This window comes from Tamandua tetradactyla, chromosome 8, assembly GCF_023851605.1.
Source record: "Tamandua tetradactyla isolate mTamTet1 chromosome 8, mTamTet1.pri, whole genome shotgun sequence".
Taxonomy (NCBI): Eukaryota; Metazoa; Chordata; class Mammalia; order Pilosa; family Myrmecophagidae; genus Tamandua; species Tamandua tetradactyla.
In genome coordinates, this window is record NC_135334.1 from 79,183,175 (window position 1) to 79,255,263 (window position 72,089).

The 72,089-nt window shown below is 36.7% G+C and overlaps 1 protein-coding gene and 2 pseudogenes across 1 annotated transcript; 2 read left to right on the forward strand and 1 right to left on the reverse strand.

Annotated features, from left to right (window-relative positions):
• Positions 1-19,856: 19,856 nt before the first annotated feature.
• Positions 19,857-20,803, forward strand: LOC143643606 (olfactory receptor 56A3-like; annotated as a pseudogene).
• A 6,170-nt stretch (positions 20,804-26,973) lies between these two features.
• On the reverse strand, positions 26,974-42,670 carry LOC143645211 (olfactory receptor 56A4-like; annotated as a pseudogene).
• Positions 42,671-51,301: 8,631 nt separating this feature from the next.
• LOC143643607 (olfactory receptor 56A3-like) lies at positions 51,302-52,258 on the forward strand. Its single transcript, XM_077112215.1, has one exon. It carries the CDS (start codon positions 51,302-51,304, stop codon positions 52,256-52,258), a length of 957 nt encoding a protein of 318 aa, XP_076968330.1.
• The last annotated feature ends 19,831 nt before the right edge of the window (positions 52,259-72,089 follow it).

Genomic DNA, 72,089 nt, shown 5'->3' on the forward strand with positions numbered 1-72,089 from the left:
TGAAGAGCACCCAAAAAAAAATACATGTTATAAAAGAACAGAAAACTTTTCAAGTTGGTTCTTACTCTTCCTTAGAAAATAGGGAGGATAGAAACAATGGAATAATACATTTAATTTACCAAAACAAAAATCAAAATTGTCAATCCTGAATTCTCTATATAATAAAAATATCCTTCAATAATGCATGTATCCTTCAATAAACACATTCTCAGGTAAAACAAAAGTAAATTTTTCCTGAGACACTCTACAGAACAAGAATACAAAAAGTATCCTTCAAGCTAAAGCAAAATGATAGCAGATGGAAACATGGATATATAGTAAAGAATTAAGACCACTGGATGTGGTAAGTATTAGATAAATAAAAAGGATGATTCCTTTCTCCTAAATTCTTGACAATATTTAGGACCATTTAAGACAAAAATTCAAACAGTGTCCAGTAGGGTTTGTGAATTTTGAAGATGTTATACACATAACAATTATATCACATATTTCATACATTTTATTTGAAGTGGTGTAATATTAACCTAATATAAGCAGGCTGTGAAAACTCAAGGATGTATACTGCAATCCCTAGAGAAACCACTAAAAAATAATGCAAAGATATTATCTTAAAAGCCATTAATGGGGTAGGGTACAAGGGTAGCTCAGTGTTAGAATTCTCGCCTGTCATTCAGGAGACCCGGGATCAATTCCCTGTGGATGCACTTCCCAAAAGAGCAAACAAGCAACAAACAGACAAGAATTCAACAAATGGTGCTGCAATAATGGGATACTTACTTGGAAAAATAATGGAGAGTGACTCTGCCATACAGCATACAAAGAAAAAAACAGCCAATGGACAAATTAAAATATTTCTAAAAAGTCCATAAAATTTCAGGAAATAAAAAAAAAGTAAAAAAATAGTGGACAAAAAGGAGACAAAATTTTAAAGTAACAACTAAATCCATACATGCTAGCTGTCATATTAGAAATTCATGGACAGGGGTGCGAAGTTAGTTCAGAGGTAGAATTCTCACTGGCCTGGCAGGTCGATACCTGGCCCATTCACTTCCCACCTGCCAGAAAAAAAAAAAAAACACAAGCAAACAAGCAAACAAACAAAAATTCAATAAATGGTGCTGCCATAGCAGGATACTTACATGGAAAAAGAATGAAATGTGACCCCACCATACAGCATGCAACAACAACAACAATAAAAAAAAATCGTGGACTAAACACTACAATTTAAAGGCAGAAACTGCAAAAACAGACTTAAAAGAAAGGCAAAAACCAACTACGAACTGTCAACAGGAGATTCAAGCCAAATATAAAGACAAAAGTGAAGAGATAATGGGCGGAAAAAGGCATTCCAGTCAAGCAGAAGGTATTTCTATCAGAAGAGGTAGATTTCAGAACAAAAAAAAAGATAAAAAAGGAGTCAACTCATCACCAAGACATTACAATTCAAAATTCACATGCACATAGTAATAGTTATAATTTATATGAAGGTAAAGCTAACAAGTGAAAAGGGGAGAACACAAACCCACAAATTTAGCTGATTTCAACACCCCTCTCAGTAATTCATAGGACAAAGATACAAAATCATCACTCCCCCATCAACCAATTTTCTTTTATTTGGCATTTATACAATACTACAAATAAAGGAAGTAGATATACAACCTTTTCCAATAAATATGGAATATTCATCTTTGATATAATAGGACATGAACCTAAGCTAATATTAAAAAGAGTAGTTATATAAAGCATAAAATCTGACCACAAAAGAAATGTTAAAAATCACTGAGAAATGATATCTAATAATTACAGAGTAATTAGGAATAAAACACACTCATGAATAGTATATAAGCCCAACCTAAGTAATATATAAATCTAAAAAAAGTTACAATATCTTTAATGAATGATAATAAAAAACAAAACATACAAAAATTTATGAGAAGCAGCTAATCAGTGCTTGAGGCAAGTATATAACACTAAATGCTCATATAAAAGAATAAAGGTATAAATTAATGCTCTGCCCTTTCCCCCTTAAGAACTAGAATAAAGAACATATTCATCCTAAAGTAAATGGAATGAAATTAATAGAGAAAGGCGAAATATCAAAATAATGCTAAAAGGGGGGGGGGGTCAATGAAACCTAAAACTGATACTTTGATAGAAAAATAAAATGAATATAAGTTTAAGTAAGGTGATTAATACAACAAAAGAGGGAGAAAGCCATAAATTTCCAGTATTAGGAAGGTAAAGCAAGAAATCACAGAAATAATGCAGCCTTTAAAAGGACAACTAGAATATTGTGAAAAACTTCCTTCCATTAAATTTGACAACTAAACAAAACGGGCAAATTCTGAGTAACCCACATGACCAAAATTGAAATAGGAGCAGGCAGGTGCCCTGGAGAGCAGGAAGGCCCTGGGACAACTGGGAGAGTGTGGCAGCTTGTGCAGGCAGGAGGTGCAGCAGTGCCCCTAAGGCTGAGGCGGTGGCAGGTGGGGTGGCATCCACTGTGCTGCTCCTTCCTCTCCTCTTTCCCCCTCTGAAGGCTGAAGAAGGCAGAGGTGGTACTGGGCCAGCTTCTGATGACCTCCCAGGATATCTCATGCTGTGGGGTGTGAGACAGCACTGTTCTTCCGGCTATAGATTGTGGGCAGCTGATGATTCAATCTCAGCAGGAAAATGACAAATAGCAAGCTGGGCAAAGAGAAACAAGGGCATGACCAAAACACTGCTACCAAAGCTGCCTCTACACTTGCACTTCTGTAAGACACAAATGCCAGATCCTAAGACTTTCAAGCAGTATTTTGAGAAGCAACGTTCCTAAGACTCCACTTCCTCCAGAATTATCTCATGTTCAGGTATGATGTTGTTGATAGGTGAATTCATGACACCTATGACTCTACTACTGTCTCAGACCCTGAGTGACAAACCTGCAGTTGCTTTGCTAACAAATCATTGATCAGCAAAACTACAGGGGCTACAGAAATTCATTTTTATACTGTTCCCTTTTGGGCTTCATGCAAAGACAATTCTCTATAAATATATAGATGTGTTATACTGATATTCATATTGTGTAAAGAACCCATTTGATAAAATAGTGCTTTGATTTTACAACATTACAGGATAAATGGTTCTAGAAATTCTACTCAAAGTTTCCACATTATTTACATTAACAAAATCTAATGAATTCAGAAAAATAAAAATAAAAATCGAATGAATTCATCAGCTAGAATTGCACGCACCGTTCCTATCCCCATTTCTCAGCTTAGAGGCAGGTTCATTTTGCTGGAGGTAATTCAGTCATTACATTTGTGGGCGCAATTTTAGTGGACAACCATTATCTAGGTGAACAATGATTCACCTGCTACCTTAGTATATGACAATCATGTGCTATTTCCCCATTTGATCATGTCTTATGTTTGAGGCTGGAACATTGGAACTTGCCATATGACCAGGCTAGAGTTGCCATCCAGGTATATCTTGCAGATAATGCATAGATTCCTAAAGTGTTTGGATTGTCAGAGAGCCCAGCTGAAATATTAGACATGGAAGTAAATATCATAATGAAATCATAAAGCTTTGTGTTCAAAGTAAAATCTGGGTAGAACAAATCATGTGAAATGGTAAAGAGCTATCTTTTATAAATTATAATTGATCATTTGAAAGTTATTCAAGTTCTTAATTTGAAATTGAGACTCAAAGTTTTTAAGGGAGTTTTTGGAAGTTAATGATTTGGCCAAGTTTATGAATGGATTATGCATACAAGAAGATTGAAATGATTTCTACCTGGACTAATGCCCAAGACCCTCTTACTCCCTTCTTTTCAATGTTGTTGTTGATTTTAATAGTTTACCATGTTTTGGTTCCTAAAATCAAAGACTACATGTAAAGTATGACATCAGACTAGACTATAAAATGATTAAAATCAGTCCATATCTACAATCTTTTGGAAAGGAAGGTGGGGAAATTGGTTGGTTCAGATAAATGAGGTAAATCCTAGAAAATTAAGGAATACTAACTACCTGTATGGGTCTTCTAGTTGACTGTTATCAACTATTAACTTACACGACTGAAACTGCTTTAACTGATATTTACTTTCAACTTAGTCTAAATGCTAAAGTTGACATAATAGGAGGAATGCTCAAATATTAACTGATAATTGCTTATAGCTGCCTTCCTGGTCCTCTACATTACAAAATGCATTCACTCTTTCTGCTGTAACTCATCACTGCATTTGCTTTTAGCTGTGGATATTATGCCCACATTGTTTGTCTTCAGTATAAGTTTAAAATATATTTCTAAGAAAAAGTTCAAGTGGTGATGTGTTCTAAGCAACTCCTATCCTCATACCGTAACATTCAAATATATTCCTTTTGCTTCATGTATTCATCTCCCAAGTTTCAGATTTAAGATTTGTTGTTTCTTGATTTGTTGGTTACCAGAACATTAGAATTGTGTCCAATTTCTTGTGGACATGAGATAAGTTATGGTTAACTTACAGTTTCAGTTTTTAAAAGTACTTTGTTTAAGTTTAGTATCAGACCGTTTTAGAAGCATTGACAAATTTTGTTTCTTTTTTTCATTTGTTTACTAATTCAGAATAAAAAAGTTGTGTTCTTCTATTTTACCCTTTTTATAAGCAGTTGCGGAGACACTATATTTATCTCTGTAACTCAGTGTTGAAGAAACAGCTACCTTTATCTCACATAAGACACTAATTCTCATACTTCATGTAGGGGATGTTAGTATAATCTCATTTTATTTTGTTTGATTGAATCTACTCTAAAGGGAAAACATAATTCTTAAATATTCTTGGCATCTAATTTGAAGATTCTTTTACCGATCACAGCAAGGTTTGTTACAAAACTGTTATTGTGTCTTCAAAGAGGAGATGAAACAGAAAATTTCCAATAGTTGCCAAAAACTGAGGCTAAAATTATACTTATTTCCATTCTTCTCATATGGATCTCCATCTCCATGCTTAACTGAGGGACTAGGACTAAGTGGTATGCTGTAATGGATTATTCAAGAAGATATTGGAGGTGGGGCAAGATAAGGGCAAAGAGAGGTGTGGAATTTGGCTAGTTCTCTAGGGAAGCTAGAGAATAATCAGTAACTGTCTGTAACAACTGCTTGGGGAACTTCTATGACCAGAGACACATGGTAGAGCAGTCTGGAGTGGGAAGAAAGGCCAAGATCACAGTGTAGAACTGTAAGTAAAGTCCCCCAAACTGGAGACCGGTGTCCCTCCCCCACTATCATACACACTGCTTTGGATTGAATTCCCCATTGGAAGAAGAAGCAGTCTGTACTAGGAGCAAGGCATGGAGAGTTCAAACAAGCTCCAATTACAGATTTAATTAACAAATTTGGACTGCTGAATACAAACTCCAAGCACAGATAAATTCAGAACAAGCATGAAAGGAACTCTGTGGTCTCTCTTGACAGAAAAAAGGTGCGGCTGATGAGAAAGAACAAAACAAAACAGAGGCTTTTGGATGGTGGTGAGTTCAGAATAGTAAAAAAGTGCTGTGCCCCAAGGAAAGGAGCACATAGAGCCAGGCACCAATTCTGGCTCTTGTTTGGTGAACCTGGGGAGAAGAGGGCCAGTTGGGAAAAGGATTTTTTTTCTTTTTTACTTTTTAGCAGCCCATAAAAGAAAAAGCTTCAAACATTTTCAATTCTCCATTCTGACCCAGCAGGCACAGAGTTAAGGGATATCTTACAGTCTAAATAATTAGTCAGGTGAAGGAGATAATTCCCTTAAGGGCCTATCTTCAACTCCAAAAAGGGAAGGAGGGCCCAGTACTAGTGATGGCCCTCATTCAGTAATTCAGTCCCCAGGGGCTAGAAAACAAAAACAGCTTAAGTCTGCCTTCTACCTCAGCCTCCGTTTCAGTAATGTCCTGATAGGGACAGGGTCTGCTGAGAATTAAAGGTACCAAACCATGTTGCACAGGTAGGGAGCTGTGAACTGACATGCAGAACCTGCTGGGCAGAATATAAAAAGCATAGAGTCAAGAAGCTTCAAAGGAAACATAGGCAGCCTGCTGGATCTCATCTTTCGGGAAACTTGATACTGACTACACACTTTTCTTGAGACCTCAGCCTGTCTTGACTAGGAACATCTGATTGGGGTCTATCATATGTGGGAGACCTGATCCTACACACAAAAGATCAGATAGGGAAAAAGAATGAAAATATATAAGTAGTGTCTATGGAATTGAATAACCTCATGAAGTGCATGAATATATGAATTATGGGTGTCCCAGAGGGAGAAGAGAAGGGAGAAGGGAAAGAAAGAATAATGGAGGAAATAATCACTCAAAATTTCCCAACTCTTATGAAAGACATAAAATTACAGATCCAAGAAACAGAGCATACCCAAAACTGAAGAGATCCAAATGCACCTTTTCCAAGATGCTGACTGATCAGATCGTCAAACATCAAAGATGAAGAGAGAGAGAGAGAGAGCTGAAAGCATCAATAGAAAAGTGATCCTTCACATACAAGGAAAGCACAATAAGACTATGTGCACATTTGTCAGTAGGAACCATGGAAGTGAGAAGAAATTAGTATGATATAATTAACATACTGAAAGAGAAAAACTGCAGACTTAGATTCTATAACCCACAAAAGCATCCCACAAAAATGAGAGTTTAAAATATTTTCAAACAGACACTGAGAGAATTTAAGAGACCTTCTTTACAAGAAATACTTAAGGGACTGCTATAGACAGATACGAAAAGACAGGAGAAAGAGTTTGGAGAAGACTGTAGAAATGAACATTAACAGAGTATAAAAAGAGAGAAAAAATAAAATATGACATATAAAATACTAAAGACAAAATTGTAGAAGAAAGCAGTGCCTTTGCATTAATAACATTAAATGTCCATGGATTAAAGTCCCCAATCAAAGGACATAGGCTGGCAGAATGGACTGAAAAATAGGATCCATCTATATGCTAGATGCAAGAGATTCACTTTACAACCAAGGGCAAAAATAGACTGAAAGTGAAAGTTTGGAGAATCATATTTTATGCAAACAACAACCAGGAAAGAGCAGGGATCGCTATACTAATTTCAGACAAATTAGATTTCAAATGTAAAATAAAAGAGAAAAAGAAGGACACTATATAATAATAAAAAAGACAATTCATCAAGAAGATATAACAGCCATAAATATTTATACTCTGAGCCAGAGTACCCCAAAGTGCATGAGGCAAACACTGACAACCTTGAAGGAAGAAGTAGACGCTTCTACAATATTAGTTGGAAACTTCGATACACCACTCTCATCAATGAATAGAACATCTAGAGAAAGGATCAATGAGGAAATAGATATTTTGAAGAGTATGAAGAATGAACTCGACTTAACAGACATTTACAGAACATTACACCCCATAATATCAGGATAGACATTCTTCTCAAGTGCTCATGGATCATTCCCAAGGATAGATCATATGCTGGACCACAAAGCAGGTCTCAATAAATTTAAAAAGCTTGAAATTATATAAAATACTTTTTGGGTCATGATGGAAGAAGTCGGAAATCACTAACATCGGGAAGGCTGGAAAATTCTCAAATATGTTAAGGCTAAAAAAACACACTCTAAAACAACCAGTGGGCCATGGAAGAAATTGCAAGAAAAATCAGTAAATTTCTTGAGGCAAATGAAAATGGGAACGCAACATACCAAAACCTATGGAATGCAATGTAGGCAGTGCTGAGATGGAAATGTGTTGCCCTAAAAATCTATATTAAAAAAAGTAGAAAGGGGGATCCAAGGGTTATTCAGTGGTAGATAGAGTTCTTTCCTGCCATGCAGACTCAGGTTCAATTCTCAATCAATGCACTTCCCAAAAAACAAACAAGCAAAGCAAACTAAAACAAACAAACAAATATAAAATTCAGCGAGGGGTGCTATGGGATACTTACATGGCAAAGTAATTAAATGTGACCACGCCATACAGCATGCAAAAAAAAAAAAAGAAGAGGAAATGGCAAAAATCAAGCAATTGATTGATCCTCACATGGAAGAACTAAACAAAGAACAGCAGGCCAACCCCAAGCAAACAGAATGAAAGAAATAAGCCAGATTAGGTTGGAAATAAGTGAAATTGACAGCTTGAAAACGATAAAGAGAATCTACAAAACTAGAAGTTGTTTCTTTGAGAAAATCAACAAAATTGATGGCCTCTTAGCTAGACTGAAAAATAAAAACGAGAGGATGCAAATATAAAAAGCAGATGGGAGGTTGGACATGATAACTGATCCTGCAGAAATAAAGAAAGATAATAAGCAAACACTATGAGCAACTATGCTAACAAATTGGGCAATTTAGATGAAAAGGAAGGCTTCCTAGAAAAGCACGAGCAACAGGCAATAACTCCATAAAGAAATAGAACACCTCAACAAACCAATCACAAGTAAAGAATTTAATCAGGAATCAAAAGCTCCCACACAAAAAAAGCCCATGATCAGATTGCTTCACATGTGAATTCTAACAAGCATTCATGAAAAAAATTACTACTAATCTTGCTCAAACTTTTCAAAAAAAATAGAAGAGGAGGGAAAGTTACCTAACTCATTTTATGAAGTTAACATCCCCCTAACACCAAGTCAGAAAAAGATAGTCATGAAAAGAAAAATTACACACTAATCTATTACTGAATATAGATGAAAAATCCTCAACAAAGTACTTGCAAACCAAAGGCAGTGACATATTAAAAGAATTATACACCATGACCAAATGGATTGTATTCCAGATATCCAAGGATGTTTCAACACAAGAAAATCAATTAATGTGATACACTACATCAATGAATGAAAGGGGAAAAAACATATGATCATCTTGATTGATGCAGAAAAGGCAACTGACAAAATATGACCTCCTTTCTTGACAAAAATACTTCAAAGGATAGGAATAGATGGAAACTTCCCCAACATGATAAAGGGAATACATTAAAAACCCACAGTTATCATCATACTCAATAGGGAAAGATTGAAAACTTTCTCCCTAATATCAGGAACAAGACAATGATGTCCATGGTCACCACAGTTATTCAACATTGTGCTTTACGTAGTGCAATCAGGCAGAAAAATGAAATAAAAGTCATCTAAATTGGAAAGGCATAAGGAAAAACTTCCACTGTTTGCAGATGACATCGTCTTATATGTAAAAAGTAAAAAAAAAAAAAACAAAAAAATTCTACAGTAAAGCTCCTAGAGCTAATAAATGAGTATAGAAAAGTATCATTACACAAAAACAGTAGTGTTAACCTACAACAGTAATGAGCAATCTTAGGAGAAAATGAAGAAAAACTTCCATTTACAATAGCACCTGAAAGAATCAAATATTTAGGAATAAATTTAACCAAGGACATAAAAAACTTGTACTCTGAAAACTAACAAAAATTGATAAAAGAAATCAAGGAAGACCTAAATAAATGGAAGGACATACCATGTTCATGGATGGGAAAACTAAATATAGTTAAGAAGTCAGTTCTATCCAGGTTTGGCTATTTATTCAATGCAATACCAATTAAAATCTCAGCAATGCACTTTGCATAAATACAAAATCCAATAATCAAATTTATTTGGAAGGGCAGGGTGCCCTGAATAGCTAAAAATAGTTTGAGAGGAAAAATGAAGTGGGAAGTCTCACACCACCTGACTTTAAAGCATATTCCAAGCTACAATGGTAAAAGCAGCATGATACTGGAATGAAGATAAGTATACAGATAAGTGGAATCAAATTGAGTGCTCAGAAATAGACCTCTCACAGTGGAAAATAGAACTTTGATAAGACTATCAAGTTGATCAAGTTGACTCCATTGGGACAGAGCAGCCTCTTTAACAAATGGTGCTTGAAGAACTGGATATCCATATCCAAAAAAAAAAAAAAAAGGAAAAGAAAAAGAAAAAGGACCCCTATCTCACAACTTATACAAAAATTAACTAAAAATGGATCAAAGACCTAAACTTCAGACCTAAGAACATAAAACTTTAGAAGAAAATATGGGTGAATATTGTAAAGTTCTTGTGATAGGAGGTGACTTCCTAGACCTTACACTCCAAGCACATCAAAGAAAGAAGAAATAGATAAATGGGATCTCCTCAATACCAAATATTTGTGCACATCGAAGGACTCTGTCAGGAAAGCAAAAAGATAGCCTACACAATGGGGGATAATTTTTGGAAACCACATATCAGTAGGGGTTTAATATTAAAAATATATGAGGAGCTCCAACAACTCAAAAACAAAAAGACAAATCAATTTTAAAATGGACAAAAGAAATGAACAGATATTTTTCCAAAGAGGAAATACAATAGCTCAAAATATATGAAAAGATGCTCAACATCATCAGCTACTAGAGAAATGCAAATCCAAACCAAAATTTGATATCTTCTTATACCTGCTAGAATGTCCGTTATCCAAAGAACAGAAAATTACAAGTGCTACGGAGGATGTGGGGAAACAGGCAGACTTATTCACTATTGGTAGGAATGCAGAATAGTGCATCCAGTCTGGAAGGTGGTTTGGCAGATGCTCAGAAGTTAAGTATAGAATTGCTGCATGATCCAGAAATACCATTACTACGTATATACACAGAGATACTGAACACAGGGACATGAATGGACATTTGTACACTGATGTTTACAGTGCCATTATTCATGATTGCCAAGAGATGGAAATAGCCAAAAGTCCATTAACAAATGACTGAATAAACAAACTTGTATATACATACAATGGAATATTATGCAGCTGTAAGATAGAATAAAATCATGACAAATGTAACAACAATACATAACAACAATAAAATCATGACAAATGGATGAACCTTGAAGATATTATCTTGAGTGAAATAGGACAGAAACAAAAGGATAAATACTGCATGGTCTCACTAACATGAACTAAATATAATGTGCAACTACAGGGACTTAAGAGTAGAACATAGGTTATCAAGAGACAGAAAGCGAGTAGAGATTGGGCACTTGATGCTGATGGAGTACAGAATGTTCAACAGGACTGATTGTAAAGATGCAGAAATGGCTAGAACAACACCATGCGATGGTAGCACAATATTGTAAGTATAATGAACAAAGCTGAGTGAGAAAGGGTATAAAGAAGTAGGTTAGGGACAACTATGACACCAGAAGGAAAGATAGAGTTTAAAGAATTGGAATCGTATAAATTAACAAAACCTAGAATGCACAATGATGGTAATTAAATGGACAAATTCAGGAAAGTTAGTATGTGAGGGAGAACAAGTGAATGTCACCGTTGCAAGGTGTTGAAAGTGGGATGGTATATGGAAAAAATAAAATCAATGCAGACTAGAGTCTATGGTTAACAGCAACATTGTAATACCCATACATTAATTTCAACAAGGGCGTTATACCAAAGCTAAATGTCAATAAGAGGGGATATAAGGAGCGGTATGGGATTCTTTTTGTTGTTTCAACTTTTAATGTCTTATTCTTTTTTTATTTTATATTATTTTCTTTTTCTTTCTGTAGTTTTTTATTTTTCCTCTTCTTTCTGTGCAGAAGAAATGGGAATGTTCTCAAATAGATGGTAGTGGTGAATATATAACTATGTGATTATACCTAGAGCCTTTGATTGCTCACTAGGGATGGAGTGTATGGTGTTTGAATGAAACTGTATAAAAAATAAACAGATGAATACAAGTACTGGAGAATATATGGACAGCGAGATATAGCTATTCACTGTTGGTGGGTAAGTAGAATGGTGCAGCCCCTCGGGAAGGCAGTGTGGTAGCTTGAAAGGAGGCTAAATGTAGGATTGCCACGTGATCCTATAAACCTGTTATTTGAATAAACTTGGAAGAATTATAGGGAGGGACACAAATAGACATTTGCACACTGGTGTTTATGATGGAATTATTCATAATTTAGAATGGATGGAGGTGGCCTAAGGTACTTTGTAAGATGAATGGAAGGACAAACTATGATGTACACATACAATGGAATATTGAGTGGTTGCAGGAAGGAATGAAATTGTGAGGCATGCAAATAATGAATGATCCTTGAGGACATTATGTTGAGTGACATAAGCCAGAAATGAAAAGAGAAATATTGTAAGACCTCACTAATATAAACTAACTGCAATGAGCAAATGGTGACAGTTAAATTCAAGACTATAGGTTATCAGGGGATAGAACATGGTCAGAGATTGGGCAATAGATAATTAGGGAGTTCAGAATGTTCAATAAAGCTTATTGTAATGCATCCTAGATTATAAGGTCTTACAACTTTTCCTGAGTGTTAACTGCTATTTTTAAATTCTAAGATGCTGAGGTTGTTGGGTATAACCTTGGAACTTTTGGTATCTGGGTGACACCTAAGATTCAGATTTATGCAGTTCCGAAAGTCAGCATGACTCCATAGAGCAATTGCTGAAGAAGTTGAAAAGGATTTCAAACTTCAAATAGAGATATGAATGAAACAGACCTGGTTAGAATCAAGATAAATCAGAATACAGGGTAATAGATGATATTGACTGTAGTTTCAAACTTCAGTTTCTGCGTGAGACCAACGAAAGAGATGTTTATTTAGTACAAAATATATACATCCTGTAGCACACTATGTAATTTAACCTGTATGGTCAGTTTAAAAGTAACATAATTGCATGGCAACTAGACTAGAATAGGGAATAGGATCATGTTATTCTGTACAGACTAATGTAATACCCTGATTTGTCCCAGAGTATTGTGGGCAGAAAAGAAAAAAGGATATGCAAAGACCCCTTGAGGGGCTGGAGAAAAATGTGGAAATATTTAACTTTACCACCTCAGGAATTCCCGATATTCTTGCAATATTAGGAACTCCCAATTTAATAGATCAAGCCCCTGATCGTGGGTCCAACCCTTATGAAAATTATTCCTCAAAGGGGTAATCATAAGCTTACTTATGTTTATGCCTAAGAGTCACTCCCAGAGAACTTCTTTTCTTGCTCACATTGGTCCCTTTCTCTCCCTCAACTCTGCAAATAAACTCACTATCATCCCCCCCATAACTCTCAGGGGTGTAAGTCTCCCTGCAACGTGGGGTATGATTCCAAGGGATGAGCTTGGTTCTTGCATCATGGGACTGAGAATGCCTTCTTGACCATAAGGAGGAAAAGAAAAGAAACAAGACAAAGTTTCAGTGGCTGAGAGATTTCAAATAGAGTTAAAAGGTTATTCTGGATATTATTCTTATGCATTCTATCGCTATTCTTTTTAGTTTCTAATTTATTAGAATAGCTAGAAGGAAATATCTAAAACTACCTATAATCGAGTAAACTGAATTATTGATGATTTTATGACTATATAGCTTTTATCATGTGACCATGTAATTGTGTGACTCTTGTAATTGTCACTCCCTTTATTCATTGTAATGGCAGATGAGTAACAAAATAAAGACTAAATAAATAAATAAATAAATGGGGGTCAAGAACTATGAGATGTTTTTTTAAAAAGGAAGATATAAAAAACCAAACAAGTCTAATTTCTTCTGGATTTTAAAAGGTTTAGTATCTTGTCTCTTTCCCCATTCTTTTCTTAATTTTAGGATTGTCTCTTGAGTGTAGCCCAGTAGTTCAAAGAATAGCAAGAGATCTTTTTCATTTCTCATCATTTTCTCTCAACAATCTATTCTGAGTTGCTGATAACTGAGTTTCCTTAAGAATGAAAGGAAAAAGAGCTATTAAATCCGCACAGTGGAATATATTAAGATTTATCTGAATTTTTTGCAATACATAAGCATTAAACTAGCTTACAATATTCAGAATGGAAAGTCAAAGTAGACACAACCCCCTACTGTTGATCTTCATTTCATCATTATACTCTCTAACACTGCACATATCTCTGATAAATACTCAAGCAACAACAAAAGAACAATGTGAAATTGAGTAAAAAAAAGCGAATTAATTCAAACTCAGTAGTTTAACATTGTAGTTCAGCTATGATTTGGACTGCAGTTTATTGTCATATTATAGAATCAAGGCTTCTACACTACCATGTTTTAAAATAGGTATAGTACATTCCTTCTGTTAATAAAGATTAAAAAAATGTTTGTTTTTTTGGTAAAATTTAATGCTAGTAAATTCTTAATGATGCTATATTCCTATTTTGAATAATGATGTGATTATATCAGTTTTTCAAAACGGGAAAATAGAGGGAAGGGAAATAATTCCCAAATTAATTTTTATGGGGCCAGAATTACTTTGATACCAAAAACAGAAAAAATATATTATAAGAACACTTCAGACTAATCTTGTTCATGAACATATGTAAAAAATTTTAGAAAATAAAAAAGTCATATCTTACAGTGTAACAAAATGATTATGAAGAGTTTATCGCAAAAATGCAAGATTGGCTTAACATTCAAAAATAATTCACTGTAATTCATTAAATTAATTAAAACAGCTTTGGAAACAGAGTAAAGCAATCGCACTAGACATTAATGCATATCACAAATCATTTTTAATAAGAATACTGCAGAACTGATGCAAAAAATGATCAAGTAAACAATGTAGAAGGCAGTTTGGCCAACAACAGATAATTATATAGGAGACTGTGCCAAATGTCAGAGTTGACAACATAAATCTGTACTTGCAGATATATTTAATAAAATGCATTAGTAAAATGGATTCCCCTATGCAGAAATCAAACTTGATGGCATACTTGATGGCAAAACCCGCAAGGAATAGGGGCAATATTTAACTAGTATTTAATAACCACTATTTAAGAACTAGTATAGCAGGGACGCTACCTGATCAGGGTGACTTGGCACCTACATGACTAAAGGCCATCTTCATGCCATATATATAACTCTTAGTTGTTTGATTTTAAAATAGTGAAGAGATCACAAGAGGAAAGCCTTATGTACCAAGGCAATCTTTCATTGCAGCAAAGCACATGAGTATCCTCTCTGAAAAACATTTATTTTCTCAGTAAGAAAGTGCTTTGCTTCATTTCACTTTTACCATCATAATGTCATGCCTAAAGTTATGATAAGTCATCAGCTGTCCATTCTACAGCATGGATGGGCGAAATCTACCCTCCTGTAGAGCATTTGCTTGAAGCCCACAAGAACCTGTGTGTGAACTTATTGCATCCTTGGAGCAAGCCCGAGTATATGTCCACATAAATGTGAGAATATGTGGGTGTTTCTGTAAGTCCTCCATGTCTAGGGAAATGAACGTGTGCCTGCAGGTCACACAGAAAATGTAGCACCTCCCAGGACTGGATACCCATAGACTCTTTCTCTCAGGCAGAGACTCAATCATTCTCTTCCTTAACTACAAGCCTCTCTGTCCCACGAGGGTCTTGTAGGCTTACTGTTCCCCCCAAGGGAGCAAGATGGAGAGGTTTCCCCAAGACAGGGGCTCTAAGACCTCTGCTATGTGGTCAGAAGTGTAACATCACTGCCAAGGACCCCATGTGACTACATCCTCTAAAAGTAAGTCTGAGAAGTGGAACCTGGAAAGGGACCTGTGAGACACAAAGTAACCAGACAACAGGATATACGTCATTCCAGATGTGTGGCCCTGACCTTTATCCTTTGAGGGGTTCTTGAGTAGTTTGAACAGGGGTAATCAAGAATGTCCTGTGTCACAAGAGGACCCTTAGTAACTTCTTGATCTACTCTGGAGAATTAACATGCCAGGGATGTAGTAAACAGGTGTTTTTCCATGGAAAATTATCTAATATGTTGGGATAACTTAAAAAGGAACTGTGTGTTTTCAGTCTTGAAGAGTGGTTATCTTGAATACCAACAACGAAAATCTATATAAATACTTGATTGTTTGTTGGAAGAAGTAAACTCACTCTGTATAGTGACAGAGATCAAGAAACAGTATGAAAAGAGAGAGAAAAAGAGCCCATCTGAGTTCAATCCAAAGAATCTCTAAAATCTGAAATGCTAATAATGCTCCTAGCAAGATCTGCCAGCTAAAGTAGTTCCCTTTCTCTCTCTGGAGGCAGTCAAAAATGTTTGAAAGACAGACTGGGGCAAATACTTCACATGTCCATCTGAATTCCACGGGGCTAGACAACACTTGGTATCCTGCCAAAACCCAAATTTCATGCTTCTAGACCTCTGATAAATTTCTATCTTGTTGTCTCAGCGCAGGAGTTGGGGTGGAACTTTGCCTTGGTCTGTTTGTCAACTCCCATCACTTGCACAACCTAGTCTTGTCTGGGGAGAGAAATAGTTAGCTATAGCAACTGTATCCCATTATTGCTATAGGCTGGCTATGACTGTCAATCAAGAGAGGAAAAGAATAGGGTAAGTATATTTCCAAGTACTTTTGTCCTAGAGCGAGTATGTGCTGCATGCTTCTTGGATATATGCTTGGTTGGAGAGAAATCAAGGAGAGAATTATAAAAAAATGGAAAATAAGGTAGCTTTTATTTTCTTATCCACTGTCTAGAATCTTCTATCCTAGTGCTGGAAATAACCTTCTGAGGATACTCATGGAAGGAACAAATATTCTCTTTCGTCTAGATTTCCTTATGGATCCTCTTTCCTACTGCAGCTGTATGCCCTTGTGTATGGATATTCCAGAAGTCAGGCAGAGATCCTTAATCCAGTTTGGGCAAGGTAAGATTTGAGAGGTGCTTTCTGAAAGTCAGGTGCGATAATGCTGAATAAGGTGTGAGTAGATAAAAAGCTGATATAGAGAAATGACAAGACTTGAAAGAAGGTAGTACTGTCAGAATATGACAGCGTGAAATCTGCATTTCTCTGTGTGGGTACAACCAAATATAATAGAGGTGTTTATGATGGAGAAAGCCCTGGATCAGCAGGGTGTTAAATACTTGCCAAAAATTGAATTTGAATGAGGTAAAATGAAAAATAAAAGGGAAAAGAAGAACCAACCAATTATCATCATACTGCCGGGTACATGGAGGAGTTTCTTTGGTCAACATATCAAGGCAAGAAGCTGTTTTAGGGGATTATTCCCTTAAGATACTCACCATCTCCAAAACTTCTTGCTATTATAGAACTTTCCCCTAAGACAAAGCCCAGAATCACCAGGCAGAAGATATTGAGAGTGTGTAGACGAGAGATGGCGGTTACAGGATGTCACAAGAATGTTTGTCAAAGGGGACACTTACATGCCTGCATATGTACATACGTACATGCATGCATACATATATACACAACAGCAACCCTGCCTTCTGTAATTTGACTCACTGAACAAATGAAACCACATTAAAACAGCTTTTAAATTAACCAAGGACATTTTTAACATATTCTATTCTTAATAACTAGAAAAGAATTGGGAGATAATTTAAACTCTTCAGTACATCCTGAAAGTTCTTTTGCTCCCAGAGGAAGGGATTATTCCTGGTAGAGACAAATTAATCATCACCTCTTGTTTTTAAGGAAAGAGATGAAAGAAGAGTAGAACTGGAGGTGGAGAGGAAGGAAACAAGTAATGCCCACTATCTTTCATGGATTCAGCAGTTCCCAGGGTCATTTGTGTAAAGCTGAGGTCTAAGAGTAAACAAAGTAAACAGGACCTGAATTGTGGGAGGCAAGATACACAAATGACAAGAACAAATATATCATTTTAACAGTTATGTCAAATTAGTTTCTAATGATTAAAAGAATATTTTTAGTTGTGGACTCTCAGTTCTGTTAAAAACCCATTCCTAAATACTCCATTCCAAAAATACCTTTCTACTGCTTTCTACCTTTAAAAATGTTTGTAACAGTAGGGGGATGGATACTTTTTCTTTCTTAAGGGACTGTGGAACCATAGACAATAGCATACCATTATAGTGCTCAGAGGAATTCTGAGAAGCCATTCAACCAATATTTTAACTTGTGAGACAAAGTATGCATAGGTCACCAAGAATTGGGTCTGAAATCAAATGGAATTTTACATCTAGCTTGAAAGTTTTACTGTCGTGTAACCTTGGGATTTTCTCAACCTTTTTTCATTTCATTTGCCTCATTTGTAAACTTGTAAAAATGAGACATACTTCCCAGGGTTGTTTTAAGAATAAAGTGCTACTTTTTTTAGCACAGTTTCTGGTAAGTATTGAGATCAATACACTGAAAGTATTTTTGTCTATTACCAGCTAGCTGAAAGATTTGAAATAGTTCAGTTTAAATATGGATGAAAGTAATTCATACTCATTGTGTGACGACCTGAGAAGAGAATCTGTACAAAGTAGACAAAACTATGGACTAAGTATGCATGATTTGAAATCCTTCAGAAAGGCTGTCCCCTAACATTTTGCAGGCATCTCTCACTTTTCAAAATGTTCTTTGAACTTGAGGTTAAAATTTAGCAGGAGGGGAGTCCGGGAAATACTTTACTTTCACGTGAGTACACTAATCCTCAACTTTATACTCAAAATATTCTTCACTAGACGCTGTCATTGTTCTTACCAGTTTTTCTTATAGTGGCTCATCACTACACACGAGGGATTTTTACTTTTTTGAGAACAAGCGCAGCAGTTATTAAATATTGTATCCCCAGTATATAAAGGGTATATAACAGATAAATAAAAAGAAAGGAGAGACAACACTGAAAAGCGCCTGGTATGCGTGTTAGGGATTTTTTCTACAGCTGGACAATGGTTCCAGAGAGGGTCAGTGAAGACCACCTTCACCACCTGTGCACCACTGAAACCAACACGCCTATTTTATCACATTCTTCAATGGCAAGGACAACTACTCTGTAACTAATTGGAATTGCCCATTCTACTTTTTAAGAACGTTTCATTCAGAAATTAGAAATATTCCAGAAATGTCAAAAACAGAATTTTCAAAAGTTTAAAATAGATTTATTTTCTGTATGTAATGTACAAAACCCCAGTTAAAGCAAAATATTCTATTGAAGGTCATAAGTTGTACCGAGTTAAAGTAAATTTTCTACTTCTGTAAGTATAAAATCAGAAGCTATTTTTAAAATTTTTATTGGTAAAATATATCTACATCCAAAATTTCCCATTTTAACCACTTTAAAGTATTCAATTCGATGGAATTAATTACATTCACAATGTTGTGCTACCATCATCACCACTTATTACAAAATTTTTCATCTCCCCCACAGAATTTGATCCCATTAAGCAATATATCTCTATCCTTTTCCATTCCCCCAGGTCTCTGACAATCTGTAATCCACTTTCTGTCTCTGTAAATTACCTTATCACAGTTATTTCATAGTAAGTAGAATTATACAATATTTGTTCTTTTATGTTTGTCTTATTTCCCTCCACATAATGTCTTCAAGGTTCATTCATGTATCAGAACTTCATTCCTTTTTATGGCTGAATAAAATTGCATTGCATGTTTATACCACATTTGGTTTATCCATCCATCTGTTGATGAACACTCAGTTTACTTCTACCTTCTGGCTATTGCAAATAATGTGCTATGAACATTGGTGTGTATATTTGTTCAAAAGTAACTGTTTTCAAATCTTTCAGGTATATACTCAGGAGTAAAATTGCCAAGTCATATCATAATTCTACTTTCAACTTGCTGAGGAACTACTCAACTATTTTATACATTGACTGCACCATTTTACACTCCCACCAAAAATGTGTAAGGGCTCCTATTTCTCTGGATCCTCAACATATTATTTTCTGTTTCTTTAATAATAGCCATCCTAGTGGGTGTGAAGTAGTACCTCATTGTATTTTTATTTGCATTTTCCTGATGACTAATGATGTTGAGCTTCTTTCCATGTGCAATTGTCCATTTTTATAGCTTTTTTTGAGAAATATCTATTCAAATCCTCTTGCCCACTTTTTAATTGGGCTATGAAGCTAATTTTGATCCTAATTTATCAGATCACCAAAGGAAATCTGTAGAAGCAAAAGCCACAAGATGACACCTTCCAGAAATAGTTCTACCTCCACGGGGGTATCATACTTCCTTCTGAACTGCTTTGTCAGGTCTCCCAGCTGGCAACTCTGGCTGTCCCTGCCTCTCAGCCTCCTCTTCCTCCTGGCCATGGGGGCCAATGTCATTCTCCTGGTCACCATCTGGCTGGAGGACTCTCTGCACCAGCCCATGTACTACCTGCTCAGCCTCCTATCCCTGCTAGACATGGTGCTCTGTCTCACTGTTATTCCAAAGGTCCTGGCCATCTTCTGGTTTGATCTCAGGTCCATCAGCTTCTTTGCTTGCTTCCTCCAGATGTACATCATGAATTGTTTCTTAGCCATGGAGTCTTGCACTTTTATGGTCATGGCTTATGACCGCTATGTAGCCATCTGTCATCCCCTGAGATATCCATCTATCATAACTGATCAATTTGTAGTCAAGGCGCCATATTTATTTTGGCCAGAAATTCCCTTCTTACTGTATCTGTTCCCATCCTCTCTGCCCTACTCGGTTACTGTGGTAGAAATGTCATTGAGAACTGCATCTGCGCCAATATGTCTGTCTCAAGACTCTCTTGTGATGATGTCACCATCAATCGCCTTCTCCAATTTGCCAGAGGTTGGACACTGCTAGGGTCTGACCTCATACTTATCTTCCTTTCCTACACCCTCATACTGCGAGTGGTGCTGAGACTCAAGGCACAGGGTGCCGTGACCAAGGCCCTAAGCACATGCGGCTCCCACTTCATCCTCATCCTCTTCTTCAGCACCATCCTCCTGGTCTTCGTCCTCACTCATGTGGCTAAGAAGAAGGTCTCCCCTGATGTGCCAGTCTTGCTCAATGTCCCCCACCATGTCATCCCCGCAGCCCTCAACCCCATTGTGTATGGGGTGCGAACCCAGGAAATCAAGCATGGAATCCAGAGACTTCTGAAGAAAGTGTGGTGATGAGGACAACTGCAACTGGACCTCTGCAGTCCTAAAGGAGGATGACATAGAAACTAGTAATGGGAATTTGGTTTGAAATCCACAGTTTGGATACAGAATTTCAAGGAGAAAAGAAGGCTTAATTTCTTGACTCTTTTCTTCTTCTTCAAGCCCTGAACACTACTACCATTCCTGGCCAAAACTGGCATCCTCATGACAATGTTTACTTTTTTCCAATATTTAGGATGCTGTTTTGCCCAAAATTTGAGAAATCAGGAGGACTTGTTCTATTGTAGACATATAAATTCCAACTAGTACTGTATTCAATACTAATATTCTAGTATTCTAATTTTTAAACAATATATAACTGTGTGCATATAGTGGCCTTAAAGTGAAAAAATTATTAGCAGTATTTTCATTATCATTACTAATACTTTAGTTATTTACATAGTTGCATAATCCAGTTTTAATTGCCAGCATATTTTAAATGTCAGCCTTGAATCATGGAATGGGTTTAGAGTCCAGAAGTTAGTCTCCTTTACTTACCTTCAAACAGATGAGCAATTCTTCTTTTCTTTCCTTTTTCTCCATCAGGCCAAACCTGTTTATTTTATGAACCTCAAAAGGTTAGGATTTGCCTATGAAAATGCCCACATAGGGAACAAAGGTTTTTATAGGGTTTCAGAGAGGAAATTGTCATAGAAATCTTCTTCCTTAATATCTCTACACCAATTTCTGTGCTTAAAGCTTTATCTTCTGAACGCATGATATGGTTTATGATTTGTGGTAAGGGGGCCTACTTTTGTGTGCTTATATATACAAGGTTCAGAAGATATACCAGTAATGTCACTGGGTTTGTTACCTGGACAAAGATCTTCTGTTCCAGGCCAGGAACTTTGTTAGCCCTTGAGGGAACAAAGATGCATAGAATGAATCTGCTCTCATTGTGCAACTCATAGGTATCTAGGAAGTATATAAACTAATCTGTGTCACAGGAATACTTTTTTCTAAGTGGAAGTATAAATGAATGAAGTATTAATAAGTGCAGTAAGTCGTATGGAAAAGAGAAGCATGGAGATGGAAAAGAGGAGTACGGAGTTCTAGGCGCTGCTCAAAAATAAATAAGATTTGTGGCTTGGAAAAAAGCAGTAGCCTCACTGAATCTCAGGAGGCAGTGAGCTAGTTTTCTAGCATATTTCTATTTCTAAGAGTCTATGAAATCATCTCGCACCTAAGACAGATTGAACTCTTGAGCCTCTCTTCCTATGTCTTTTCTTCAATTATAGTCATGGATTCTTCCCTCATTCTCTAAAGATGACAAATGAAACTAAATGGGAAATTTAAACATTGTAACAGGGATGACTTCCAAATACTACAATTTTTATTTTATTCACAGGTCAAAATCCAAACCTGTCCAAGCAGTGTTTTATAGCTGTATAATTTACAGTCCCCAGCCTGTATCCTGCCCAGAGTAAGCCTATCACCCTCAACATATATTTATGGCAAAATAGCTATACTAGAAGAGACAAGGTATCTTCTTCTGATCTCAGCTGGGTCATGTAATTTGATTCTTCAGCTTATCCTCAGGAGTGATATGTCCCAGCATTTCTGATGAGGGAAATATCAACTCCACTCAGGGTCAGTCCTACTCAGACCTCAGATTATGCATTCCTACCTTCTGACCGCAAAAAGAAAACACCACATCACCCACTATAAGTATGGTTTTCAAATCTGAATCACTTAGCTTTAGTAAAAATATTCAATGAATCATTGATCTGTTTAGTCTTCAATACCTTGCCAGTTTATTTAATCCTTCCATCCAATAATAAAAATACATCAATATTGAAGTCTTTCCATGGTCATTGGTTTCACTGCTGCTGGTCTTCTACTAGCATCTGCTTGAGAATGAAACTACATTTACTTTTCTTTCACAGGAAGCAATTATTACAGGAAAACTATGTCTACCTTTGGTTAACATACCATGGTTAACAAGAATCTCACTCTTGCAAAGTTACTATTTTAAAGCAAAAGTCTTCATTCAATACATTTATAACTAAAGCCCAAACTAAAAACAGATTCTATTTCTGAAGCACATTAAGCCACCACAATAATGAAATATCTTCCCATCAATGGTATAAAAATCATGAGGTCTACTAGTGACTCAGGTCAACTTATTTCAAAGCAAATGCAGGTGTTCCATAAACTGACTTAGATTGAAATAGATCCCCAAACTGAGGAACTTACTACAATCCACTTCCACTAAAATAGATTTTGGACATTTTTCTGTGTTCTTAAAAGCTCTGTATTTTTTTATCTACTTATAGTTTTCTTACTGTTGGAGGAGAAATTCTGATTCCTTTAAAGACAGTTATGCCAGATTTCTATGTGAAAACAGGCAATAGAGAAGATCAGTAGCTGTATCTTGACTCAAAATTTGGATATGGATTAGGATTTTCTACAATGATTGACTTAAAGCCTCAGAAAAATGAACAAGTAAAGGAACTGAATCAGGAAAAATGTTTGCTATATGTAAAAATTGGCCACAATAACACTTATTCAGTTTGGTTGTGCTTTCTCTCATTGTTTTCTGCTTTGCCATAAGGAGAAAAAGAAGCCAGGGAGTTAGAGGATGCTTGATTACTTCTTTGTGCTAAAATACTGACAGTAGCATATAAAATATTAGAAAAGGATAAAATAGAGAAGTTTCGATTCCCAGTGCCTGCCCATGCAAAGAAAAATGACAGAGGGTTTATTTATTAATTTAATGCGTGGCAAACACCCCCAAAATCCTGAAGTAATACAGCTAAAGAGGAGCCTATTCAAACCCTGAAAGATACTTGAATCTAAGGGGGGATTAAGGTTACTTAGGCTTTTATTGGTGAGTAATAAAGAATTTTAGCAATAGGGTAAGAAGTATCTGTCAATGTTAAAGGTTTATCATAAAGGAAACAATTAGATCATACTTTTACCTCAAATTTAAACAATCCCTGATTAGATTTTCTCAGTTATATACAACAGTATTTGAAAATGGCTACTTTTACACTTTAATATTTTAATTTAAAAATTTTAGAGAAGATATCATATATACAGAATGCTCTATAATCTAGCACTCAATAAAAATCATGAATAGGAAATCTGTCCCTTTAAACCATGGAGCAATTATCCAGATAATATTAAAATGAAGGATCTGTTGGTAACTTTAACATTACCAAGAATTAGGGACACTGATCCTGTCATTATTAGGTGGATCAGTCATTATTGGTGCTGAGAATAGCAAAAAAAGAAAAGGTCTATGTACATTCCAGAGGAAAATTCAAGAAATAAAATAGGTAAATTCAGGACATTCAATAGGTAAACCTACTGTAAAGAATGAAAAATGGGCGGTACAAGGGTAGTTAAGTGGTAGAATTCTCAGCTGCCCTATGGAAGACCCGGGTTCTATTCCCAGCCCACGCACTCTACCTCCTCCCACCAAAAAGTTTTTTTCAACAAATGGAGCTGCAATGACCGGATAGTCATGTGGGAAAAAAGTGAAATGTGACCCCCACCAGACAGGATACGCAAAAAAAATATATATATATATATGATATAATATAGTGACCTTCAGTGGTATGAAGTGGGAGGAAGCCACATGTAAGGAGGTTATTAAGAAGATAATATCTATGGAGGTGACTTTTGAACTGAGATTATGAATGATGAGGAGTCAATAGTTTAATCATACTGGGTAAGACTGGGCCATTCAGATGCAACAGTATCTACAAAGGTCTAAGCCTAGAATAAGCAGAAGTCCTTGAAGTAGTGGCTATCCCAGAGAGTGGTTGGGATGTAGACTAATCGGGTGACCATGACCCAATGCAGTGGCCACTAGGTGGATCTGACTGCAGGAAGAAGCTCCCCTGATTCCAAGACAGACAAAGGAGTCCTGGCACAGGGAAAGTGACTATCAGAGAATTGGAGGTAAAAGTAGAATATTAAAGTGGAAAATTAAGTCAACAGCAAAGCGGGAACTAATCGTACACACCTGAGCCATACATGAGAAAAGGGTAGGGTTTGAATGTCAGCCACATATTACCATAATAGCACTAGAGAAGGTATTCTGCAACACAGAGATACATCTTTTACATCTTGGGTAAATTTAATAAGTGTTCAATACTAAAGCATCCCCCTCAAATATTGATTGATTATATGAACTCATCCTCTAATTCTACACTAGATGCCACTAGAGGCAGAATTGTATCAATGGCAGAAGATTATTGAACCAGGCTAGGGTTGACTACAGACTCTAGATGGAAGGGAAATTAAATGGGACATAAAACAATCACCCATCCCCATAAACTTTACCAGGGTTTTCAGAAACTGGTAAAGTAATCATATTCACCCCTGTTGGTGATGGGTTTAAATTTTCTTCCTATTGTCTACGTATTTAAATTCACCTTGCTGTTTGTATCTCTTTACAGACTGTTTTAAAATTGTATCTTCCGTTTTTAACATCAGAAGCCCATTGTTCTGCTCCATTATGCTAATGAATGTTCTATTCCTATAAAAATGGCATAACTTTAAATATGTATGCTCAAAGCAGTATAAGAAATTTTATCAATAAACAGAACTATCTTCTGATCAAGACTCCATAATCCACATGTCATTTAATGGGATTGAAAGTCTTGAGAGAAGCAAAACCACTTATCAATTCATTGAAAAAATAAAACACCTACTAAATGTCAGGTGCAATGTTAGGTATCGCAGATACTTAGAATTAAATAGTTTCTGAACTTTATGAACTCATGGTCTTATGGAGATGTCAAACAAATGCAGATTTAGGAGATGAAATATTTTTTAACAAGTTTTCTAAAGAAAGGGATGAAAATTGGTAGACAATTAGTGGGTCCCTGAAGAATATTTTTTTAAATGAGGCTTAAATGCTATCTATACATAATGACTCGGGTTTTTTACCTCTGTCTTGGTTCTCACCCCTGACCAAAGCCATATGTCCAATAGCTCATTTTTACTTCTCTTTTTGGATGTTTAATAGTCATTTCAAAAATGCAGCTGTCAGTAGGACCCAGAATCTACGGTGGGGATAGGGAATGTAGAGCTAATGATTAAATTTTACAGAGAATCTATTTGGATTGAACATAAAAATTTGATACTGAATGATGATGATGGTAGCACAACATTGTGAACTAAATCAACAGCACTGAATTATACACTTGAACATCATTAAAAGGAGAAATTGGTAATATACGCAACTAAAATAAAAATATTGAAAAACATAAGTCTACACAACACTCTATTTTAAACAATATATATATTTGTTTACCCTAATGTAAACAAAATTAATTATATTTAATAGTTCCATTATTAACATATTCTTTCATGCATTGTAACAAATGTACCACACTATAGCAAGATGTTAATAGTAGGGTGGCATGTGGGAACTCTGTATTTTGTGCACAATCTTTCTGTAAGTCTACAATTTCTCTAATAAGAATTTTTTAAATGGGGACAAATAGTACAGTTGTAGGAAGGAGTTTGGTATGGAAATGAAGTTCAGTGTCCAAAGCTGAACTCCTGGTATTTCATAACAAACTAGCTCCTGAGTTAACATAACTACATTCTTCCAATTGTTCAGACTAAAAACCTGGTGCATCATTACTCCCCTCCGTCTTTTATAACCTCCATATGGACTCTTGGTCAATCTTCTGAAATATAACTTGGATTCTCACTCACCACTTTAGCCCAAGCCATTACAATCTCACACCTGGATTACTGAAATAAAGCCCTGGCTGGTTTCCTTGTGGAAACACTTACCCCTCGTCCCTATCCCTACCTTATGTCATAAATGTGAGAGGCAACAAAAGGTTAAGGCTGAGAATTACATGAAAGATGTGAAATACTTGTTTAATGAATAAGTAAAAGATGCATTAAGAAGGAAGAGATAAAAATGTGAAGAAGAAAATGAATATCTAAAGGTGGGTTCAGCAGGGATTAGTCATATCCTTGTGAATAGTGTGATAGTAATTGAAGATTTGTGTTCAAGATGAGGGTAGCGTCATGGATGTCATATTGTGCTCCTAGAGGCATTCAGATGAAATAATCATTATCACGAGCCCAGGCTTCCATAATTCCAGAGATCTGACCTCTCAATACTGGTCTTTGAGTAGCTTGATAATCCTCTGCTTGATTTCCTGGGCTCATACCCCATTAAGTATGGGGTTGAGAGCTGTGGGGATGAGGTGATGCAGGACACTGAGAAGAATCAGTACCTCTGGGGGCAACTTTTTCCCTGCCTTGTTTGTGAAGATGAAGACTAGCAGCAGTGTGTAAAAGAAAAGTATAAGGATGAGATGGGAACCACAAGTACTCAAAGCCTTGGTAGCTGCACCTCCTGACTGCAAATGCAGCACAGCCCTCAGGATGAAGCAAATGTGTGACATTATTATGAAAAGATAGCAGAAGAGTTCATGGATAGAAATATACCTATTTCAAGCTATGGATTATAGGTAACAGTAAATTTAATGCATTTCCATCAACAGTAACAAATGGACCACACCAATAACTATGGATCAAAAATATGGGGGATAGGGAGCATTTATTTCTTTTCTGAGGTAATGAAATGCTCTAAATTTGATCATGGGAATAGATGCACAACTAGGTCATGATACTCTAAACCAGTGAATATATACTTCAGATAGTTTCTATTGTGTGTGAACACGTCTCAAAATTACATTAAAATACCAGATGATCATAAGTTGGTCAAAAAAAATTGTTGTGTTAATGGATAGCACAATAAATGAAAGCTGTCATTTATAAAAAAGAAAGTAAAACTGAGTGCCTGGAAGAGTATCTGTAAAGTGTTTACTTTGGGGAGTGACTATGATGCAGAAAAGAAGATCGATTAGGAGATAATGTTGAGCAGGTAGCTCCAGGTCCCCTGCATCACAAAATTGTCTCCAAGAAACAAAAATGAGTGTGGGATCATGGGCACAGACTGAAAATGCACTCACTGTGTCCTAAATCCCTGGGAAGCAAATGATCAAGAACTTGGTTATATTGGTGCCTATATTTCTAGGAGACAGCACCATGGCTGATAGAGAAAGAAAAGGGCTAGGTCTAACTGAAATAAAGCAGACATGAATTCATTCTTTGACATAATTCCTTTAATAATCTCCTGGAATGAATGATCTCCCTTCAGTGAAACCCCTCAAATACATCAGCAACACTTCTTCCATAAAAATCTGAATAAAATGCAATTTAGATTATGCTATCGTTCTGTTAAAAAAATCATTCTAAGGTGGGCAATGGTGGCTCAGTGGCAGAGTTTTTATCTGCTATGCCAGAGACCCAGGTTCAATTCCTAGTGCCTGTCCATGCAAATAATAATAATAATAATAATAAATTATCTTTACTTCCCATAGATTTATGGCTAAAGTAGAACTCAGACTCACCTTCCATTGTTTCATAAATTCAGTAATTCAAAGTCATATTTTTGCTTTGTCTCATGCCTATGAGACACAAGCTTTTCTTGAAACCAAACTGTTCCTCCTACTTCATTTTCCTAAAATCATTTACCTTACTTTGTCTTTAGGGTGACATGTTCCCTGTTATCACAATCCTAGAAAAAGTTAGAATGTCTCATCTCCCATTTCTCTTCTGAACCCATTCAACACCCTAAACTCCTGATAATCTCTTTCGTAAGTGTTCTCAGTCAGCAGCATTTCAAGCCTCTGCTTCACCTCAAATCTCAGAACCTTCTGAAGATTTTTTAGAGGGAATAATAGAACAGCAAGTACATCACAGCAAGAAAAAACTGAGTGGGAATAGGAAGATTCCAAGCTCACTTTGCCTTATAGTATCTCTCACTTTATTGATTTGGTAACTGCTGTCTCAAATACTCTTGTCTCCCTGGGTAGAAAAGCAGGGGCTGATTGATCAGTGGTTCAAAAAAGGACACATGGTAGGCTGCCGAAGAACTCAACTATTCTTAAATTGGAATTTCATTTCTTTTTAGATGAGTCCTTGAGAACGGCAACAGGAGTTGTCAATTTTGCCATGTTTTCCCCCAAAGCACAGGAAGTATCCTCTCTTATGAATGGGTATTTCTGCACACAGTTCCATTACTACCACAGGTGTGGGGGAAGAAACAATCTTATATTATGAAAAATTTCCCCATTAGGAAAGGAAAATCCTCTCTTTTTCAAATATCTGTATTTGGGCACTGATTTCAGACAAATCATTATCCTATCCTGCCTGAGTTAGCCCAGTTTGAGACACAGCTCCATAAGTCAGAAAGACTAGTGTTCTCATTTAAACACTAAACTACTTCCCTCCCTGTCCCTGCCAGGTTGGAAAATATTTCCTTCAATCAATGCTTAAAGCTCTAAGGCTACCATATTCTCACTGTTTTATCTTTCTACCTGGAGCTACAGTTCTTAGTTTAATTGACATTTTCCCTAGTAATATTAAAGCTTAGGAAGAAATACAACAAAGTAGTATGCATTCATGAACTCTCAAGATCTGGCAGAAAAAAAATCGCCTGATTTCTAAGCAAAAGTTGAATAATGAGCCTCCTCTCCCAGGTTCTTCTTTCAGTCTCCCTTCTAAACACAGACCTGAGCTGCACTTTCCAGGTTTTGGATTGATCCACAGGGCATTCCCAAAAAAAATATGTCTTCCCAGTCAGATCTTTCACTCTTCACAGGACAAGAGAATGCGTACTCATTCTCTTACATAAACAATAGAAACAAACTGTAACACAAAGCATTATTTCTGCTAAACTCTTAAACAATTTGCAAATGAACCTATGAATAAATTTCTCCAAACTAAAGTCTTATTCAGTCAGTAGTCAAGAGCTAGTATGTGACTCCTCAACTTCTCACTGCTTTATGCTCACAGCTGGGGTCACATGAAATTCCTCTAGCCATAACAATGCCTCTACTGTAGGTCAAAAGATACAGACATGTTTTGGGTTTTCTGCCTTTATTGTCTCCCCTCCCTGAATTATCATGTACCTACAAGAAAACATCTACAAATACTATCCAAATCTTTACAAACCTATACGCTGCAAATGTGAAGGAAAGATGTTTGCATTTAAACACAAAGAGAAAGAAAAAATACGGGCTTATTTCACTTCCTCCGGCGCATCCCCAAATTCTAAGAATTGAAGTGTTTGTTCGTACTGGAGATGGATATCTGAAATTTAGTACCATATTCTACTATTGTATATAAACCTCTCTAGTCCATTATATATGTACTTCATTGCATGTATCATTCCATTCTCGCATGCTACTAAAGTCCACATTTTATTCATCTATCCCACAAACATTTCCCAAATGTCATTATGTTTTTATCTTTATCACTTCAGTAGGAAATGCAAAAATGAGCAAAACAAATACTGACCTAATAGAATTTATAAGATCATGGAGAAGACACACCCTGAAGGAATGGAAAACTACATGGAATGGCAAATGAGCAATCTATTTTTCTTAGACCTATAATGCCTGTCGGCCCCAAACTGGATTGCTATTAAAATTATTGCACTTAGCACTGGACTATTAATTCATTGGAAAGTGTTTCCAAATTGGCCCAAAGAAAAAGATTGCAGACAGGTGAGAAGAATTCTTTTTAAATCTCAGAGGAAGAGACATTTCCTCATTTGTGTTCCAGGAGGAAACTTCTTATAGTTAAATGAATTTAAGCAAATCATTGATACCTATTCTCAAAGAGCCTTTGAGAGGAATCAAAGAGGACTTTAGATAAGATGAATTCAAAAAGTACTGTAAAAAGGAAATCCTCGATGTACAGAAATCAGAAAAGTAATACTCAATGTGGACAATCTACCAAGTATTTTTGTATTTCAAGAGGTAAAGTGTAAAGAATATGAAAATTTCTAATGTATACTAATGCTGCTTATTACCAGTATTGATAGATACTAAAATGATACATTGTAGCCAATCTATAAGCAAACATCCCTCACTGGTTGATTTGTGATACCATTTGTTTTTTGGTCTCTGTTCAGTGACAGCCCCCAGTAGTTCATTTTGAAGAGCAGTGCATTCAGTCTGAACCCAGTTCAGCCAGACTGGGAGACCTGGGACTAAATTTGAAGTGAGGTGGCCAGACAAGATGTTAGTAGATGACTTCGGACAAGGAGGGACTTAAGTGTCACAGCATAACAAACACTACAGACTTAGAATAAGGGAAGAATTTTATAAAAGAATGATGCACGGTGATCTACAAATAGCAGAGGAGACCCAGGAGAGCCCAAAATATAGGGCCATTACCTCTTTAAATGCATGGTGTATAGAATAATGAAGAACACAGAGGAAGCAATTATGGCAGTAAAATAATAAAATCAGATCTCAGTTATAAGTTTTACCATGTTTCAGTTTCTGACTGAAAAAAATTTCCTTGAATTAAGTCATTAAAAGCTTAGTAAAATTATATAACAATAATTATCATTTGTTTTATATAAGAACACTAGTACTGAAATAGGTGAACCCAAGTACATACATCTTGGCCAAATTTGTGTAACTGATATGTAAATAAAGGTCAATCTCATTCCAAAATGAGAACTCCTAGCATCCTGGTATGTAAAATTTCATTAAACTGAAAGTTGTACCAAGCATTTTGTAAGGTGCTTTGAAGAATACCTTATATTGGGGGTAAAGGGGAGTTCAGTGGTAGAATTCTTGCCTGCCATATGGGAGACCTGGGTTCAATTCCTGTGTCCTTGCACTTCCCAAAAAAAACAAACAAACAAAAGAAAACTTCAGCAAATGGTGTTGTAATAATGGGATACTCACATGGAAAAATAATGAAATGTGACCCTGTCATATGGCATACAAAAAAAAGGGGAACACATCATATTAACAATTTGATTCTTGCCTTAAGAGTTTTCAAAGGAATTAAAAAAACAAGATGTATACACATGAATTATTTAAATTTATTCAGCAAAAATAATTGCAGTATATAAAGCATTTTATTAACAGGACTAAAAATATGTAAAGTTAAAAAGATGAATAAAATACTAATACTTTACATGACAGGAGTCAATAATCGAGTATCAGGGGGAGATACATGTGGCTCAAAATAGTGAAATCAATTCCATTGAAGGGAGTAAGGAAGGCATTGTGGAGTTAGTGGAGTTTAAACTGAGACATTTAGAATGGGCATGGTTTGTCAAATGAAGAACTGGTGTTAGGTATTCTGTGTGGAAAAGGATACTTGAGCATAGATGTTAAGAAAAAAATCAGGGGGCATAATCTGAAAACTGTAATATAGAAAATGACTGGAATGTTGGGTGAGTAGGAGAGTGAAAAGTTTTATATTTTACTTAACATCAGTCCTGGTTGTTGTAAAAGAGAGAAGAGAAAGGAAGTCAAAGCTATTACTTAGATGAAAGAGAGTACTATAGAAATGAAAGAGTATCTCATAAGTTCCCCAAGAATGGTTGGTTTCATCATTGATCAGCTGTATTAGAAGATATGCTCAAGTGACACTTATAGGTAGTATATTGAAGCTCTCAATTACTATCCAAAAAAGGGACCTGGTGACCAGTGAAAATTAATCCCAGGTACTACTGGCCAACAGCTGAACCTCAAGCATATTCAGGCATGCTTTTATTGCTTGTTCAACAAACCCACCAATTAAAAATCTGGAACCTATGGAAACTTGTGCTGGCCCTAATGCAGGATAAAATGGCTGATGCAACAAGATAGAAAGTAGGATAAAAGAAAATTTAACTATATCTAAGATTGGCAGGAGAGGGTAGAGATGCACATGATGTCTGAAATGTGATAAAAAGGAAGGTAAGCTAGGAGGAACTGAGAGGGGCCAAGACGGCGGTTTAGTAAGGTGCGTGCATCTTAGTTCCTGCTGCAGAACAACTACTAAATAACCAGAAACAGTGCAGAACAGCTCCCGGGGCCACAGTAGGGACCAGACACACAGTGTACCCCAGTCTGGATTGGCTGGTCCGGCTGCGAGAATCCGCTGCGGTGAGCTCCCTGAGTCGTGCGTGCTTACCCGGGCCACGGCGGCTGGCGGCCGGCGCCCCTCCCTCCCTCCCTCCTTCCCGGATGGGCTGGGAATCTCGGAGTGGCGAGTTTCCCAAGCCGCGGCGGCCGGCGGCTGACACTCCTCCCTCGCGGGCGGCTTCCCCGACCGGCTACAAGTCTCGGATCGGCAAGATTCCCAAGCTGTGGCGGCCGGCGACCGGCGCCCCTCCCCTACAGGTGGCTTCCGGGTCCGGTGACGGGTCTCAGATGGCGAGTTGCCCAAGCCGCAGCCGGCGACTGGCACCCTTCCCCCACAGGCGGCTACCCGGAGGGAAAGGAAAGAGACTCCAAACAGTAGTGGGGACTGAGCCCAACCAAACACCAATAGTGGCGTTAATGGACAAATTCTGACTACTACAAGTAGGCCCCCAGCTCAGGTGAAACTGATCAAGGTGGAAGTTGCCTATTGGGCTAACTGAAAAAGAGGAACAGGGGCGAAACAGAGCCTTTTGCGGCTGCTTCTATGGAGGCTCAGTTGCCTCTGGGCTCAGTGCCGGGATGACACAAGGTGCAACTGCCCCAAACACAGAAACAGGCTGTTTTCAGGGCGCTCTACCACATGAACCTTCCCCACGGGAGGGGTGAAACACAACTCAGGTGGAGTCCCTCTCTCAGGGAATTCAGATCCCAGGACTTTGCAATTTGAAGCCATTAAAACCAGCCTACAACCTTTCCTCTGTCTCCACCACTCACACAGCAGGGAGAGACTTTCAAAGTAAAAGGAGCCACAACCTCTTTTGCTGGTGGGACCCGCAGACAGACAAGTGCCACATAGTGGGCAGGATAAGAAAAACAGAGCCCAGAGACTTCACAGGAAAGTCTTTCAACCTGCTGGGTCTCACACTCCAGGAAATCTGATTAAATGTCCAGACACCAGCAAAAAATAACAAATCACACAGGAAAATTGAAGATATGGCCCAGTCAAAGGAACAAACCAATAGTTCAAAGGAGATACAGGAGCTGAGACAACTAATTCTGAATATACAAACAGAAATGGAAAACCTCTTCAAAAACCAAATCAATAAATTGAGAGAGGACATGAAGAAGGCAAGGGGTGAACAAAAAGAAGAAATGGAAAGTCTGAAAAAACAAATCACAGAACTTATGGGAATGAAAGATACAGTAGAAGAGATGAAAAAAACAATGGAAATCTACAATGGTAGATTTCAGGAGACAGAGGTTAGAATTAGTGAACTGGAGGATGGAACATCTGAAATCCAAAAAGAAACAGAAACTATAGGGAAATGAATGGAAAAATTTGAGCAGGGGCTCAGGGAATTGAATGATAATGTGAAGCGCACAAATATCTGTGTTGTGGGTGTCCCAGAAGGAGAAGAGAAGGGAAAAGGAGGAGAAAAAATAATGGAAGGAATTATCACTGAAAATTTCCCAACTCTTATGAAAGACCTAAAATTACAGATCCAAGAAGTACAGCGCACCACAAAGAGAATAGATCCAAATAGGTGTTCTTCAAGACACTTACTAGTTAGAATGTCAGAGGTCAAAGAGAAAGAGAGGATCTTGAAAGCAGCAAGAGAAAAACAATCCATCACATACAAGGGAAACCCAATAAGACTACATGTAGATTTCTCAACAGAAACCATGGAAGCTAGAAGAGAGTGGGATGATATATTTAAATTACTAAAAGAGGAAAACTGCCAACCAAGACTCCTATATCCAGCAAAATTGTCCTTCAAAAATGAGGGAGAAATTAAAACATTTTCAGACAAAAAGTCACTGAGAGAATTTGTGACCAAGAGACCAGCTCTGCAAGAAGTACTAAAGGGAGCACTAGAGTCAGATATGAAAAGACAGAAGAGAGAGGTGTGGAGAAGAGTGTAGAAAGAAGGAAAATTAGATATGATATATATAATACAAAAGGCAAAATGGTAGAGGAAAGTATTACCCAAACAGTAATAACACTAAATGTTAATGGACTGAATTCCCCAATCAAAAGACAAAGACTGGCAGATTGGATTAAAAAACAGGATCCTTCTATATGCTGTCTACAGGAAACACATCTTAGACCCAAAGATAAACATAGGTTGAAAGTGAAAGGTTGGGAAAAGATATTTCATACAAATAACAACCAGAAAAGAGCAGGAGTGCCTATACTAATATCCAACAAATTAGACTTCAAATGTAAAACAGTTAAAAGAGACAAAGAAGGATACTATCTACTAAGAAAAGGAACAATTAAACAAGAAGACATAACAATCACAAATATTTATACACCGAAACAGAATGCCCCAAAATACATGAGGAATACACTGCAATTACTGAAAAGGGAAATAGACACATCTACCATAATAGTTGGAGACTTCAATTCCCCATTCTCATCAATGGACAGAACATCTAGACAGAGAATCAATAAAGAAACAGAGAATTTGAATATTACAATAAATGAGCTAGACTTAACAGACATTTATAGGACATTACACCACACAACAGCAGGATACACCTTTTTCTCAAGTGCTCCTGGATCACTCTTAAAGATAGACCATAAGCTGGGTCACAAAGCAAGTCTCAACAAATTTAAAAAGACTGCAATCATACAAAACACTTTCTCAGATCATAAAGGAATGAAGTTGGAAATCAATAATAAGGAGAGTGCCAGAAAATTCACAAATACGTGGAGGCTCAACAACACACTCTTAAACAACCAGTGGGTCAAGGAAGAAACTACAAGAGAAATTAGTAAATATCTCGAGGCGAATGAAAACGAAAACACAACATATCAAAACCTATGGGACGCGGCAAAGGCAGTGCTAAGAGGGAAATTTATTGCCCTAAATGCCTATATCAAAAAAGAAGAAAGGGCAAAAACTCAGGAATTAACTGTCCACTTGGAAGAACTGGAGAAAGAATAGCAAACTAACCCCAAAGCAAGCAAAAGGAAACAAATAACAAAGATTAGAGCAGAAATTATTGAAATTGAGAACATGAAAACAATAGAGAAAATCAATAAGACCAGAAGTTGGTTCTTTGAGAAAATCAACAAGATTGTTGGGCCCTTAGCAAGATTGACAAAAAGAAGAAGAGAGAGGATGCAAATAAATAAGATCAGAAATGGAAGAGGAGACATAACCATTGACCTCACAGAAATAAAGGTGGTAATAACAGGATACTATGAACAACTTTATGCTAATAAATACAACAATGTAGATAAAATGGACAAGTTCCTAGAAAGGCATGAACAACCTATTTTGACTCAAGAAGAAATAGATGACCTCAACAATCCAATCACAAGTAAAGAAATTGAATCAATCATTCAAAAGCTTCCCAGAAAGAAAAGTCCAGGACCAGATGGCTTCACATGTGAATTCTACCAAACATTCCAGAAAGAATTAGTACCAACCCTGCTCACACTCTTCAAAAAAACTGAAGTGGAGGGAAAGCTACCAAATTCATTCTATGAAGCCAACATCACCCTCATACCAAAACCAGGCAAAGATATTACAAAAAAAGAAAACTACAGACCAATCTCTCTAATGAATATAGATGCAAAAATCCTCAAGAAAATTCTAGCAAACTGAATCCAGCAACACATTAAAAGAATTATACATCATGACCAAGTAGGATCATCCCAGGTATGCAAGGATGGTTCAACATAAGAAAATCAATTAATGTAATACACCATATCAACAAATCAAAGCAGAAAAATCACATGATCATCTCAATTGATGCAGAAAGGCATTTGACAAGATTCAACATCCTTTCTTGTTGAAAACACTTCAAAAGATAGGAATACAAGGGAACCTCCTTAAAATGATAGAGGGAATATATGAAAAACCCACAGCTAATATCATCCTCAATGGGGAAAAATTGAAAACTTTCCCCCTAAGATCAGGAACAAGACAAGGATGTCCATTATCACCACTGTTATTCAACATCATGTTGGAGGTCCTAGCCAGAGCAATTAGACAAGAAAAAGAAATACAAGGCATCAAAATTGGAAAGGAAGAAGTAAAACTATCACTGTTTGCAGATGATATGATACTATATGTCAAAAACCCTGAAAAATCCACAGCAAAACTACTAGAGCTAATAAATGAGTACAGCAAAGTAGCAGGTTACAAGATCAACATTCAAAAATCTGTAGTGTTTCTATACACTAACAATGAACAAGCTGAGGTGGAAATCAAGAAATGAATTCCATTTACAATTGCAACTAAAAGAATAAAATACATAGGAATAAATTTAACTAAAGAGACAGTGGACCTATTCAAAGAAAACTACAAAAAACTGTTAAAAGAAATCACAGAAGACCTAAATAGATGGAAGGGCATACCGTGTTCATGGATTGGAAGACTAAATATAGTTAAGATGTCAATTCTTCCTAAATTGATTTACAGATTCAATGCAATACCAATCAAAATCTCAACAACTTAGTTTTCAGATAGAAAAACCAATAAGCAAATTTATCTGGAAGGGCAGGGTGCCCCAAATTGCTAAAAGTATCTTGAGGGAAAAAAACAAAGCTGGAGGTCTCACGCTGCCTGACTTTAAGGCATATTATGAAGCCACAGTGGTCAAAACAGCATGGTACTGGCATAAAGATAGATATATCGACCAATGGAATCGAATAGAGTGCTCAGATATAGACCCTCTCATCTATGGACATTTGATCTTTGATAAGGCAGTCAAGCCAACTCACTTGGGACAGAACAGTCTCTTCAATAAATGGCGCCTAGAGAACTGGATATCCATATGCAAAAGAATGAAAGAGGACCCGTATCTTAAACCCTATACAAAAGTTAACTCAAAATGGATCAAAGATCTAAACATTAGGTCTAAGACCATAAAACAGTTAGAGGAAAATGTAGGGAGATATCTTATGAATCTTACAATTGGAGGCGGTTTTATGGACCTTAAACCTAAAGCAAGAGCACTGAAGAAATAAATAAATAAATGGGAGCTCCTCAAAATTAAACACTTTTGTGCATCAAAGAACTTCATCAAGAAAGTAGAAAGACAGCCTACACAATGGGAGACAATATTTGGAAATGACATATCAGATAAAGGTCTAGTATCCAGAATTTATAAAGAGATTGTTCAACTCAACAACAAAAAGACAGCAAACCCAATTACAAAATGGGAAAAAGATTTGAACAGACACCTCTCAGAAGAGGAAATACAAATTGCCAAAAAGCACATGAAGAGATGCTCAATGTCCCTGGCCATTAGAGAAATGCAAATCAAAACCACAATGAGATATCATCTCACACCCACCAGAATGACCATTATCAACAAAACAGAAAATGGCAAGTGCTAGAGAGGATGTGGAGAAAGAGGCACACTTATCCACTGTTGGTGGGAATGTCAAATGGTGCAACCACTGTGGAAGGCAGTTTGGCGGTTCCTCAAAAAGCTGAATATAGAATTGCCATATGACCCAGCAATACCATTGCTAGGTATCTACTCAGAGGACTTACGGGCAAAGACACAAACGGACATTTGCACACCAATGTTTATAGCAGCATTATTTACAATTGCAAAGAGATGGAAACATCCAAAATGTCCATCAACAGACGAGTGGCTAAACAAACTGTGGTATATACATATGATGGAATATTATGCAGCTTTAAGACAGAATAAACTTATGAAGCATGTAATAACGTGGATGGACCTAGAGAACATTATGCTGAGTGAGACTAGCCAAAAACTAAAGGACAAATACTCTATGGTCCCACTGATGTGAACCGACATTAGAGAATAAACTTGGAATATGTCATTGGTAACAGAGACCATCAGGAGATAGAAATAGGGTAAGATAATGGGTAACTGGAGCTGAAGGCATACAGACTGTGCAACAAGATTGGATACAAAAACTCAGAAATGGACAACACAATACTACCCAATTGCAATGTAATTATGTTAAAACACCAAATGAAGCTGCATCTGTGGTATAGTTTTTTTTTTTTGCTATTATATTTATTTTTATTTTTCATTTTTTTAATTTTTAAAAAATTTTTTTCTCTCTATTATCGTTTTATTTTTCTAAATCGATGCAAATGTACTAAGAAATGATGAATATGCATCTGTGTGATGATATTAAGAATTACTGGTTGTATATGTAGAATGGAATGATTTCTAAATGTTGTGTTAGTTATTTTTTTAATTAATAAAAAAAAAAGATAGGAGGAACTCAGAAAGTTCTTGTACATATGAAGAAAAGGTCATAGTTTTTCACTTAAAACCAAAAACATTCAAGTATGCCCTTTTAAAATGGAAGAAATTCAGTAGAAAGAAGAAAAGAACCATAGAAATTCACAATTCAGAGAAATATTAGGTAAAATTATTAATGAGACCTAGCAGGGCTAGAAGCGGGAGAGGATGGCACATGTCACTCACTGAACTATAAAATCACAGTCCTTGAGTCAGTGTCTACATCACCACAAATGTCCCATTCAGGGCACAAAACCAGGCTGAGTAGTGTCGCGCTGAATGAAGAGACCAAATCTACATTTATTTAAGTCAGGAAGTCTAGAGCCATTTACATGTTTGAAATAATATTTGTTATTCAATTAAGAGACCATCTCACCCAAATTAAGCTCCTGTAATTATGGATTAATAAATTCTGAGTAAACTTCCAGGTAAATCCAAACTGAAAAAAACGCATTACAATTTTTCGAGACAGTGCACTAGGAATCAAGAGCCAAGACCTGGATATCTCTTCAAATAAGTGAAACATTTGGGAAAGCACAATGCAAACTTACTCATGTAATAATTATCAAATTTTCTATGCATCATGAACATTACCCCCAGTTATCGATATCATCCCCCAAAGCTATCCATTTTACTTCCTAAAACCTTCTTAACTGTTTCTGGATTTCCTGCTTGATTTCCTTTGTTCTTTTATACCATAAACAATGGGGTTCAGAGCAAGTGGTTGAGCAGAACGGACACATCTGGAGAAATTCACTTTCTGGCCAAATTAGTGATAAGGAGAACAAGCAGGACTGTGCTGAAAGAGAAGGGTGAAATGGGAACCATAGGGGCCCAGAGCTTTGGGCATAGCTCCCTGCGCCTTGATCTTGAGCTTTCGGAATAAAGCAGTCGGACAACAATATGGAGGAGGACAGAGCCCAAGAAAACCCAACCTACCACAAACTGGTAGAGCTGATTGAAGGTGATGTCGTCACAGGAGAGTTTGGACACAGATATATTAGTGCAAATGTAGTCCTTTTTTTTTTTTTTTTTTTTGCATGAGCAGGCACCAGAAATCGAACCTGGGTCTCCAGCATGGCAGGTGAGAACTCTGCCTGCTGAGCCATTGTAGCCTGACTGAAAACATAGTTCCTGATAACATTTCTTGTGTAGCATCTGAGTCGGGGAGAGAGTAAATGGATAGGTACAGCAAGAGGGCCATTCCAAGCCACACAAAAAATCACAGCACTAGCCATGAATTGATGATGGATGGGTATTGCAGAGAGTGGCAAATGACCACATAGCAGCCACAGGCTATAAGCATGAATATGCAGGTCTCCATGTTCAGGAAACTATTCATGATGAGCATCTGAAGGAAGCAGACAAAAAAGCTGATGGATCTGAGGTCAAACCAGAAGATGGCCAAGACCTTGGGGATGACAGTGAGACAAAGGGCAATGTCCAGCAAGTTGAGGAGTCTGTGCAGGTAGTACATGGACTTGAACAGAGAAATAAACAGTCAGATGGTGATTTGCAGGGCAGCATTGGCCCCCATGGCCAGGAGAACAAAGAGTCTGAAGAACAGGGACATCAGTACTGCCAACTCAGGAGGCTAGGGATGCAGATGAGAAGGTATTTGGAGGCTAGAGTAGAGGAAATAGCGATGATGGTTGCAATGTAATTTAACCTGATTAAGATGGAAATCCAGAATATCTTAAAATGTTATACAGGGATGTAGCAACACAGAAATAGATGTCCTAAATGCAATTCACCTCAGGTTTTCATTGAACACTTAGACTTGCCCCAGTGAAGCTTTAAAATAATAATGATAGCAGTAATGACAAAAACCACAAACAGCAATAATGATACCTAAGTTTAACTCAGCATTTATCATATGTCAGGCATGATACTGCGTGTTTTAAATTCATTATTACATTTCATTCTTTAAAAAAATACCGAAGGTTATGTAATACTGTTATCCTCATTTTGCAGGTAATAAGAGTGAAGCAAAAGGAAGCAGAGATATTTGATCAAGGTTAGAAAGAAATGAGGTACAAGGTATATGGGGCTTTTCTTTTAGCCATAAAGAAAAAATTCTAAAATTGATTGTAGTGATGACTAAAGAACTCTGAATATACAGATTGTAAACTTTGGATAGTTTGCTAGCAATACATGGCTATTGAGTACCTGAAAGGTGGTTAGTCCAAATTGAGATTTGCTGTAGGTATAAATACACATCAGATTTTGAAGACTTAGTGTGTGTGAATATACCTCTATTAGAGTGTTTTAAGTATAAATAAATAATAAAAAGCAAAAAAAATAGAAAGTTAAAATGAGCAAATTATTAATGAGACTAATAAACTTTCTGATAGAGGAATAAATTGATCACATAACATTATACAGCATACATTCTGACTAATTGATCATAATGTTATCAACCAGGATGCTAAAAAGAAATTGAGCATATTATCAACCAGGATGTTATAAAGAAAAATAAACCCAGAGTAGGAGTAGACACTCTCTTTCTCTTCTTTCTTGGAAATCTCCTTAATGACATCTAAGAAAAGGAAAGCACAAGTTTAGCGAAGGTCATTAAAGCCCATTCTTTCTATTGGTTGTAATCAGTGAGTTCAGTCTATGTCAATCAAAAAAAAGGAAATAGGCAAGTGGTTTTGATATCAATATGCTTTGAGGCCTAAAATTAAATAAAGTAAGAACAACAATAAAAACATAAACAGAATCCAGAAAGATCTTATGGGAAAGCTATGAGGAAACTCTCCAAAGCCTTAGGAGCCTTAACTTCCTATCAACCTACTATTTGATGACTTCTTTTGAAAATAGAACAACAATTTTTGGTCATTGTTTTTAAGCAAGACATGCTAAAGATCACTGTATCTAGAGCTGTAAGATATCTGGACATCTGCTCCCAGGAGACTTTATAATTAGGCTATACTAATGGGAGCAATATGGTAGCCACTAGGTACACGAGGCTGTTGAGTACTTGAAAATGGCTAGTCCAAATTGAGAAGTGCTGTAGGTGTAAATTTTGAAGACTTAGTACAGAAAAAAAATCTCAAAAATACTTACACTGATTACATGTTCAAATTTTAAGGTTTTTGATATGTCGGTTAAATGAAATACATATTAATAAAATTATAAAAATAAAGATTAGAAACCCAGAAAGTGGTGAGGCCAAGACCGTACACCAGAGCTGTCCCTAGAGTCCATGCTCTCAGCCTTAAGCACAACTTTATAAACACATCCTCCTTCAGAGTTTGGAAGGGATATCTCAGTGGAAACTGTGTTTAGATGAATCCAAACAAGAATTTCACTTTAAGGGCATAGTGTCCGTCATCTTACTAGACTGTTTGCTGTTGTTCTTTTTGTGAAGGTTCACATGTGTTTTCTCTGCTTTGGGTTCTTTGGAAGAGGCTGAATTTCCTGTTCTAATGGGAGGTAGAGTGGGGCCTGGGTGGAGCAGGGGGTGACCACCAGGAAAATATGGAAAGTTGGAACTGTTCTGACTGTTCTTCAAAAAGAAAACAAGATCTTCAAAGGAGTCCAAAAGAGAAACACACATTCAAGCTTAGGATGCAGGATAAATGTCCTGTTAGCCTGGACAAGAATGTGAATAAGGCCTGTACCTTGGGGTACAGCAAGAGTTTGGGCCTATGAGTCCCATTCCACGTCTTTAAGACTGAGCAGCTGATCTGTCTTTAGTGCGGTCATCTGGGTTCCTTATTGCACACCAACATCCTGGAGATTCTCTCGTAATAATCAGGTTGTGAGCTAATCTGTCATAGGAGTCCCATCCAAAGATGGGCACTTTTCTTTTTATCACAAGGGCTTTGACTGGTATACCACCAATATGTATTTCCCTTCTCTGAGAAAGCCTGGCATCAACAGTTTTGGATGACAAAGATGCGTAGAGCAAGTGCTCCAGGACCTTTCTGAAGGCTGCTTCCTCTTCTGTAGGGTCTTTCTATAGCTCTGCAGCTGCACTAGGCATTTGCCTGCACCTAAGATATTGTGCCCTTCCTTGAAACCAAAGCTAGTTCCTGCGTTCAAGGTGGACAGGAAGAAATAGATAGAACAGATGTTTCAAAAATCAAAGGAAAGAGTAAGAATTACAGTAAGTATTAATGTAGGGGACTAATGAATAAAGAAAGGCATTTGAGGATTCATTATTCAATGTTTGCACTGGTAGGACAAGGTGATGTGTCACAAACTGAAAAATGATTAATGAAACAAGAACTTGAATCTCACATCACGGGGTTAGAAATGACAACCTGCTTCTGAGCTTGGCTGATAGAAAGAATGAAACCTTTACCAAGAAATTAAGGAGGAAAATGGGAAGGAGTGGGTTTTAAGAATTTTCAAAGTATGTTTATATTTGAAGTGTTATCCATAGATTTTTGCAAAATATCCAGGTAGAGTTTTTCAGGAATCATTTCAAATATAATATGCTTGGAACTCAGAAAAAATCAGATCTGTTAATATAATATAGATTTCTTTGTTGTTATTTAAAGAAAAGAAGAAATAAGAGATTTTAATGAGTGTGTGAAATAATTGGGAGAATATAAAGATGCTCTAAAGTCTAAAGTTTAGACTGATTAGAATTTTCATATGGTGTTGGTGACTGGAAATTTAAGAGGGAAAGGAAATATTTGATGAAATATGGTTCTGGAGAGGGAGGAAATAATTGGGGGCTTCTGGGTAAAATATTTGACATGAAAAAATTATCTAGCTTCTCCCCACTTTCTTATTCATAAAAGAACATTTATTACAATGGGAACCGGGGGTATTGTCCACATAGCAAAACTGAGGGTCTTATGTTAGGTAGTTTGGTAATTGCTCGAATGGTAAGCAAATCTTTGACATTGGATCTGTCACAGAAAAAACATCATAGCTGCTATGATATACCAGAGCATACCAATTGAACGTAAGTCCTGATTTATAACAAAACAAACCACAAAAAAATGTAAACACATCACAATAAAAGAGAAGTTGTAAAGCTTTACGAAAGAAACATTAAAATAAACATAAACCACTTTTGGGACCTTATGGAAGATTTCTTAAACATTATCCCAAATTTCTCTCTAAAACTTAAGAGAGAAATAGTGACTTTGAATTCAACAAATCAAAAGATTTTAAAGTAATGGGTACCATGCAACAAAATTGACCAGCGGTTGTCGAGTTAGAGAACTAGCATTCTCTAAACCAACAAGGGAGTAATTTTTATATTATACAAGGAGAATTGTATATATGTCAAGAAAAAATATTATTATTAATAGAAAACGAAGGGCAGAGTGACTAGGTAAATCACAGAACGAAAATAGGAAATGACTAAACAGTACAAGAAGAATGCCCAGTTGCCAGGAGAAAATCAAGCTAAAATAATAAAGTAATATTTTACACCAATCAAGTTTTCTAAAACACAACAAGATAAACTAGTATTAAGGATGTGAAATAAAGAAATTTTATATATCTCTAGCAGAATTTTGTAAATATTTTCAGGAGAAATTTGATTGTCCCTTATAAAATGAAATATGTTTATGCCTCATGACTAAGCAATACAATTCCTAGATATATGTCTTCCTAGGCCCATAATGAGAGATGAACACTGATATTGGCACTACTATATTTTTAGTAATAATAAATTAAAGTTCACCTGGATGTCGCTAATTAAATAAATGAAACAGTGCACATAACATACTAAACAGCCTTCAAAATGTTAAATTACATGTACACATAGGAACATGTGTCTATTTTAAAAATACAGTCTTGACTGAAAACAAAGAGAGCATCAGATTTATGACCAGATGACAATAAATTAAATATAAAAGCATTCTCTCATAGATAAAAATAAAGCAAAATAAACTAGCTGAAGATAAAGACATATTTTGAAGCACAAGGTTTTCACAATGGAAAGGAAATAGCAAAAGAATAAGCAGAAGAAAAAGAAATAAACATAAAGGAAAATAAGAACTGGAAGAAACAATGTATTTGCATGCAATTTAAGGACTGTAAGTAATTCATATGAGGTTCAAAATTAAAATAAGAAATAAAGGAACAAATCATGTTTGTTCTGATATTCACTTTTATATAAATCCTATTTAAAAATCTCTCACTATGGTATAAATTACTATAGGAGCTCTCACTCTCAAAAACACATTGTATTTTCTTAGAAAGCTTTTGTTAGTTTTCTTGCATTTTTTCATTATAATGCTATAATAAGAATTATGATAAATTAGCAACGATCATTCAATGGAATAGTTTGAACCTACATAATAAGGATGTATAGGAACCCTAAGGATACCTCTGAGTGAGATTAATGGACTTGGAAGGTGTTAAGTGTGTATGTGCAAAGGAGGTGAATGTAAATAAATGTATACTTGAAATCCCTTACTCAGAAGACTGAATTACTCCTTCTAGAACATACAGCCAATGTTGTACCTCCAAAGGCTGATTACCAGGGAACATTCTTTTCAGAGGGAAAGATACTCTTTTCTCCCATATGTCAGCCTGTCTGTGCCAGGAAGATCTCTGGGCACAAAGGGGTAGATATGAAATCTCAAAAGGCAGGCCCCCTGAGGCTCTAAGGTTATAACAGCCCCAGGTTCTTTGAGAGCCAACCAGAGCTCCACATCAGTGAAGGCAAATCCAATGCTTCCCGTCTTCTGTAAGTATGTCTGGGAAGGAAACCCTGAACAGGGTACCTGATGGGTGGCTGGAAGAGAAAGGAAGGCCTTAACTCTTCTGTTCAGCTCTGTGTTCTGTCCATTCCAGAGTCAATGGTGCTAAAGTATATTGAGCAGAGGGTGGAAAATACCACCTCTTTTCTCAGGTCATTAGGTATGTGTGAGAGCCTATGTTCTGGACCCTTCTTATTTTTGGTAATGGAAGGGAGGCTGAGAAACAAGGGTTGTCCAAGGAAGATTACCGGATATAGTGGGAGAATTGGAAAGTGTGTCATCTGGGGCCAAGTTGAGAAAACTTGTGGTTTCTAACCATGAATAGGAGAATATAGAGATCTTCAAAACTAGAATCTACCTACCAGTGTTTGATCATGGAAGAGAAGTTAAATGCAGTCTTCAGAGGTTGGAAACTAATAAAACAGTGGGTACACAGTGGAGTGCAGGACATACTTCTGTGGATTTCAGATACAAATATAATTTATATATTCTTATGCACCCAAACAAAATAATTTTGCCTCAAAAAGCAATGGGTCACCTGTACCTAGATGCACTCAATAATGTCTGGAAGTATACTAGGGAGAGATGTTTTACATATTAGTCTGAATCCAGTGTTGTTAGATGATCTCATCCACGTTTTATCATGATATTCTGTGGGCCAATCCTGCAGCCTGTGAAAAAGCTTGAGCTGCAGGGTCCCCTTTTCAGCCTCTCATCTTCAACATCCCTGATTTCCTCATTTTGTCCCTATTTGGAATCAAAACCATTAACTCTGATATTCAAAGCATGTGCTGATCCTGGAAAACTCTGTTGCAAAAGTTTTGTTACAAACCAAGACTGAAAGCAGAGAGATGAGGGGAAATTTGTTTCCAGGTGCTTTATTTGTAGGTATGAATAGAAAGTCAATGCTTGGTGAATAATTATGGATCAAAGAACATACATGAATCTTAAAGAGAAAAGAAGGATAAAGAAAGAACCAGATACTGTATAATAGAAGTGAAATTATCCTTGTCTTCTTCAGAAATATCATTTTAATACAAGAAATAATTATCCTAATGTTCTGTAAGAAACAAAAATTAATTCTGCTTTCTCTGGGCTTCTCCATGAGTACTCATGCCTACCGATGGTTCTTCTATGATTCTAAACCCTCCAAAGGTCATTTCAGGAATCTCAGTGCTACCAAGCAAGGGAACCCTTAATTGTCCCAAGGAGTACTTTGACATCCCTGGAGAAGAAAAGCATCTTGGAGTTAGTACAATTTGAGCTGTGATTTTTAAGTTAAATATAATAAATTTTCAAGGAGCTGGACAGAGAATGTGATGGGAAAAGAACAAATGACAGAAACTGAATGAGGAAGGTGAAGTTTAGAGAGGATATGTAGAATGTGATCATCTAAAATGTGTGTGTGTGCAGTGGATATACACAGAGCTAATAGAGCTTGTACCACCTGTAATAGTCTTGAATTTTGCAGAAGCAATGGGTTCATGCCCCAGTCTCACAGTGGTGTTCTAGGGAAAGAAAGAAAAGCGTATGTGAATGGACATAGTGCCCAGACAAGGGCTGTTTCTTTTGTCATGAACACAAGATTGAAAGTTATGTTCTATGGATTATTATATTAAAGACATCCTCCACTTCTCATAAATCTCTTTTTCATTAGGTCGCTCGATCAAGACAAAGCAGAGAACTAGTGGAAAAGAGAAGATGAGATTTTGGGGCAGGGGATATAGAGTTATGAAATAATAAAATAAATCAGGGAATTCAACTATACAAAGAGTTTTCTAATCTTTATTAAACCCTCAGTTGACACACACAGCAAGAAGGGACCCGATACAAAAGTGTTCTAAGGGAATTGACACGAGGAGCAGAACGAGGAGCAAGTGGAAAAATAATGGGGGATTCCAGTCTGCTGGAAAAATGACCTTAGGACTATAGGGAGGAGAATAAAACACATAAAACAGAAAGACAAATAGGATATATATTTTGAGATTAGCATAGTGACACACAGGTGTATTCATATATTCACTGACCTGAGACTTGAAGAAAGCATTTGGAATTTTCTGTCTCCCATATTTGCATTTTACCAGTTAAACTGTGCAAAAGACATAGTCACTGAAACTCATCTCCTTCATCTGATGAAGTGAATTGTTAAAACAACTTACCCTACCTACTTCACAATTTTATGAGTCACAAATGAAATTATATATTTCAAATTCATCCCAACATTGCCAAAAATTACTACTGATATATCTATTAAATAAACTGGAAGATAATCTAACTCTTCTGTAGGTATCAGGTGGGACGGACCATGGTCAGCAGACATCAGCTGCACAGAACCCCTTGTCTGGGAACGGGGACGAATAGAGGAAGGACCTGGGAGGGAATGCCCACCCCCTGCTCCTGGCGGTGGCCCTGGGCACTGTCAGGGCCTCTCTGATGTGGAATGGGGGTCTGTGCACCCAGCACCACTGGAATACAACTGCAGAGTGAGAAACACAGAACTGGGAACAAAAATACCACTTGCACAACTACAACACAAGTTTGTTTCCATTAGTATGAAGCTGTCACTCAGTTCTGGGTTCTCATTGAGAATCTCTTAATTATCTTATTAATTATTTATTAAATCTTATTAAGAATCCCTTCCTTCTACCCCAACCTGAACTACCTCTCCTCTACCAGATTCGGTTTCCAGAACTCACAATTGTACCATCAGTGAAGTTTGTTTTCAATGTGATAAGTGTTGAGTAGCAAATTATTATCATAAAATTATTTATTAAGATCAGAGAAGTTATGAAAACTAACCCAATCTAAACATCTACATTAAGCAGGATTAAGATTAGCATAGTAGTGCATGGGTGATTCAGAAACTGGAGTTGAGCTCTCAATTCCTTCATTTTAAATTGGTGATAATGAAATAAGTCTCAGAAGATGCTGCATCATTAAAGGGCAGGAAGCCATAGAACATTTGTGCACTTTTCTCAATAGGTAGTGAGGATCCAAAGTTAGATAATATCTAATTTGATCTTTTATTGGCTAGCTTAATGAATAAGAAACAGGGCTTTCTTAAACACCCGATGAACAGATTCTAAGTCCACAGAATTGCACCTTTAACAGAGGCCTCTGCGCATGCAGACAGGTTTGGGCTCAATGGACTCAGGATCAGTGACCACACAAAGACCTGACCCTCACTTTGCCAGGCTTCTGGGACTCCCTTTCACATTCAGTGAAGATGAAACCTTGTGTCCTTTACCTTTGACATGAACGAGGGAACCACAAAGTTTTATTTAAAATTCGTTTTCTCCAACCTGTCCCCCAGGGCAGTCAGCCAGCCCTCCACTGCACTCACATAATGTTCTGTGCATGACCCTGTCGCTGTTCCTATCATTTGTTTTTGTACTGTTCCATCTTTCTGGGGGAAATTTTACCTACCTGAGAGTCAGAACAGTCCCTTACTCAATGCTGTAGGTTCTCTAGAACCCACCAGAATACCAGAGAAAAAGATGAAGTGATGTGAGAACAATGTCAACATTGAATTAGTGACTAGTAAGTTGAGTGTGTGTCTGGATCGTTATATTCTAGGAGAAAAGAGAAGAAATGGGTGTAGAAGAGTGAAAAATGGACTTCATCACCCCCTACATTGCAATCAGAGGAACCAATCTTTCATCTTCTTGAACAATATCAATCGCTTCCTCACAGCTATGTGCAATTGGTATCTTCACTTTCAAACCACTTCTTCCAAATATTGGGACTGTCACAAATTATGAAGATAAGATATAGAAAGAAATTATGTGGCAGAGCCCACATCTACCAAGTGAAAATAATTCTGTAAACAAAATAGAAGTTGACTTGCTTTTCTGTATAGAATAAATTAAAATCTCCAATTTTTGAGCAAATTTGATACAACTGAAAGGCCACAGGAGTGGCTACTTATTTGGATATATTGTAACAGTTAATCATAGATATGGCAATCTATGTTGTCATAAGAGACCCAAAAGAAAGGAAGAAACTTACTAGTACAAATTTGGAGACGCACAGCCACAAAAATCTTAGTTATTTTTCTTCCAATCGTATATATATAACTTTGAACTGCCCTCTGGATAACTACAAACCAATGCAGTGCTTTCTTGTTAAAGTCTGTTCTTACCAGATATCACCAATTTTTTACTGTTTATGTAAGTATAAAATAGAAACATTTTCACGAAATAATGTTTTATCAATGAAGTGAATGTTTTCCAAATTTTTTCGGATGCACAGTGGGAAATTCTGTTTTATATCATAACCTAGTAAATACCTAACAGCTCTGTGCACACAAACATTTAACCGAAAGCAATCTTCATGAAACAATATTTAACCTTCATAGTCTTCAACACTGGTATTTTCTGTAATGTACTAATCTGCTTTTCTATTTTACTGTATTTCATTAAAAATCATGCTTAGATATTATTTAATTGCTCCCATAAACCAACATATAATATCCCTCTTAGCTTAGTAATTCTTGTTTTAATGGGATTTTATTGTGATACATTCACATATCATATAATCATCTTATTGTGATATATTCACATACCATATAATCAAACTACACAATCAATATTTCACAGTATCATAGAAGTTATGCATTCATCACCAACATTTTTTAACATTTCATTACTCCAAAAAATAAAAATAAACATAAATAAGAAAGAAAACCCAAAACATCCCATACCCTTTATCTCCCCCAATATTATTTTTGTCCTTATTTTTTTACTTTTATCTATCCATACACTGGATAAAGGGAGTGTCAGCCACCATATTCTCACAATAACACAGTCACACTGTAAAAGCTGTACAGTTATAATCATCTTCAAGAATCAAGCCTACTGGAATATAGTTCCTCAGGTTCAGTTAGTTCCTTCTAGCTATTTAACTCTAAAATTAGAATAGCTAATTCTAATTCTAATATTATAGAATATAGAATTCCAATATTATAGAATAGCTAATTCTAATTCTAAAATTAGAATATTCTAATTGTAATTCTAGCTATTCTATTCTAAAACCTAAAAAGAGATACCAATATAATGCATAAGAATAATCTCTAGAATGTCCTCTCACCTCAATTTGGAATCTCTCAGCCAGTGAAAATTTATTTTATTTTCTTTCTCTACCCCTTTTGGTCAGGAAGTCTTTCTCAATTCCATGAGGCTGGGTGCTGGCTCATCCCCAGGACCCATGTCCTATGTTATCAGGGAGAAATCCTAATGCATCAGAGAGTTAGGTTGCCATGTTTGCAGCAGCAAAAATCAGCTTTTATAATTGCTATTCATGTTCCAGCTAAGAAGTTTTCTTTTTCCTCTTTAGTTTCTGAAAAGACATAACAATTCTATCAAAAGTAAACATAGAACACATAAAACATTAACCCAAATCATGTTATTTCCCTTCTCTATATTGTTTAGAGTGATAGATATATCCCACTAGCATTGCACAAAGAATAAACGAACACATATCTTATAATATGCTGTGTCCACTGCAATCTGTAAGTTGCCCCAGGTAAACAAAAAATTGTGATATCATCATATATCATGAGTTAGTAAGTAACTTTTATCTTGATTTTACAGACCATTAAAAGGAGGCTGCAGAAATATATGGCACACTATGACAGCAACCAAAATGGTACCATCCCGAGTGAGGTGTCAGACTTCCTCCTGAACTGCTTTGTCAGGTCCCCCAGCTGGCAGCTCTGGCTGTCCCTGCCCCTCGGCCTCCTCTTCCTGCTGGCCATGGGGGCCAACGCCACCCTTCTAATCACCATCCGGCTGGAGGCCTCTCTGCACGAGCCCATGTACTACCTGCTCAGCCTCCTCTCCAGTCTGGACATCGTGCTCTGCCTCACTGTCATGCCCAAGGTCCTGGCCATCTTCTGGTTTGACTTCAGGTCCATCAGCTTCTTTTTCTGCTTTCTCCAGATGTTCATCATGAATTGCTTCCTGGCCATGGAATCCTGCACATTTATGGTCATGGCCTATGACCGCTATGTGGCCATCTGTCACCCACTGAGGTACCCATCCATCATCACTGATCAGTTTGTAGTCAAGGCTCTCATTTTCATTCTGGCGAGAAATGTCCTTCTTACCTTGCCCATCCCCATTCTCTCGGCACGACTCTACTATTGTGGAAGAAATATCATTGAGAACTGCATCTGTGCCAATATGTCTGTCTCCAGGCTCTCCTGCAGCAACGTCACCATCAATCGCTTCTACCAATTTGCTGCAGGTTGGACACTGCTAGGGTCTGACCTCATACTTATCTTCCTTTCCTACACCCTCATACTGCGAGCTGTGCTGAGACTCAAGGCAGAGGGTGCTGTGACCAAGGCCCTAAGCACATGCGGCTCTCACTTCATCCTCATCCTCTTCTTCAGCACCATCCTCCTGGTCTTCATCCTGACTCACGTGGCTAAGAAGAAGGTCTCCCCTGAAGTGCCGGTCTTGCTTAATGTCCTCCACCATGTCATCCCCGCAGCCCTCAACCCCATTGTGTATGGGGTGCGAACCCAGGAAATCAAGCAAGGAATCCAGAGACTACTGAAGAAAGGGTGGTGATGAGGACAACTGCAGTTGGACCTCTGCAGTCCTAAAGGAGGATGACTCTTCCAAATTACCCATGGACGAGTGGCTTGGAAAACACAGTTCTGCGCTCTAATCTCAATCTGGGTAAACTACATATTGTGTCTTCTATTCTAACTCTTCAGGGTTTCATTGTTTGTTTTTTTCCTTGTGTCTCATTCCTCCTTCAGGAATTTCTTTAATCTGCCTCTTTTCTCATGCTTGTAATCCTTTTTTTTTTTTTTATCTAAATAATGAGATTCCATGGGGCAGGTTCTAAAGAGAGATTTTTTTTTCCCTGAAATGCAACTGGTATTTTCATGAATTTTATGTCCCTAAAAAATCAAATAAGGGTATTTTGTCATTGTCTTATGTGCAAGTGTTTTTATTCTTATACCCACAATGGAAATATATTGGAGAAAAAGCAATAGCACTTGAATTTTATTCCTAAATAATGGAAGGTCGCCACTGTTCTAGAGTGAGGTCTTTGCCTTTCAGACTTCTACCACATTTCCCCTCTCTCCCTCTCTTAAAAGTTGGTCTTTTGCTATGGCTGTACACAAAGTGTAGGATTTTTGCCTGTATTGCTCATGCGTTATACATAAAGGGTTAGTTTCATTTGATTTAAAATCTTCTTAAATTCTCTTTCCAAATATTATCTGTATATTGGCCATTTATCTTTTGGATACTGGACATGATAATGTGCTAAATGTGAAGATACCTCTGCTCATGAGCCCAACAACTGTAAGTATTATAGTATATGACCCAGTATAATAATGCCAAGATACAAAATAGTACAGATAAACTTTCCTTGTTAATTGAACAGCTTAGGGGCACCCACTGTATCCTGGGAACTCTGGTAATTCCTATTCACAAAAATGAATAGAACCATGTTGTTGCTTCCAGAAAGTTCAGATCATGCCTGGGCAGATGCATGACAGTTAACCTGACTGTAATGACAGAGTTCATAGGACAAAGATAAAAATGTTCTTTCATGAATTATGACAAATGTACCACACTAATGCAAGGTATTAAAAATAGATGGGAATGTGGGAACTCTTTATTTTATACATGGTTTTTCTATAATTCTGCATCTTTTCTCATACGAAGAAATACACAAATCACTGAGTTTCAGGAATATATACTGAATTGAAGAGTGTGAGGAATGGAATAAGGTACAAGTACAGGCTGTGTAAAGATAGTTTAGCGTAGTAAAAATAATTTGGGAAAGTACAGAAGGATGGGATGGAAATGTATGTCTGAGTTGTAGGCATTTCACAACCATAAAAAAGCAATTACTTAATTTAATTTACGCCCTTGTGTCTCAGGTTACTCATTATACTTGAGGATATTCAAACATTTCTTATAAAGCACATCCTTTTTGTATGCTGTATGGCAGGGGTCACATGTCATTCTTTTTCTATGGGAGTATACCATTATTGCAGCACTGTTTGTTGAATTTTTTGTTTGTTTGTATGGGGAAGTGCATGGGTTAGGAATTGAACCTGGGTCTCCCGTATGGCAGGTAAGAATTCAACTGCTGAACTACACCCTTGTACCCCGAAAACATCCATTTTGACCTAAGCTTTTGCATCCCAATAACAGTTTATAGACATCTGCTATTTTGTTTCAACCATGAAAAGAAAAACTCTCTGATACCAATACATTTCCTAAATAGTGGGTCTTTCAGACACAACTGAAAACGCTGTGTTACATCCCTGGCCTTCTTATGGTTCCATTCTGCCAAGGTCTGTCCACTTCCCTTTCTTCTTCAGCTGGAAATGATGAAAAAATAAAATAAAATAAAATAACAAACTGTCATTTTATTTCTCTGCTCCTGAATATGTTATGAACAACTGCATGAAAAATAAACATGAACTTACATCAGTAGAAGGTAGTAATTAAAAACATGTATCATCAACATCTTAACTAGGATGTCATAGCAACCCTGCCAAACAAAACACAATAATTAAGAGAATTTTACAAAATAAGTGCTGTGAAGGAAATAGTAAACAATCTTCCCTTACAGAATGATTTGAGCTGACTGAAGGGAAATAATTAAAATGTGGTAATTAGGGTAAATCTCTCTGATATTGCTCTGCTTTAAAACAAGATCATCAAGGAAGAAAATAAGTCATCATTTGAAGATATAAACAAGTATGTTCCAAGGGAATAACATACCAAGGGCAAGGCTTCTGAATCTGGAGTAAGCAGAAGCCCAAGAAGCAGTGGGACAGCAATCAGTGGGTAAGGCAGCTTCGAAGACCCCGAGGCAGAAGCCCAGGGCAGTGGCCACTTGGAAGACAGGTCTGCCCAGATAGGAGAGGACAGCAGGAAGCCGTCCTATAAAGTGCATTCATACAAAAGAACCAGGGCTGAAAGGCAGGAGGCCCTTTTCCAGAACCAGGCACAATCCAGAGACGAGATGTTATAGTTTAGCCTAGTAGAAATGATGACTCAATACTAAGAACCTCACATTCAAATATATTGATCCAATAAATAAATTCTTACAGCAACATTTCCAGATTAAGTGGTGAGTGGACTAAAACTAAGCATCCTGGTAGAAAATGAACAAATCTGACTGGGGTAACTGCACAGAGGGGAGCCTAGGGAAAAACTAGGGAGCTAAATCCAGGACCATGGGGACAATGTGCCTACTCAATGAGAGTTTTCAAACCATTTCCATGAAAAGTCACTGTTTATATATTGTTTTTCGCATAATTGTAAATATTACTTTAATTTGTGAGATTTGTTTTTTGTACATGAAGGTAGAGGTACTTGTGGTAGTATTTTATTTTAATGACTGTTTTTACACTTATAAAAGGTTTAAGTCTTTCGTATAAGTCTTATAAAGTCATTTCAATCAAGACTCCATAATCTAGATTCAGTTTACCGGAACCAAAAATGCTCAGAAGAGATAGGGCAGGTCTAGTATTCATGTAATTGGTAATTGGAAGTATTGAAGGAGAGGACATAGGGAGAAAAAAGTAGCAATACACTTGTGTTTTTAACACATGTAGAAGATACATAGCAAAAATAGGTAAAGATAGGTTTGGAGAGAGAAAATTCTCATTTTATATGTGAAATGGTATGTTATTTTTGAAATTTGATTATAATAACTGAAAAATATATGTTTTAAACAATAGAGGAGATGTCAACAAAATCTTCCTGAAAAGGACCAAATAGTAAATATGAGCGATTTTAAGGTTATATGGTCTCTGTCACAACTCTCAGTACTACTGCTATGGATTGAAAGCAGCCACAGAAAGGCATTACCTACTCATATCAATAATGAGAATAAATGTATATGGTTTAAATTGCTAATTCTCAATGAAGGTGGTGGGTAGGAACGGTTCTGCCAACAGGGGGAATTTCTACAGATATTTCTGGGTGTCACAACTGGGAAGAGTTCCTGGAATCCAGTAGGTAGTGAAAGCGTATGCTATTAAATAGGTTACGATATACTCCACACACACACACACATACACACACACAAGAATTGTGCAAAATGTCACTACTGACATGATTGAGAAACCAGGTTCTAAATCCATGAAAGGTAGAAAGAGACAAATATGATTATTTTCTTAAAAAAGCAATAATCACCCATATGCTGTCCATAAGAAATTCACATTAAATAGAAAAAGGCACACAAATCACACAAAATCATAAGAAAGCTGGAGTGGTTCTGTTACTATCAGACACATTCCTGTTTCTGTTATAGCTAAACAGGATCCCACCTGACTTTTTAATGTCTACAAACCTTGGAGAAAAAAAATTGAAGGCACTGGAGAGAAAAGAAAAACATAAGCACACCAGAGGGGAATTGAATACACAATCTTTTCAAGTAAATATGAAATATTTATCTATAATATAATAGGACATAAAACAAACCCCAATTAATTTTCAAAGGATTGCAGGAGTGACATCATAAATACGGAGACATAAACAGCTACTGAAAACCTTTCCCTGGAGATTCAGCAAAAAAAAGGACAATTCTCACTTGTTCACAACTATTGAGGAAGGTAAAGACTGGAGAAGGATCCCACAAATGCTGAATTGAGGAAAAGAAAACCAACTGGTTGGAAACCTCCGTCCTTGCTCAGAGGACTGAGCGAGTCCTCTCCTCTCCCCTTCACTCAGTCCCACACAGCATGGAAACTGCAGAGAAAGCAGGGCCGGGACCCCTCCCAACTCCAACTGGGGACACAGAATGTAAAATCTCTCATGGAAGAGAAACAGAAATATCTCTATCCAGATACAGAGGACCAAGCACACAAACAGCCACGGGAAGAATTAAGCTAGAGGGGAGGGAGAAATACAAAAGGGCAGCAAGGAGAAATTTCCAGAATGGAGGATCATGGAGGGAACTATAATATCTTCCCTAAAGGTAGCAGTAGCCAGGCAGAAAATGCCCAAATCGACTGTTTGTGAACCCAAGGGACAGGGGACGACATTTCCAGGTCCAGGTCAGTGAGTGATGAAGAGTCTGAGAAAACGTGGGCACAGACTGTGTTTCCTGTTGTGTGTCCTGGTGCCCATCCCCACTCTAGAGGGAAACAGTAGTAGGCAGCCTGATCCTTGCCTGGCAGATGGCTGCTGATGGAGGCAGCTGGGGCAGTCTTTCATCGCAAATAAAATGGGGGACACGGCCCCACACTGAGCCAGATTTTGGACAACAAAGTGAGTGCATAGGAACCCTTCAGATTCAGCCCTGCCTGGTCAGACACTGCCTGGACTCCATGAGGTAAACAGATTCTGAAGTCAATTAAGTCACTGAACAGGATGGAAGATGCGGAGGAATGCGAGGTTCTTCAGAACCTCTCCAGACCCTACCCAGGCCCACTGGAGTTGGTCCACACCCCCCTGCACAGGAAACCAACCCTGATTTGGCTGAGAAATATGAATGATCCAACTGTGAAAGCAGTGCCCTAAAACAAACCCAGGTTTTACTAGCTAGTGAAAAAGCAGAGCACCCCTGTGCTGGCTGCAGGCTTGGGAAATTGAACCTCTCAGTCCCCAAGCCCAAGGTCTTTCCACATTGGAGCCTGGAAATCACCAGACACATTGTGCCCACAGGTGGGGTCTCAGTATATGTGCACAGTGCCCACCCCATACCCTTAGAGCACACAGAGAACTGGGGCACTGACTGGATTGTTGTTGCCTTGTTCCATCCCAACCCAGGGAGCTTCCAAATAAGGGAAGTGGTTTGTGGAGAAGAGGTGGCACAATAACACCACCTTTTGTTAAAAAAGGGGAAATACAGTCTGGCAAACTGCTTTTCTGACCAACCTGACAAGGCTGAACCTCCTGTGTGAGGCCCAGCCCTGGTGTGGCTGGTAATTACCGACATACCTAGTGACTCGGAGATTCAAGGCAAATCCAAGAAATTATAACATCTCGGACAAGTGAGGAAAATCAGCTTTCAACATAACCTTGTCAAGATAATCAAATGCAAAGAAACAGCAAAAATATCACAAAGCGGTGAAAAAAAAATCACAAACCACATGACAAAACAAGAAGATATGGCCAAGTCAAATACCAAATTAAAAAATGGGAGGAAACACAGAATTTGGAATAACTAGTCAAAGATGTTCATACAAATCTCCTAAATAACTTCAATGGGTTGACTGAAGACGTAAAGGATCTCAAGAGGACACTAGAGGAGCAAGTACAATTTGAAAGAATAAATAGAAAAATAAAATATTTTACAGAATGAAAGATATGTCAATCAAATTAAAAATATTTTAGAGATATACACAGGAGATATGAAGAGGGAGAAGAAAACATAAGTGAACTAAAGGACAGAGCTACTGAATTCAAATGCACAAAGGAAGAAATGGTGAAAAAGACAGAAAAATTTGAATTGGATCCCAGGGAAATGATTAAGAATAAGAAGTACACAAATATAAGACCCACTGGTGTCCTAGAAGGAGACAAGATGAGACCAGGACTATGTACCAATTTGAAGCTATTTTCTACCCCAGAAAAGCCATGCCCTTTAATTGTCATTCAATATTGCAGGGTGAGGTCTTTTTTATTGTTTCCAGGGAGATGAGACTCACCCAACTGTGGGTGGTAATTTTTGATTAGATGGTTTCAATTGAGATGTGTCTACGCCCATTCAAGGTTGGGTTGCTTACTGGAGCCCTTTTAGGAGGAGCCATTTTGGAAAAATCTTCAGAACCACAGGGCCCACACAGTCAGACATCTTTGGCAATGAAGAAGAAAAACACCCCTGGGGGAGCTTCATAAAACAAGAAGCTGGGAGAGAAACCTAGCAGATGTCTCCATGAGCCGTCCCAGCTGAGAGAGAAAGCCCAAATGTCATCGGTCCCTTTCTTTGGAGTTAAGGTATCTTTCTCTGGGTCCCTTAATTTGGATATTTACAAAACCTCAAAACTGAAACTTGAAGCTTAATACACTCCCTTTTCAAAAGCCATTCCATTTCTGATATATTGCATTCTGACAGCTTTTGCAAACTAAAGCAGACTAGGAAGATTATTTGAGGAGATAATTAGGGAAAATGGAGGGAATTGTTAACAAGAGAACTGCCCTATAAGATGTACTGAATGGAGTTCTGTTGACTGAAAAAAAAGACAGGAAAGAGGTCTGGAAGAAGGCACAGAATTGAAGAGTATGAGGAAAGGTAAACTAAAGGATAAATATAGAGACAGGAAAAAGAGATCTGACAAAAAAAAAGGATAAACTTGTTGAATCAAGAATTTCTTTTACAGTAATAATAATGGATGCAACTCCCCAATTAAAAGACATAGATTGACAGAATGAATTTAAAAACATGATCTGTTTGTATGCTGTTTACAAGAAATTCATCTTAGCCCTAAAGATACAAATAGTTTGAAAGTGAATGGATAGAAAAAGGTATTCTACACAAGTGGTAAACACAAGAAAGCTGGGATAATATTGGACTAAATGACCTAAATACAGACCTTATACCTTATACAAAAATCAACTCAAAATTATCATAGGCCTAAGAGTAAGCTATAAACTATATCTATTAATTGTAAGGAGAAAATCTAGGTGACCTTTGTTTTGGTAATGATTTCTTAGATACAACCCCAACAGCATAACTCATGAAATAAATTATTGATATATTGGACTTCATTAAAATTAAAAGAAAAATATTTGCTCTTTTAAGGACATGTAAGAGAACGTAAAGAAATAGACTAGGAAAAAATATTTGCAAAGCACATATATGTCAAAAGACTTGAATTCCAATACACTAAAAACTCCTAAAACTCAATAAGAATCAAACAAATAAACCAATTTAAAAATGGACAAAAGAGGTTAAGTGACATCTCACCAAAGATATATAGATGGAAAATAAGCATATGAAAAGATGCTATATTAGATAGGTTTCTCTAGAGAAACAGAATCAACAGGGAACATTTGCAAATATAAAATTTATAAAAGTGTCTCACATGACCACGGGAATGCAGAGTCCAAAATCTGCAGGGTAAGCTGTGAAGCCGACGATTCTGATGGAGGGTCTGAACGAACTCCACAGGAGAGGCTCGCCAGCTTAAGCAGAAAGAGCCGGTCTCTTCTGAATCCTCCTTCAACAGCTTCCAGTGATTAGATTAAGCACCACTCATTGCAGAAGACACTTCCCTTTGGCCGATTACAAATGGAATCAGCTGTGGATGCAGCTGACATGATCATGATTTAATTCTATGAAATGTCCTCATAGCAACAGACAGGCCAGCACTTGCCCAGCCAGACAAACAGGTACCACCACTTGGCCAAGTTGACACATGAACCTGACCATAACAGATACTAATATCATATATCATTAGGAAATTGCAAATTAAAACAGCAAAGAAATACCACCATTCACCTTTTGGAATGGTTAAAATTGGAAGCACCTACAACATCAAATGCTAGTGAGGATATACAGTAACAAGAACTCTCATTCACTGCTGGTGAGAACGCAAAAGGTCATAACCACTTTGAATGACGCTTGTTTCTTACAAAGCTAAATATAGCCTTTTATCATAAGATGCAGCAATTGCACTCAGGTATTTACACAAAGAAGTTTAAATTTATATCCACACAAATACTTTCACATGCATGTTTATAGCAACTTTATGCATAATCACAAAAAATTGCATGCAACCAAAGTGCCCTTCCTTAGATGAATGGAAAAACAAACTGTAGCACATCCATACAATGTATTACCATTCAGGAATAAAAAGAAATGAGCCATCAAACCACGAAAAAAAACAGAGGAACCTTGAATACATAATGCTAAGTGAAAGGAGTCAGTCTGAAAAGGCTAAAAACTGCATGATTTCATATATATGACATTGTGGAAAAGGAAAAGCTATAGAGAAAATTTAAAAAACTCATAGTTGCCACATATTGTAAGTGGTATGGAGTGGAGTGAAATGATGAATACATGGAGCTCAGGGCAATTTTAGAGCAATGAAACCATAATTGTGAACACATAACATTACGCATTTTTGAAAACCTATAGAACTGTATACACAAAGAGAGAAACCTACTGCAAATTATGGGCTCTTGTTACTAAAATGTATCAATAATAGTTCATCAGTTGTAACAAACATCAGAACAATGCAAAATATTAGTAATAGGAGAAGGTTTCGATGTGGAGGAGAGTATGTGAGAGCTCTGTACTTTCTGTGCATTTTCTCTGTAAATCGAAAACTTTCTAAAAATAAAATTTGTTATTCAAATAAAAGAGCAGACAAATAGCAATGTGGTATATTTAATGCAACCATATAAATGATCAAATTAAATGAAGATAGATTAAATGACCCAATCAAAAGGCAGAAATGTTAAGTTTGAATAAATAAGCACGACCCGATTACATTTTGCCTACAAGAAACCCGGTTCATACATAAAGGCACAAATAGATTAAAAGTAAAAGAACAGGAAATAATATACTATTACAAGAAAGAAATATACCATATCAATCTCTCTCACGAATACACACACAAAAATAAATTAAATCCAATCCAGTGATAAAATAAAATGGTAACCCACGATGAACCAGTGAAACTGATTACTGGGGGGAAGAGTGATTAATGTGATTCACCACATTCACATAGAATAACAAGTGAAACCATGTGATCCATCTCAGGGGCAGCACAAAAAACATCTGACAAAAGTAAATGCCCAATTCGGGCAGTGCAACAGTGACTCAGTGGCAGAATTCTTGCCTACCACGCCGGGGACTCGGGGTTGATTCCCAATGCCTGCCCATACAAAAAAAGTAAACGCCCATTTAAGAACTTAGCAAATTAAAATAGAAATGAGTTTCCTCAGTTGGATTTAGCATATTTCCACAAAACATACAGCGAACACCATAATCAATGGCTAAATATTGCACACATTTCCCTTAAAAGACAATGAAGTCCCACTATCACAAGTTCCACTATCACCTCTTCTTTTCCACATGGTAATAGGGGGACAAGTCAGTACAAAATGTCTGGAAAAAAACAAATAAACATAAAGATAGAAACGAAGGTTTATAAAACTCATTTTGGACAAACCAGACTATGTACTTAGAAAACTCAAGGGTGTCTTTGACCAAAATGCAAGAATATATGAAATTAACACTGTCATCTAAAACATAGGTTTGTATATGCCAACAACAAACAGAAAGCAAAATAAAAGAACCTAAATTTACAACAACATCAAAAAATCTATTACCTAGGAATAAGTCTAACAAAAAATATACACGTGTACATCGAAAGACATATATTTGGGAATTAAATAGAAGATATTTTATAGTTACAGATTAACAATACTATCAAGAAGACAATAACTTCCCCAAAGTTAATATCTAGATTCAATACAAAAATCAAAATCCAAGAAGTGTTTTTTTTAATTTTAATTTGAAAAGTCAAATGTGAAATTCATAAGGGAATGCAATAGGGCAGAAATAGCTAAGGCAGTCTTAAAGATGAACGTACCTGGGGGCATAGACTACCAGGTTTCAAAACATATTACAAAGCAACAGGTAATAAAATAGTTGTAGCTCCTGATCTCCTGAATCACAAAATTGTTCCAAGGGACCAAATTTGGAGCAGGGCAATGGGCACAGACTGGGCAGTGCACTGTGTCCTAGATCCCTAGGAAGCAAATGATCAAGAACTTGGTCATATGGAACTCTGTACTTCCGGGAGACTGCACCATGACAGGTGGAGAGACAAAAAAGGCTAGGTCTGGCTAAAATAAAGCAGACATGAATTCATTCTTTATGGTGATTCCTTTACTAGCATACTAAAGTGATCCAACCGCTTCTAGTCAAATCCCTCAAATACCGGAACAACACTTCCAGAAAAATCTGAATAAAACACAACTTAAATCATGCTATTGTCCTGTTTAAAAAAGAATCCGTAGTTACTATAGATATATGGCAAAAGTAGAATTCTCTCAGATTTGACTCCCATTGTTTCATAAAGACAGTAATTCAAAGTAATTTTTTGCTTTTTCTCATGACTCTGAGACACATGCTTTCTTGAAACAAAAACTGTTCCCACTGCTTTATTTTCCTAAAATCATTTGTCTTATTCGTCTTTTAAGTGTGACATGTTCTGTTATCACAGTCCCAGACAAACTTGTATTTTCTTGTCTCCCATTTCTCCTTTGTACCCATTAAACACGTTGAGCACCTGATATCTCTTCTGAAAGTTTTCTCAGTTATTAGCATTTCAAGCTTCTGCTCTACTTCAAACCTCAGAACCTTTTGAAGATTATGTTACATAGGAAAATAAATTCTTTAGTCAGTATAAAGCAGTAAGAAAAAATTGAGTGGTGGTAGGAAGAATCCAAACTCACTTCACTTATATAATATCTCGCACTTTTGATTTGGTAGCTGCTATCCCAAAGGTGCTAGCATTCCTAGGTAGAACTGCAGGGGCAGATTGGCCAGTGGTCAAAAAAAGGACACATGGCAGGATGCTGAAGAACTCAAATACACTCACACTGAAGACTCTGACAACCGAACAGATTAAGTTGCTAATTCTGCCGTGTTTTCTCCAAAAACACATGAAGAGTCATTTGTGATGAAGGGCTATTTCTGCATAAAGTTCCACTACTATGATAGACATAGGGGGGGAAACAATCTTAAATTATGACAAATTTCCCCATTGAGGAAGTAAAATCTTCTCTCTAAAATATCTACATGTGGGCTCTAATTTCAGACTAATTGTAATCATAATCCTGCCACAGTTAGCATAGGTCCAGACACCACTTCATATATTAGAAACACTAGTATTCTTATTTAAACACTAGCCTGAACCTGTCTGTGTCCCCACCAGGTTGGAAACTTTTCCTCCAGTCAATGCTTAGAGATCTAGGGTCATCATATCCTCACGGTTTAATATTTTTACCTGGAGCTAGAGTTCTTAGTGTAACTGACATCTCTCCTAGCAATATCAAAGCTGATGAAGGAATATGATGAAGTATTGCACATTTTTGAAGCCTCAAGATCTGGCAGGAAAAAGAAAGCCTGATGTCTACAGAAAGTTAAAAAGTTGAATAACGATCCTCCTCACCTAAATTCTCCTTTCAGGCTCCCTTCTAAACACAGACATGAACCACACTTTCTATCTTTTAGATTGATCCACAGATATCCCAAAACAATGTCTTTCTAATCTCAGAATCTTACAATCTTGATAGACTAATATCTAAGGACTGCATTCTGTCTTATATAAGCAATTGAAACAAACCCCTAACACAAAGTATTAATTCTGTTAAATTTTTAAGCAGACATTTTGCAAATGTGCCCAAGAACAGTTATCTCCAAACTAAAGAGATATTACTTTCAGTTAGCAGTCCATAGCCAGTATGTGACTCCTCAACTTCTCACTGCTTTATGCTCACAACTGGGGTCACATGAAATTCCTCTAGCCATAGCAATGCTTCTCCTGTAGGTCAAAGATACAGACAAGTTCTGGGTTTTCTGTCCTCATGGTTTCCCTTTCCAGAAGTATTACATACCTACAAGATCTTTTCTACCTATCCAAATCTACACAAACCTATGCATTTCCAAAGGTGAAGGAGATGTGTTTGCATTCAAATACAAAAAGAAAGAGAAAGTAGGAGTTAGTTCACTTCATCCAGAGCATCCCAAAATTCTAAGCATTAGAGTAATTGTTTGTAATGAAGGATATCTGAAATTTAGTATCATATTCCATTGCAATATACAATCCTCCATATTCTATTATATTATATACCTCATTACACATGTCATTCTATTCTCCTATCCTCTTGAAATACACATTTTACTAATGTATCCTACAAATGTTCCTAAACAGGGTTATGTTTTTGTTATCCTGATTGACTCAGTACAAAATGCACAAATGAATGAAACAATACTGACTTAATACAATTTATAATTTCATAGAGAAAGCATAGCATACAGGAATAAAAAGTATTTGGAATGGCAAGTGAGCAATCTATTTCTTTTAGGCCTATAAATTCTGTAGGCTCCTAATTGGAATGCTATTAAAATTATTGTGACTAGCACTGTGTAAACATTAGAGGAAACAATATATGTAGGTAAAATAATAAAATGACCTCCTATCTATAAGTTATTACCATGTTTCAGACTCTTGTAATTTTTCCTCGAATAAAGTCACCTAAACCTAAAATAAATCACATATTGGAGTAATTACCATTCTTTTTAATTAAGAAAATTAGGACTCAGATAGGTGAACCCAAATTCAGACATCTTAGCATAGGTGGACCCAAATTCATACTTCCTAGTGGCCAAATTGGTATATCCCAGATGTAATTAATGGTCAGTTTCATTCCAAAACGAGAAGTCCTAGCATTATAGTATATAAACTTTCATTAAACTCAGAATCGTACAAGGCCCTTTTAAAGGAGGAGTTGAAGAATATTCTCTTATATTAACAACTTGATTCTTACTCTAAGAAGTTTTCAAAAGAAATAAGATGTGCACACATGAATTATTCAAATTTATTCAGCAAATTTATTCAGCAAAAATAACTACAATACGTAAAGCATTGTATCAACAGGACTAAAAGTAAATAAAGTTGAAAACATTGATAATACTTCTCATGAGAGGAGTCAATAATCTACCACCAGAAGGAAATACTCATGTAGGTCAAGATGGTTAGATTGATTCCATTGGAGGAAATAAAGGAAGGCACTGTCGAGTAGATGAACTTCAAACTGAGACATTTAGCATGGGTCTGGTTTGTCAAATGATTAAACTGGTGTTAGGTGTTGTATGTAGAAAAGGATATTGGAGCATAGTTGTCAAGAAAAACTATCAGGGGTCATAATCTGTAAACCATAATCTAGAAACTGACTGGAATGGCATGAAAAGTTTTATATTTTGACTAGGATCAGTCTTTAATGTTGTAAAGCAAAGAAGGGAGAGGGAATAAAAGCAATTACTTTGATGAAAAAGAGTTCCATGGAAATGATAAATTATTTCAGAAGTTCTAGAGGAATGGTTGGCTTCATCACAGATCAGCTGTACCATAAGACATTTTCAAAGGATGCTAATAAAATAATATACATGAAACCCTAAACCACTATCCAAAAAATAGCTAACCAAATTATATTGTTTACCTGTGTGAACTAATCCCCGGGACTATTGGTCAAATTTTGAATGTCCACCGTATTCAGGGGATGATCAGGAAGGAACCGCAAATATTTTACTACTTGTTCAACAAACCCACCAATTTGAAGATCTGGAACAAATGGAAACTTGTGTCTGCCCCAGTACAAGAAGAAATGGCTGACACAACAGGGTCGAAAGAAGGATAAGACAATTTAACTATAATCTAAGGAATGGTGAGGATACAGATGGTATATGAAATTTGATGAAAGGTAAGCTGTAATATATGATGAACTCAGAGAGTTCTTGTACAGGTGAACAAAAGGATATACGTTTTCATTTAAAACCAAACACACACACACATGTCCTCTTAAAATAGAACAAATTCATTAGAAAGAAGGAAAAAACAAAGGAAATGCACGATCCAGAAAATAATTAACTAAAAATATTAAAACGATGTAGCAGGGCTAGAGAGGAGGATAAACATGTTACTCACTCAATTATAAAAATAAAAGTCTTGGAGCCAGCTTCTGTATCACATTTATGTATTAAGCAACTCAGGAAGTTTAGAGGCATTTAAACTACTGGAAAAAAATATTGGTTCTTTAATTTAATTTGGTTCTCACTCAAATTAAGCTCCTATAATTATGGCTTGATGTCATAGGTAAATTTTCAGGTAAATCCTGGCAGTCAAAAAGTGCATTATAAACTTTCCAGCTGGTGCAATATAAAACAGGAGCAAAATATAGAAATCTCCATGAACCAATGAAATATTGGGGGACACAAAATCCAAATTTATTCATGTAGTAATTATTTAAATTTTCTGAACACCATGAAAATTATTCCCAATTATCAAATCCATTTTATTTGTTATAAACTTCTCAATACTTTCTTGATTCCCTGCTTGATCGCCTTGGTTTTCGCCCTGTAAACAATAGGGTTCAGAGCTGGGGGATGAGTTGGTTCAGAATGCTAAGCAGGATGGGGCCATCTGGGGAAATTCATTTCCTAGCCAAGTTAGCGTTAACCAGAACCAGAAAGACTGTGCTGAAGAAGAGGATGAGGATGAAATGGGAACCACAAGTTCTATGAACTTAGCCCATAGTTCCCTCAGCTTTGATCATGTACACACATTAACAATTCAAATTTATTTGGCAAAAATAATTACAACATGTAAAGTTAATAGAGTTCCTACAGAGAGGCCTTCAGCTGACAGTGATGGGGAGAGGGGGGCAACCATGTTAAAAAATAAAAGGAAATAGGTAAATTAATTTTAATAATATATGTTAAGTTAATATCTGTGAAACATTATCATTTTAACATGTAATAAATATTTAAAATTTCTAAAAGATACAGAATATCTTTTTTTAATTAAATGTCTGAAATCAAGTGTGTATTTTATACTTACAGCACACTGCAATTCAGATTTACCATATTTCAAGTGTTCAATAGCCACATGTGGCTAGTGGAGATTATATTGGACAGCACACTTCTATAATTTGGGGATATGAAGCACTCATTCTTTTACTTTCATTAATATATGAATTTAATCTTTATTTGGCCACATAATAACTGAAATCTCTTGAGTTGTATATGAGAACATCTTTTATTGGGTTCCATTTCTAGATCAGTTCAATATTAGTGTCTATTTTCTATCTCAACACTCCCCTATCAATGTCCTTAGAGGTATCCTTTATTAAATTGATCTTTCAGCATCCAGTACAGGAAAACTTCAAAGAAGTATATCCAGAATTCTCAGGTTAAGTCAACACAGGAGTATACCAAAGACCAGGGCATTCCAGTAACCCCACTTCCTTAATTCAGACTAGATATCACTCTTCCTTCACCTCCTACTTTAAACCACTGATGTTTTGTTGTTGTTTAGATTCAATTTCTTTATTCAGTAAAGAATACCAAACTTTCTAGATATCTCCAAGTATGGTAGCAGAGGCACAAAAATAGAGTTGGAGACAGGAACTGGGTGCCGCTAACAAAAATGATAGCAAATGAGCTGAGGTTCAAAATGTAGAATCTGAATAAGAAAACAACTATAGGTTAAGTGCCAAACATAAATCCAGATTCAAAAAAAACTATTTATCTTGTTAGTTAAACCATACAAATATACTGGCAGTCAGATTCCAGTTATGCTAAAGGAATTAATCTGTAATGCAATGTTGTCCACACTGTTTCCAGCTGTTTGTTGTATTGGGTAGTTTTTTTGTTTTTTATTTTGTGGATCAATGAAAAATAAATGTAAGCTGACACTGTATACCCTGTCTGAAGTTTTCAGGGAGCATAATGGCTTGAGCAATGGGAGAGTTACTCTCTCCCAGTCAGAGAAGCAGAAAAGAGCACTGAGGATCGAGGCAGGATGAAGCAGCAGGTCTCGAAGGGAGTAATAAAGGTAGCTGGGAATACTGATGCGAATGTCTTCTGGTGCTTCCAGGGAAATCGTTTCTAGGAGGGGCTGAGTTGTAGCTGAGAACATAAACTCACTGAGGTTCTCTTGGTCCCCAGCTTCCACAGGCAATATTGAAGTTGTAGATTTAATCCAATCACCCTTACTCTACATATCTTGGATTTTCTAAGAGGGCATTATACACCCCACACTAAAAGACTCTCCTCTAATAGAAAAGAAGGGATGCACACAACGTGAAGATATTGTCAGTATATGAACGTGCAACATCAGACTTGTTGCAGTCCTGGCAGGAGAATTTCTTCTTCCTGTTTACCTTAGACACCTGGATCTCTAGGTTCCTCATTGTATACTCCTCTTAATTTCCCTGGTACCAACCCAGAAATCACAGCTCAAGGGTGGCTGTAGTGTACTGACAGTATTTCTCACTGCTTGTTGACCATTTGGTCCAGCTACTCAGAGACTCCAGAGGATGTTCTGATGACCCTAAGCCACCCTCTCTCCCTGCCCCTCCACATCACATCAGGGTTAAGGCCATTTCAGTCACCTGTACCTGGGATAAGGACCCTTCCTCAGGATGAATATACAGAAAGCAAAATTATACATGGGAGTATATGGTGAACTGAAGTCAAGAGCATGAGCAAGTCTTCGTGTGAATGTGTGAGTGAGGAGCAAAACGAAAATGTCTTAGAAATCTGGGAACAGCAGAGGAAATGACAGAGCTGGAGAGGACTCTGAGACAAAATCTCTCCCTTTACCACCTCACAAGGCCTGGGTTCCAGACACCATGTTTCACATGATGGGGGCATCGATGAGTAAAGTACTATCTCTATCCCTTTGAACTTGTCTCTGTGTCTTCCTAAGGGAACCTTGGGGTGGATGTCAGTCTATACTCTTATGGTCAAGCTAGAAGTGACTGTAAGTAATGTCCCTGCCTAAGGACAGAGATGGTCCTATTATGCTTTACCCTTCCAACCTTATCAACCTCCTGGGAATGGCCAAAGGGAGAGGCTCCAGGAAGGCTATGGCCAATGCCTAATTATGCTTTATCAGAATGCCTGAACCAGAGGCACCATCCACAAAGAATCAAAATTAAGAAAGACAAAAGCTGAAAGAAAGGGGAAATCGTGATGGAAAGAAGAGAAGTGGACAAAATGGATGACACTAAAGAAAGATACTACCCACTTTTCTATTATGGACACCTCAGAACGAGAGATTCCTTGTTAGCAACTTTTCCCAGACGAGGTGCCAAGTCATATCTGATTCTGAGAGAAACCGCGAGAGGAATTCCGCCTGAGTAGGAAAATTGAACTGAAGTAAGGACTCCACTGAAAAACCTGGAGAAAATGTGTGACACAGCCTTTGTGGACTCTGTTTATTACTTTGGTTCTTTTATGACTACATTGATATTATTATCTTTAAACTGCACGGGCAGGGGCTGCAAAGCAGATAAGCATCTGTGCACTGTGTAGCCATGAATCAAGGTGATGTTTCATTAAAGTAACTGCCTTTAAGTAGTAGGATGAAAGCAGATTTCTGTTGGCCCCATGGTCTTCAAAGCCTGCTATTCACCCTCTCCACATGGCTACATAGAGAGGAGGTTCTTGAAGCAAGTGGCTTTGGAAGTCAGGGAGCCTCAAAGGAAGTGAGCACAGGGGTAGTGTGATAGCCACATATCACCAGTGACCCTGCTTTGGCTCCAGAAGGGATGCTCGTGGAAGACTTGTGGCATATCCAGACTGAGTTATGTTGTTCAAAAGAATAGAATAGGCCCTATAGTTTTGGGTTTCAACATGATATCCTCACATAGCCAAGAGGGTTTTTCAAATAAATGAACTAGTAATAAATGTCTAAAGGCAATGAGGAAGACTTAAATGGCATGTATAACTTTTAGTCCAAAGTAAATAGGATGTGGAATAAACACCCAGTTCTTATTTAGAAAGCAAGAAAGAAACCAGTAGAATTACAAAATAATAACACTCAGTTGATATGTATTTAATTTAACACACATATAAGGGACTATACATAGAACTTTCATGGTTATTCACTTGTCAGAAGACAACAGGAAATAAGGGTCATTATCATCATTTCAAAACAAGAAAATGAAGATACTAAGATTTCAGCCAAAGTACATAAAATCTGAATAGCTAAATGTAGACAATTGATTTTATCTGAGATTTAAATAGCAAATATCCTATTTCTTATTACAATCCTACTGGCATAAACATAAAATGTCATTTAGTGCTGACTAAAATTAATGCACTGTGTTAGGCATTATAACACATAAAAGCATACAATTTGATCATTGTCCCCAAATAGTTGTCAAAGGACTGGAGTGACAAAATATTCATTTATTAAATGTCCCTTCTTTTTAAACACATTTCCAATTTCTCTATAAAAGGAACTGTAAAATCAACTATGTTGAATACAAATAGAGGAACAAACCATTTACTTAAACTAAGTAAAGCTTAAAACAGTGTCAGAGAAAGGTACACAACTACTTAAAATTACAGAGTAATTACAGTTGAGAGAAATAGAGAAAGAAGACCTCCTCTAGGAGATGGCATTTCAATTAACTCTAGAAAGAAAAATGGGATTTGGCAAATGATGTTACTAGTAAAAGGAGGTTGATGTGGATAGGCTCAAATGATTAAAGCAAGACAGCAGAATGTATAGGGAATAATCGGGAAATAGTGAGCCGTCTACTTTGGTTACGATGGTAGGAAAAAGGAAAGGAGCTGGACATGGGTACAAATACAAAGAAAAGAAAAGGGAGAGAAAATGAGCAAATTACTAATGAAGAAAACCAGCTCCCTATTGAGGAAAATATTGATCACAAAATTTTATGCAGCTTACTTTCTAACTAATTGATCATGGTACTATCAATCAAGATGTTAAAAAGAAAAGTTATCCTACAATAGGAATAAACATGCTCCTTCTGCTCTCTCCTATGTATCTCTTAATGACATCTAAGAAAAGCAGAGCACCAGGCTATAGAAGATAATTAATGCCCATTCTTTCTATTGATGTAATCATTCAGATCAGTCTGTGTCAATTTTTAAAAAAAGGAGATAGGAAAATGTTTTGATATTGATCTGTTTTAAAGCCTAAAAGGAAACAAATAAAATAACAAAAGCAACAACAAAAATACATAAAAATATCTTATAGGGAAGCTATGAGGACCTTCTTCCACTCCTTAGGGGCCTGAGCAACCTATCAACCTAATATGTTATGACTTCTTTTGAAAATAAAACAGTAATTTTGACTCATTGTTTTCTAAAACATATAGTGCTGCCTGAAAACAAAGAAAGCATCAGATTTCTGACCACAGGACTTTTTGTTGAATTAAATATAAAACCATTTCCCATACATAACCAGATAGCTAAATAAGCTTGTTGAACCTTAGAGAGACCTGTCTCAAGTCACTAGGTTTTGTGCTTTCAGCATGGAAAATAAATTACAATAGTCTGGGGATATTCAGAAGAAAGGAAAATAAGCAGAGCAAGATTAGGCCTTGAGGAAACTGATTATGAATGTGTTTATAAATTATTAACTGAAAGACTATGAACAATTTGCATGAGGAAATTAAAATAAGAAATAAAGAACAGATCATGTTCTTAAACTCATATTCATTTATATACAAATATCATTTTTAACTCCCTTACTGCAATTTAAATTGCTGTAACTCTCTCTGAAAAACACATTGTATTTTCTCAGAAAAATCTTGTTCAGCTTTTCTTGCATTTTTGCATTACATTGCTATAATATGAGTTATGAAAACTTAGTTTCAATACATTTGATGGCATAATTTGAGCCTATACAATAGAGAT

Excerpts from the sequence above, each read along its gene's own strand:
- LOC143643607 (XM_077112215.1), top strand. The coding sequence starts at position 51,302 with ATGGCACACTATGACAGCAACCAAAATGGTACCATCCCGAGTGAGGTG.